Source organism: Musa acuminata, chromosome BXJ1-9, assembly GCF_036884655.1.
Source record: "Musa acuminata AAA Group cultivar baxijiao chromosome BXJ1-9, Cavendish_Baxijiao_AAA, whole genome shotgun sequence".
Lineage (NCBI taxonomy): Eukaryota > Viridiplantae > Streptophyta > Magnoliopsida > Zingiberales > Musaceae > Musa > Musa acuminata.
This window is the reverse complement of record NC_088335.1, coordinates 16,145,861-16,217,949: the sequence shown is the minus strand read 5'-3', so window position 1 is coordinate 16,217,949 and position 72,089 is coordinate 16,145,861. Positions and strand designations below refer to the sequence as shown.

The window sequence follows — 72,089 nt, the reverse complement described above, 5'->3', positions numbered from 1 at the left end:
TTTCTCAAATTTCGAGGGGCAAAACTATCTTTTGCCCAGAAAATCCTAATGCCCTACTCCCTTTTGCTGCTGCCGTCGTCGCCACCCTGCTGGCGGTGACCTATGCGGCGGGGCGAGTGCGCTGCCCTCGCCTGCAGGCGGCACGCCCGTTGGCGGGGCTGCCGCTGCAGGTGGGCTCCCCCGCGGGCGGTTCTGCCAGTGGGGCAACGCCCGCAGGCGGTGCTGACCCTACAGGTTGGCACCCCTACGGGCGCCGCCACCTCCGCGGGCGGTTCTTCCCGTGGGGCACCGCCCGCAAGCGGTGCTGTCCCGCCGGGCGGCCGCCCCTGTGGGGGGGGGGGGGGGGTTTCGCCCGCGGGAGCTGCAGCGGCAGGCGTCGTTGCCCTGCAGCGCCTCACCCCGTGGGAGAAGCGGCCGCAAGCACCTCTGCCCGCGGGCTGCCAGCCCCGCCGGACGCAAGCCTGTTGCAAACAAGCCGTCGGCCGGTTGCTGCAGACGCAGCCCTTGTGCTGCCTGCCTATGGTTGCGCTGCACGCACGCAGATCAAGGGCAGCAACTGTTGCTGCCCTTTCTCGCTTTTACGTTAACCATTTTGACGTCAAAAGTTTTTTCCTAAATACAACACACGCAGTTCAAAACCAATTATTCACATGAACAACCTGGCTCTAATACCACTGTTGGGAAATCTTGGGGGGCGACATCAGATGCGTAGCGAAAGAATAAGAAAACAAAATCCCTGATTCCCAAAGTGATGTTCATCGTCGTGAAAAGATTGATGCGCAAGATCCGCGAAACTTAAAACTGCGTATAGAGTAGATTGTGTTACCTAGGGAGATCGTATATCCCTGTTTCCTTGCAGATCCTTAGGAGAGGGTGAAGGAGTTCAAGCGTCCTCCTCTCTGGCGGTGATCCACACAGCAGGGCTGCGACGACGCTCCTCAAAACTCCAGGCCTGCTTTGAGGTGGAGAGGGAGAGGAGAATATGAGAGGCAAACAAATGCTCTAGCCTATGAGGCTCTGAATCCCTCCTATTTATAGAGGTCCCATGTCAAACCCTAATGGGTCCTCCCCTAGTGGGTATTGGATCTACATCCAATAAGACAAGGGCTCCGTCGGATATCTCATATCCGAACCTCTACTCATCGCAATGCCTACCATATGTGTGTGACCCTCTAGGCCCAATATCAAGCTGGCCGTGAGTCATACCTGTCAGAACTCCTTCTAACTCAGTGAATTATTATATCTGTAATAATTCACTTGACTCATCGACTACGGACGTACTAGGCCACTACGCCGTAGTCCCCAGACGATACAAGGGAATCCAATCCATTGGACCTGTCTGTCCTCAATTACCGTGTACCTATAGTCCCTCATCCATCTAATATCCCTGAGACCGTATATCGAGTATGGTGCTGTCAGACCCATATAGTTTTTACTCGAGTCTCGCTCTAATGGATTCTCTCGGAGAACTCTTTCTCTCTCAACCTGAATGACCCTGACCAGGGATTTTTCTGAGCAAGAACACATGGGATATTTCTCTCATGACGCCGAGAGTGGATGATCCTCTATTGACATTCAATAGCCCTCGTAAGGTCAACTACCACTCCCAATGACCAACTGTACTAGATCTGGGACAGCCAAACCTATAAGTCTGGTATCAAAGAGTAGAGCACTCATACAGGACATCCTTGGTGTCTCAAGTCTAAGGACCAGATATACCACTAGGACTACGAAATCGCTGTTTGACAATAAGGCATCATCAACCATCCAGCATTCCGTAAGCGGATCAATCAGTGAACTCATTCTCAAATGAGCACTTGTATTGTATCCCTAGTGTCCCTACACGAGCAACTATGAGACCAGCTGCATCCATCATATGGATGGGTATACAGCACACCAGTCTGTCCGGTTATCACGATGCCCCTTTCGAGTAATCTATGACCAGGATTATTTAGGATATGTGTTTAAAGCTGAATCGATCTCATTATCGTGATCTTATCATGATCCGATTCCCATTGCACAAATCAAAGGACATCACAATATATATATACATATATGCAATAGTTGATATACACCAAAATATAATAAGGAAAAAGATTATGTATCAAGTTACACGTACCATCACTCACATGATTGGCTTGTTGGGCACCTATGGCTAGCAAAGAGTACCTTTCGTTTTGTGAACTGCCGGAGAATTGAAGCTGACTCTTTTCTGCTTTCCAAAAATGCAGTGTTCACAAAAATCTAGTGTCCCAGTACTCTGTCCGCAAAGAAGAACCCTTTTGCTCAATATGCTCAAACCTTTTTTGCTCATATGCCCCAAACACATATGTCATAATTTGGTGATGTTAGAATCAGACAATGATGATGACGAGACTGCAACCGAGCCTGTGACGAAAGCCTCTAGGGTGCATAAAGTGATGAGATTCTTTTTTAAATTAAGAACATATCTAACATTAGTGAGCGTCCTCACAATACCATCATGCATTTTAATTCGGATTGTGCCTCTACCAACAACATCACACGTGACATTATTACCCATCTAAACAATCCGTTATTACAAGATTCATATGTGAAAAACAAATCTTTATTAGGATACATATGATAAGAACAACCTGAATCTAAAATTTATTTATTTTTAGACCTCGTCCTGTCATCAGCAGCAAAGAAAATATTTTCAACATTCTCATCAGTTGCTACACTAGCTTTAGCAGACTTAGTAGTTTTCTCAATAATTTTTTCCTTTTGCTTTAATTTATTTTTTAATTTAAAACAATCAACCTTAATGTGCCCCATTTTATGACAATATTTGCACTCTAAATTTCTATGTCTAGATTTAGATCTAGATTTAGATCTACTACTATCAAATTCCCTTTTATTCGTTCTACCCCTGACAACTAGACCCTTAGCCTGATTCCCTCTACTTTCCCCAATGATATCCCTCTCTATCTGCTCCTTAGATTTTAATGCAGATTTAATTTCCTGATATGAAATTATTTCTTTTCTATAAATCATAGTATCACGAAAATACTTAAAAGATTGGGAAAGAGAACACAAAAGTAACATGGCCTTATTCTCGTCATCAATTTTTACATCTATATTATCTAAATCCATAACTAAGAAATTAAATTTATCAAGATGTGAGAGTATATATGTACCTTTAGTCATTCGAAGCATATACAAACTCTGCTTCAAGTAGAGACAATTCTCCACTATCCTCTTCATATACAAGGCTTTAAGCTTGTCCCACATGCTCTTAGCTATAGTCTCCGTAGCTACCTCCCGTAAAACCTCGTTAGAGAGATTTAGAATAATGCTTGATCGGGCCTTCTTATCCATACCCGTAAAATCTTCCTTTGATGTATCATCTGAAATGTTCTCAGCTCTCTATAGTGCCAAATCAACTCCGTCTTGAACCAGAATGACCTCCATCTTGAGTTGTCATATGTCGAAGTTGACATTTTTGTCGAATTTCTCGACAATGATCTTTGTTTTTGTCATCATTACCAAAAGATCCCGAAACCAGGCTCTGATACTAGTTTGTTAGAGTTGGCCCCAAGAAATTTATCAAAGGGTAATTTTGTAACCTAATAAAAATAATAAAGTAAAAAAAATAAAAGAGACAAGAACACCAGATTTACGTGGTTCGGTCAATTGACGTACATCCATGGACGAAGGAGCAACAAAACTCTACTATAAAAGGGACAATTACAAATGTCTTTGGATAATATTTCTAAACCATAAAACACCTGAAACTACTAAACAAGAAAAGTCCAAAGCAAACAATTAGGTTTTCTTGTGGTGCATATGACTTCAAAGCCCAGATCCTTATTTATAGTTGCAATAGGAGATAACAAGCATGATTTTCCCGATGTGGGACTTGTGAGACTTGCCAAACTAACACCCCTTGAGAGAAAACTCAAGTGATGATGATAATGATGATGATGATAATGACTTGGCACTTCTAACAAGAAAATTTAAAAAATTCATAAAAATAAACAAAACTAAATATAACATTAAAAATAAAAATAAATTTAAAAAGGAACAAATAATTTACTACGAATACAAGAAGCTAGGACACTTCAAAAGTAAATATCCCCTAATTGAAGAAGAAGTAACCGAAAAAGAAGAAAGTGCTAAAAGCTACTTAGGACGATTCGAGCTCGTTAGAAAATGATGAGTTAACTATCAAAGAAGTTGCAAATTATACTCTAATGGCACTCAATGATGAGGTAAGTGACATAAACGAATCTCATTTATCTTATAATGAATTACTTAATGCTTTTAATAATTTATTTGATGAATATAAATTAGTTAGTACAAAGTATAAATTATTAAAAAATGAGCATGCTTCTATTGTTTATTAATTTGATAGATTAAAGATTAAGCATGATAATGAAATATTACTTCCTTGTACAAAATGTGAAGAATTAGAAATGCTTGAAAAGGAGAATTTGCTACTACATGAAACCTTAGAAAAATTTGAAATAGAAAGAAAATCCTTAAACATGATCCTTGTAAAAAGGGATCATGCTCATAGAAGAGATGGAATCGACTTTGTGAGTAACACCCATCAAAAGCCAACTATCTTTATTAAAAGCCCAATCTTGCATGTTTTACCCCGAAATAAATATAACTTTTGTTACAAATTTAAACATTATGCTCATAAATATTCATTAAATATTCATTTAAGAGGTATAATCTACATAAGTTAATTTCGATCCCTAAAGGAACCTTAAATGACTCAATGCAAAATGATAAGTTAGATAGATCTATTTATAAGGAACCTAAGGTAAGATGGGTACCTAAAAGAAAACCCTTTTCTTGTAGACATGTCGACAATCACAAGCCAGGAGCAAGAATAATATTTTGATAATGGATGCTCAAGGCTTACGACAAGAGATCCAAAATACTTCATAAAGCTCTATAGTCAAAATAATAATGAAAATAACATTAGAATTAGAACTATCGATAACAAAATTGAAGATGCTTCATATTTAATGAAATCATGCTTTGATGATTTAATGATGTAATGATTATTTGAAATATTATGTTTTGGAATTACATATTACACATTTGAACTTGATGATTTTTTTAAAATCTTGGTTTTCGGTTTTAAATGATGATGCATATTTTTATTTGGCATAAAAGACAAAGCTATACTTGTTTAAAATAAATCACATAAATTGAAACACATAAAAAATGGAATGCATTATTCTTGAAAATGTCTCTATCCCTAAAATCTTATCAAGTTTTCAATAAGAAATTAATGAATCTATTTATGTCATTTTGAATCGCTTGAAAGTGATTTTGATGATTTGATGATTTAAATTTAAATAAGTTTTATCCTAATCATGATCTTGATATTTGATACTTGAGTTTTTGATAAACCCTTCAATTAAAGATGGTTTATGTAGTGTCTTGCGGTGTTAAACAATGATGCATGATTTTTTACGAAATACTAGAGTATACTTAGCTATCCTTAATCTTATAGGAAACTATCTATATTACTTCCATTGGGTTTCTAAAAAGAAAAAGGTGATGATGACTTTGGATTTTTTGAGATGATATGTCGCTATTTACAACTTGAGATGTACTATACATGAAATAACCTTCTTATTTCTCGAAGATATTCTTTAATACTAATCTTGATTCTTTATCTCATTTCTTTTTAAGCTCTTCACTAAACTCTTCTCCCACGATTCTGCTCTGTATTAACTAAGGAAAGGAGTTATAAGAATAAGCCATGATATATCATTTCTTGATGTTTGTGACTTGAATTGTATTATAAATTTTCTTGTATGTATGATTTGTATGATTGAATCATTGATGCACATGGATAGAAAAGTGTTGGCTTGCTCATCTTAAAAGTGCTGCGAAGCTTGCACTTTCAATAAGCAAAAAATGATGACTTAAAATGCTAAATTTGGGATTAGTAGACATTAGCTTGAATGTTTTTGAATATTGATTTGAATAATTAGCACCTCTAGAATGCTAAAAATGGCTGCTAGGTTGCCAACGGTAAAAAATTGCAGCTTGAAGATAAAAGGGAGTGCACCAACAATAGCATCGCTGGACTAGCGGTGGCACCACCAGAGCACACTGCCCGTAGATAGTAGCACCGCCCAGCTGGCGGTACCACCGCCTGCAACCCACCCCTATAAAATCCCTTTTAGGGCGAATGATAGAACTGCCCCCAACACTCACTACACCCCTCTAAACTGCTTCATAACCCCTCATTTCTCATTCTCTTCCTATAGAAACTCAAGAAAACCCTCGTCCTTTGCAAATCTAAGGATCAATCTCAACTTTCCAAGAGATCACTAGAGTAATTCTCAAAACCTTTCTCTCAATTTATTGATAGATCTTGATTCTTATATGTAGTTCTCTCATTGATAATATGTGTAATTTCATGGTATCTAAAAGATCCTCAAGGGATAAAGGAAAGAGGAGATTAGAGGAAACCTATGATACTATACTATTTGATTCCCCTCAACATGCCCTTATATTCCCAACCTTTTGAGTCTAGAAGTGTTCATAAGGAAAAATATGTAGATATAGAAGAATGGAGTAATTTAGAATCAATTAAATGGTTTGCCAACTTAGATATCCTTCCAATTCTTCAAATATATGAACTCATTTATCATAGACTTGTTCACTTGTTTTACAACAACTTGTATGTGTATGAAAATGATAGAGTATCCACTTATCTCTTAGGGCATCACATATCTTTTACAAATAGTGTAATTTATAATCTTATAGGAATTCCTGAAAAAAGAAGAGGTTGCTACTTTAGAGGACAATGAGACATTGAATTAGTTGGGCTTACATATTCTAAGGTGTTAGGCACTATCTTTGGTAACCTAAATTTGTCCATCGTTCCAAAAAGTTGTAAACATTTGCTATTCTTCAGCATAAAATTGCTTCATCATATAGTGATAAGTATCCTACTTCCAAAATAATACCATCATGATGAAGTTAGTCAAATGGAATTAGGAACAATGTATTGGATTATGGTAGAACTCGACAATTGTTTTGGATATCTGATACAATAAAACATGATTGAACTCTTAACAAAAGATATGATACTTCCATATGGTGGTTTTATTGCTAGACTAATGTATGCACATGACATAGTTATTCCACCTGATGAAGAAACCTTAAAACTAGATTGATTCAATGTCATTAATAGAAACCTATTAAGGAGATTAAGATGCATAGTAAGAAACGAAATTTAGACTAGATTATCCAAGAGAACTGAACCTCCCCCACTTGAACAAGAACTAGAAATACTCATATATAGGGAAAGTCAATCTCCTCCTACTAGTCCTTTTGAGACAGCACCTCTAATAGAGCCAGCACCCTCCTCATCTATCGATTCTATAGTAACTCGATTGGATCAAATTGAACTACGTCAAGATCAAATCTTAATCAGGGCGCAGCAAATTCATCAGCAACTTTACATTTTGTTTAGACATTTTAATTTACCACCACCGGAATAGTTTGTATATTTCTTCTTTCTTTTTGTTGATGAAGGAGAAAACTCAATAGTACCCTGATAATGTTGTACTCTTATATGTACCTTTCGACGTTAAGTGCTTTTCAATATTATGATGCACTTCTTGTAATGTTATAATGTATACAACACTTTAAGAATTAGGAATGTTAAATCTTCCAAATGCATGAATTCCTTTTTCGGATTTTTCGATTCTTCATAACTTGAATTTTCTTTTTAAATCGAGATCATCTTTCCATTTGCAAAAGAAGAGCCTTGATTCATGGATTTTTGATTAATAACTTGATCTTTTATCAATTCCTATGAATCCTTCTTCCTTCTATTTACAAGAAAAGGGATTTGATTTATGAAGTTTTATTAATGGACTTTTAGTATGTGATGATCATTTGCAAGAATAAAGATTTGATTTTGTATGGACATCTTAATCCTTTTAATGAATCCTTTCTTTTTGCTAAAATAGAAGCTTGATTTAATGAAACTCATTTATTATGGATTTGACTTGGTTCAAATCCTTTCATGAAATTGGTTCTTGATTTTTCTTATGGAGAATGAATTCCTCCCTTACTCTTCTTCTTATTTTTTTTATGACAAAAGAAGAAAGAAACTTACACATCTTAAGAAGAAAAAAAAAGCTCTTAAGCTAAAATGCTAGCTTGTCATTTTTCATGCAAAGTTTTAGCTTAACTTCTCATTTTTGCTAGCTTGGATAAATTGGTATAAAACTTACTTAATATGCTTTTAAACACTTGTAATATTGAATGATTCTCATTTTTGTTGATGAAAATGGGGGAGAAATGATGATTGGTATCAAAATATTGATTTAAGCATGAGAAATAATGAATATTTGGTATCATGAAATGATAAATGATATCATAATCAAAATATTCATTTAATGCAATATCATAATCAAAATGTTCATTTAATGCATGAAGTTTTAACATAATGCATATTAGAGAAACAATGAATGTTTGATATCATGAAATGATATCATAATCAAAGTTTTAATATCAGACATATTATGAAAATGATGAATGTTGGGTCTCATGAAATGATAAATGGTATCATGTTCAAAATATTGATTTAATGCATTAAGTGTTAAATGCTTAAAATTTTAACCATAGTGATAATTGATTTATTTTTGGTATCATGCAATGTTCTTGTTAGTGAAGTTTGAAAGTGTGCATGTTTTTGTTAGGAAAAGTGTCGGCACTAAGAGGGGGGGGGTGAATTAGTACAGTGATAAAAACTTCGGTTCTGAAAATTCTTCATACATTGAAAATCGATTCCGGAAATATGCTTAGATTGAAAGCATACGGACGGAAGAGCATAGCAAGTAATGAGAAGGCAGTTTATAGTTTAAAGTAAATTAATCAAAGTAAAGGAAAATCAGATTTTTATAGTGGTTCGGTCGTCATGACCTACATCCACTCCACTGATTCCTCTTCCGTCGAGGCCACCAGCATCCACTATCAGTCTTCCTTCAATAGGCGAAGACCAACCACCTTTTACAACTTGATTCTCCTTTTTACCGGGTTTAGGAGATAACTCTTACACCCCCACTCACTCCTCTCTCAAACTATTCTAACACTTAAAACTTTGAGAGGAGTTCACACAAGATTACAACAGTGTTTCTTTCTTTTTCACTCTTAAGTCTTATGTTTCTTTCTTTTTCACCATTACACTAGGTGGTACCACCAACCTGACAAGGGCGGTGCCATCGCCTGGCGCCCTGCCACTAGGTGGTACCACTGCCTGTAGCCTCTTGGAGGCTGCCTGGGCAGTACCGTCGCCCAAACCAACGGTACCACCGCCTAACATAGTCTCGGAGACTGCGCCACGATGGTGTCACCTCTTGGGGCACTATTTAAGACTTTTCATTGGGCCTAACACAGTTCTTCCATGGGTCCAATTGGCCCCTAATTAGGTTGGCCCAATTCCAATCCTAATTATGTGCTAACTATGAATTATAAGGCATTTCCTAAGCTAAATAATTCCGTAAGTCTAGTTTCTTCTAGCGAGCTTCCGGCAATCTTCCAGCGAACTTTCGACGATGTCTCGAAAATGTTTCAGCGGACTCCCGGCAAGTTCCTAGACTTCACGATGATCTTCTTGGGGAGTTTCGAATAGTTTCTTTGGTAAGCTTTGGGACTTCTCGATTAATTCCGACAGAACTTCCGATGAACGTCTGGACTTTCGACGAACTCTCGAACTCCCAACGAAATCGCTTTCTTGACACTGGGACTTCATTTTGCTTTATGCCTTGCTATCATAGTTAATCCTGCACATATAAAAACACATTTTGATATAGACAATTATTACTAAGCTTGAATTATGTCATCCGGTATATCATTGGTCCATCGACACTTCGTCATATTCTTCGGTGCATCGTCCTCTCTTGCGGCCTATTGCCCAACCGACCAGTTGACTCCGTAACTCTGATATCCTTGGCTCAATATCTGCTCTTGCTGGCCTGATACCCAAATCCATGGCCTGAAGCCTTATGTCGATACGTCGACCGATCCCCCGGCTCAACGTCCAATCTTCTGACATGTTCTCCTTCGGCCCAACATAATTCTTCCTGCTTTAATTGTCTCATCCTGATTGAAGCATCCTATGTCACTCAAAACGCAGATTAAATCATAAACACTTTTCAATTGGTTTCATCATCAAAATACGAGATTCAACCAATTGATGACGGAGTTAACCTTAACTCCCCCTATCAATATACAATATTAATAGAAACTCTTGGACTCAAAAATCCAAGCAACATGTTATCATAAACTTATGCATAATATTATACTTCTCCCCCTTTGTCATCAACAAAAAAAAGAAGTACCACTATCAAGTGTTTAAACATACAAGTTCAAATCGTTGCATAATAAACATCAAGTTTTATCATCATACAAGCTAGCAAAAATTTTACAGAATTTTAAAACATGCAAGCTAGCAATTTTGAGATATTCAAGAAAGCAACTCTTGCTTCTTGAAATATACAAGTTCATAAATTTTGCTAGATGTACAAGTTAGCATGTTTTGCTTCTTGAGATAGACAAGATAGCACTTTTGCTTCTTTTCATATAGCAACTTTTTACTTCTCTTTAGATTACAAGCTAGCAATTCTAGCAAATTTTACATCGTGCAAGGTAGCAAATTTTTTGTGATGTTCAAGATATCAAGTTCTTCTCCTTGCAATATGTAAGCTAGTAAATATTTGCTTCCTTTGCAATGTTTGAGCTAGCAGTATTTCTCCCCCTTTGTCTTTGTCAAAAAGAAGGGAAGAATACAATGTTATAATTCTTTTCTCTTTATATCAATTTTTAAATCATGACAAAGTTGATGTATCAATCTTTTTTTTTCAATATGTTTGTGCATCATAATAGTTTCAAATTAAAACATGCACAATTTCAAAAACTTACATTTCATTTTTCATGCATGATATCAAAAAAAATAAATCAATTATCATTATGATCATATCATACATGATACTAAAACATTAAAATTTTTAAGCATTTATCAACATTTTGATCATGATACCAAACATTCATCATTTAAAGTATTCAATACCAAACATTAAATCAACATTTATAATACATCATTTTAGCAATAAATCATAGCATTTTAAATCATGATGGTATCTAAATGTCAAATTACATTGCATCCCATATTTCATGCATATTTTTATTTCATCACATTCATTTCATCTCATCAAGAAAAATTAATTGGGTGATGAATACAAGGAGTTATACAAAAATAAATCATATCATGAGAGATAAGATCATGTAAATACCAAAAGACATGATTCATATATTAAATCTCTTCTTAAATAAAGAAGAGATCTTGATTAAAAAAAATCTCAAATAATAAATCCAAGAACTCATAAGAAAAATCATGATTCATTTAGAAAATCTCCTCTTAAGAAAATACCGAGAAGAAACAAGGAGAAAAATAATCTCCTTCAAATTTAATCATAGAAAGATCTCAAGTTATAAATCTCGAAAAATCAAGATAAAGTTCATTCAAATTTGAATCGTCGAATCAAAATCGTTTTCAATAGTTTTAAAAAAAAAAGAACATAGATAGATTCATTAATCTCTCCTTTTTAGATAAATCGATAAAGTAGAAAAACTTTTCAAGGAGAAAGTATCCCTCTTTTTAGTTTGTTTCGTACAAGCATGCCTTTGTCCTTTTTTTACCAAATGAAAAAATATATATCATCAATTGTTTAGGATCAAAAAATAAATTTTATCATAAAAACCATCAAGATCAATAAACTATAAATTATTTAAAAATTATCATGCATAATTTTGAAATTTATTAAGCATGATCATTATGCATAACATCAAAACATGGTTTCAAAATATTTAATATTTTCATTACATAATTATATCATTATGCATCATTGAAATTGATTTCATAAAGTATTTTCCATCAAGATCATTTTGTTTGTTGTAGTCATGCATTTTTCTTTTTAGGTGAATCAACTTTTCATGCTTAGTTTTTGATACAAAAGCCATGCATCATCATTAAGCATGATATCAAACTTCTTAATATTTTCATTAAGATATCAAGCATGGTTTCAATCAAAATTGAAAATTATGAAGGTACATATTATTTATTCTTGAAAAAACATACATAGGATCATTAGATTTAAATCTAATATTTTATTCCATTAACATAAAACATGGAATTTTCATTATCATTTTAAAATCACTAGCTTGATCATAAACTTTTTTTGTATTTTTATTTTTAAACATATAATTTTCATGAAAAATATTATTCTAAACTAAATTAAAAATAACTCATGAAAAGCATTATGTAATTTCAAAGTAAACTAAGGGCATTTTGATTACCACATCGTCGAAAGCCGTTAAGGCGTAGTTTGCCACCTCGTCTTTGTTGATTTTCTCCTCGTCTTCGGATGAGCTTGATTCGTCCTAAAGAGCTTCCTTCTTCTTGAGTTCATAGCAAGTAGTTGCATTCTTTTTAAGTTTATTTTTATTCTTTAACTCTTGTTTTATGAACCTTTTAAATTTCATAGTGAGGAATTTATGTTCACCATCACTTGAGCTTATGCTCGAGTGGTCTTCGATTGTTCTTAGTCCGAAATCCTTCCTGTTCTTTGGAAGGTGGTTCTCAAGTTCCTTACATGCATTGCACGTTATTTCATAGGTCATTAGAGACCCGATAAGTTCTTCGATCAAAAAAGTATTCATATTTTTTTATTCTTGTATAGTCATTATTTTTTAATCCCAATTCTTAGAAAGCGATCGTAAAATCTTGTTAATGAGTTCAAAATTAGAAAAGTATTTGCCAAGAGCTTTTAAACCATTAACGACATCGGTAAAACGGGTGTACATGTCTCGAATGGTTTTGCTTGGCTTCATTCAAAATCATATATTAAAAAATTTATTTTAGAATCTTTTACTCTAATAGTGCATTTGTATATGATTTTGAGAGTGTGCCATATATCGAAAGTTGTTTCACAAGTAGAAACTCGATTAAACTCGTTTTTGTATAAGACACAAAATAGAGCGTTCATAGCTCTAGCATTTAAAGAAAATATCTTCTTCTCTAAATCATTCTAATGGTTTATTGGAAGAGAAGACCTTCGAAAACCATTTTTAATAATATTCCATAAGATCAAATCCAAAGAAAGCTAGAAAACTCTCATTTGAGTTTTCCAATATATGTAGTCCATCCCATTGAAAAAGGGAGGACGAATGAGAGAGTGACCCTTTTGAAAGCCGAAAAGAGCCATTTCTCTTGGGCGTTAAACCAAATAAGAAATCATGAGGCTCTGATACCAATTGTTAGGAACAGAGTCGGCACTAAGAGGAGGGTTGAATTAGTACAATGGTAAAATAATGTCAGTTTATAACTTCGTTTCGATTAAATCTGTTTTCGACGAAAAACCATTTCGTAAGGGTAATAACTTTGAAAGCATACATATGAGAGTAGTGGATGTAAAGAGCAAGTATAGAGGTTTGTAGTTAAAATAAATTGCTCAAAGAAATGCAAACCAGATTTTAGAGTGGTTCGATCGTCGTGACCTACATCCACTTCGCTGATTCCTCTTCCGTCGAGGCCTCCGGCATCCACTATCGATCTTCCTTTAATAGGCGAAGATCAACCTCCTTCTTACAACTCGATTCTCCTTTTATCAGGTTTAGGATATAACCCTTGCACCCCCACTTACTCTTGTTGAATCTCGGATTTTGATGATAAAATCAATTGATGGGTTAATTGATCTAATCCATATTATTGAGTTAAGTATGCAGGATTAACTATGATAACCAGAAAACATAAAGCAAGAATACCGGAGTCAAGATCGATGGACGTTTAAGAGTCCGAAGAATCGTCAGAGATGCTGCCGGAACCAACCAAGAAGAAATTGGGAACCTATCAGAATTTTCGAAAGTTCACCGAAGAGATCGTCGGAGGTTCACGGAGATCACCGAGAAGGCTCGGCTACTCGTTAAAGTCATCACAAGATCGGGAGCTTGCAGGGAGTCCGTCGGAAGAAGTTCGTCGGAAAGCTCGCCAGAACAAGACTCGACGTTCGCGGTTGAAAACTTGCTTAGGATGTTTTTTTGTTATGTAGTTCACTTGTAATTAGGATTAGGATTAAGAGATAATCCTATATCTTGGTTAGGGGCCAACTGGGCCCAAAGTCAGATTTGGTTTGGGCTAAAATTAAGCCAAACCAATGAATCGGAGAGCCAAGCGGTGGCACCGCCCAGCACCCGAGAGCTAGGCGGTGACACCTCCTGGGCTGGGCGGTTGCATCGTCCAGCACCCGAGCGCTGGGCGGTGGCACCGCTTGGCTGGGCGGTGGCACCGCCAGCATCGGGAACATAAGAGAATTCAAATTTTTTGGAGCCCAAATTTGAATCCTCTTGAGGCCTATAAATACCCCTCAAGTCTCAACTGAGAATACAACCCTTTGAGCAGCAAGTGATTGAGAGAAAAGTCTTAGAAGAGTCTTTGCCTTTCTTGTTTTCAATTTGCTAGATAGTTCTCCTCCTTCTTTCTTGCTGAAAATTTGTAAGAGTTTGAACTGCTTGTAAAAGGTTGTAAGAGGGGTATTTGCCCTTCCATTTCAAGAGATTTGCTAGTGGAAGGTGGGAGCCTCATCGAAGAGGGGCCTCGCAAGTGGATGTAGGTCATTTGACCGAACCACTCTAAAATCGGTGTGATCTCCGGTTTGCATTTCATTATTGCTATTTACATTACTGCAAACCTTCTTACATGCTTTAGTTCCTTATTACCTTTGCTGCGCAACTTTAAGAATACGCTTTCAAGTTAAGCTTTTCAAGTTTCGTTCTTATCGTACGAAAGATTTGTCGAAACCAACGTTTTAATCCGCTGCACTAATTCACCCCCCCCCCCTCTTAGTGCCGCTCCGATCCTAACAATTGGTATCGGAGCAAGGTTATCTCTCATATTTGGTTTAATACCCAAGAGAGATGGTTACTCCGGCATGCAAGAGGGTCATTCTATTGCACGACCACCTTTGTTTAATGGGTCGGATTACACATATTGGAAGACTTGCATGAGGATCTTCCTCATTTCTATGGACTTTGAGCTTTGGTCTATTGTCGAGAATGGATTTCAAAAATCTTCTCTTCCGATGAGCGAATGGAATGAATAGGAAAAAAAGGTTTTTACTTTAAATGCAAAAGCTATGAATGCCTTGTTTTGTGCACTAGATAAAAATGAATTTAATCGCGTTTCAATTTGTGATTCGACTTTTGATATTTGGAGAACTCTTGAAGTCACTCATGAAGGTACTAGCCGAGTGAAAGAGTCCAAAATCAACATCCTTGTGCACTCTTATAAACTTTTTCGAATGAAACCAAGTGAGTCCATCGGAGACATGTACACCCGGTTCACGGATGTCATCAATGGACTCAAAGCTCTTGGTAAAGGTTTTACTAACTTTGAACTAGTAACTAAAATCTTAAGATCTCTCCCAAAAAGTTGGGATCCAAAAGTTACGGCCATTCAAGAGGCCAAAGACCTTAAAACATTCCCTCTTGAAGAACTCATTGGGTCTTTAATGACCTACGAAATGACATGTCAAGCTCATGACGAGCTCGAGAACCCCTTCCAAAGAACAGGAAGGATATGACACTCACATCACAAGAAGACCACTTGAAAGGAACATCAAGTGATGAGGACAGTAACAATGACATTGCACTTTTGACTCAAAAATTTAAAAAATATTTAAGAAAGAACAAATTTAAAAATAATACAAAAAATAAATTCGAACACAAGTAGGACCAAGTAATTTGCTATGAGTGCAAGAAACCGGGACACTACAAGAACGATTGTCCACAAGCCAAAAAGAAAGCATCAAAGAAGAAGGCGCTCAAGGCAACATGGAATGATTCAAGCACGTCCGAAGAAGAGGAGTCCAACACCGAGCAAGTTGCTCATTACGCCCTAATGGCCTTTGAAGAAGAGGTAACGGATTTAATTAATGCAGATTTACCTTATCATGAATTACTAAATGCCTTCCATGAGTTATTTGATGAATGTAAGACAATTATTAGAAAATACAAATTAATAAAAAAGGAGCATGATAGTCTTACTTGTGATTTTGATAAATTAAAAACTGAATATCATGATAGTCTAGCTCCATGTGCTAAATGCCATAATCTAGAAACTCTCCAAAATGAGAACTTGGTACTTAAGGACACCTTGAAGAAATTCGAGGTCGGCAGCAAGTCCTTAAACATGATCCTTACAAATAAGGGTCACGTTCCTAAAAGGAGTGGAATCGGATTTGTAAGAAGTACTCACCAAAATCCAACCACCTTCATTAAAGGTCCTATCTTACATGTTCAACACCAATGCAATTGCAACTTTTGTTACAAATTTGGACATATAACTTACCAATGTCCATTCAAGAAAATTAGTCCGAACAAATTGATTTGGGTTCCTAAAGGAACCATGATCAAGTCTATGTAACATGATAAACAAGTTAGGTTAGTTTTTGAGGCACCCAAAAGTAAATGGGTACCTAAAAATAATTCCTTCTTGTAGAAACATACACCATCACATGCTAGGAGCAAGAGATGGTATCTTGATAGTGGATGCTCAAGGCATATGACCGGAGATCCATCCCAATTCTCCAAGCTCACTAGCATGGACGAAGGCTATGTCACCTTCGGAGACAACAACAAAGGCAAAATCATTGGCAAGGGAACCATAGGTAACAAATCAAGTTTTTCTATTGATGATGTGTTACTAGTTGATGGATTGAAACATAATCTGTTGAGCATTAGTTAATTATGCGATAAAGGTTATATCGTTAGATTTGAATCAAATATGTGCATTATTGAAAAACCAAATCATAACATGACTATGATTGCTTTAAAACAAAATAATGTCTATACCATCAATCTTAATGAACTAAGTAATGAAATGTGTTTCTCCGCTGTAAATGATGATGCTTGGCTTTGGCATAGGAGATTAGGCCATGCAAGCATGAAAACAATATCTAAAATCTCATCTCAAGAATTAGTACGAGGGATTCCAAATATGAAGTTGATTAAGGATAAGGTATGCGATGCATGTCAACTAGGCAAACAAATAAAAACAAGCTTCAAACCAAAAAATCAAATTAGCACCACTAGACCATTACAATTGATCCATTTGGACTTATTTGGACCAATTGATACAACAAGCCTAGGTGGAAGCAAATATGCTTTTGTGATTGTGGATGACTACTCTAGATACACTTGGACCTATTTCTTAGCTCACAAAAGTGATTGCTTCAAGTGTTTCTCTAAACTTTGTAAACTCACTCAAAACGAAAAAGGCTTCATGATTTCATCAATTCGGAGTAACTATGTTAAATGAACATAGTTTACCCAAATATTTTTGGGCCGAAGCCGTAAATACGACTTGTTACATCATGAATAGGGTCCTAATAAGACCATCTCTATCAAAAACTCCCTATGAATTATGGAATAACAAAAAACCAAATATTTCTTATTTTAAAGTTTTTGGTTGTAAATACTTCATTTTAAATGAAAAGGATGCCCTAGGCAAATTTGATGCTAAATCCGATGAAGGCATTTTTCTTGGTTACTCCTCCGTTTCTAAAGCCTTTCGTGTCTTTAACAAAAGGACCTTAGTAATAGAAGAGTCTATTCATGTAGTTTTTAATGAAATTTTCGATTTAAAAAAAAATGATTTTGATGATGATCTTGGTTTTGATAATTTGAATTTAAATGAACCCCCTCCTCAAAATAGCCATTTGAATGCATCTTCTTCCGAAATTTCTTTACCCAAAGAATGGAAGTATGTAGATGCTCATCCAAAGGAGCTAATTATAGGAGATACAACAAAAGGGGTTCAAACTCGTTCTTCTTTCAAGAATTTTTGTGCTAACGCCAATTTCCTTTCTCAAATTGAACCTAAATGCATTGACGAAGCCTTAAAAGATGATTTTTGGGTCATTGCAATACAAAAATAATTGAACCAATTTGAGAGGAATGAGGTATGGAAGCTTGTTCCTAGACCAAGTGATCACTTAGTCATAGGTACTAAGTGGGTCTTTAGAAACAAGCAAGACGAAAATGGTATCGTGGTTAGAAACAAGGCTAGATTAGTGACCAAATGTTTCAACCAAGAAGAAGGTATCGATTACGAAGAAACCTTTGCTCCCATGGCTCGATTAGAAGCCATAAGGATGCTCCTTGCCTATGCTAGTAGTAATAATTTTAAACTATTTCAAATGGATGTCAAAAGTGCTTTCTTGAATGGTTTTATTTCCGAAGAAGTATATGTCGAACAACCTCCCAGATTTGAAAATTCTCTTCTTCCTAATCATATATTCAAATTGACTAAAGCTCTCTATGGCTTAAAACAAGCTCCTAGAGCTTAGTATGAAAGGCTTAGTTCCTTTCTTATTTTAAATAATTTTACCAAAGGCAAGGTTGATACTACATTGTTTATTAAACATTTTGAAAATAATTTTCTTATTGTGCAAATTTATGTTGACGATATTATTTTTGGCTCTTCGGATGAATCACTATGTGAATCATTTGCCAAATGTATGAGTCATGAATTTGAAATGAGTTTAATGGGTGAATTAACTTTCTTTTTAGGATTACAAATCAAACAACTTAGTGATGGTATATTTCTTAACCAATCCAAATATACATTAGAATTGTTAAAACGATTTAACATAGATAATTCAAAAGCAATAAACACCCCTATGAGTACTGCGACTAAGTTAGATATGGATGAAAATAGTAAAAATTTCGATAAAAAAACATATAGGGGAATGATAGGTAGTCTACTCTACCTCACCGCGACTAGACCATATATTATGTTTAGTGTAGGACTTTGCACTAGGTTTCAATCTAATCCTAAATTATCTCATCTTAAGAGTGTTAAAAGAATACTTAGGTATCTTAAAGGAACTCCAAATTTAGGATTGTGGTATCCAAAATCTGAAAAATTCGATCTAATAGCTTATGCAGATGCCGATTTTGGCGGATGCAGGATAGATAGAAAAAGTACATCCGGAACATGCCAATTTTTAGGACATGCACTTGTTTCTTGGACTTCTAAGAAACAAAATTCAGTTGCACTATCTACGGCGGAAGCCGAATACATTGCTGCAAGTGCATGTTGTGCACAAGTTATTTGGATGAAAAATACATTAGAAGACTATGGAATTCACTTTAAAAACATTCCCATAAAATGTGATAATACTAGTGCCATATGTCTTACTAAAAATCCAATTCAGCACTCTAGAACTAAGCACATCGACGTTAGGCATCATTTCATACGCGATCATGTCCTTAACAATGATGTTCTAGAATTCATTGACACAAAGCATCAATTAGCAGATATATTTACAAAAGCTTTGAACGAAGACCAATTTGAATTCATTAGAAGGGAATTAGGTATGTTAAATTGTCCCTAAAAGTAAACTTGTTTGAATGGATTTTCCGTAAAGTTTTTCATCCTCTCTCTGTTCCTCGATGAATCTGATCCTTCTCTTTCGATTCTAAATGACATGTTAAATTATTTATGAGTTTCAAGTTGACGATGTAAATTTAAATGAGCTTGTATTCGAATTATGATCTTGACTTATTGGAGTTACTACTTGATATTTTTTAATCACAATCTCTTCCTTGCACACCTACAATTTGTGTTATTTATAGAAAGAATAGATTTGATAAAATGGATGAATGCTGAATTTTCCTTTAGGTGAACTCTATGTAAATATTTTAGCATACTTAATTTTGGATGATGGATTTTCGTATGATCAATGCTGAATTCCTGATATTATAATCACAAGTTATATTCTTTAAGTCTCATTCCCTTTTTGTTGATGACAAAGGGGGAGAAAAGTGATGACTTGTACCATTTTGATAGCATGACTTATATGAATTTCAAAAGCATGTGTGATATGAATGTCTTATATGCCTTGCAAAATGCCTTGCAAAATCCTTGAGAATATCGCAAGATTGATTGATCATATTGAAAGCTTGCCTTACATTTATATCATGAAATTCATGTTAAAAATCTTTATCTCCTATCATAGTAAAAATTGTCTCTTATCATTCTACTTGAAAATGATTTTCATCGAAGTTTTGTATTTACTATTGCTTAATGAGAATAACGATAAGTTCTACGGTTAGAACTTATCGGTTTATGCTTGAATTCTATGGATAGAATTCAAGTGATTTCATCTTCTCATAATATGGCATATAGATAGGGGGAGTTATGTTTAACTTCGTCATCATTTAATTGTCATCATCAAAAAGGGGGAGATTGTTGAATCTCGGATTTTGATGATAAAATCAATTGATGGGTTAATTGATCTAATCCATATTATTGAGTTAAGTGTGCAGGATTAACTACGATAACCAGAAAACACAAAGCAAGAATACCGAAGTCAAGATCGATGGACGTTTAAGAGTCCGAAGAATCGTCGGAGATGCTGCCGGAACCAACCGAGAAGAAATCGGGAACCTATCGGAATTTTCGGAAGTTCGCCGAAGAGATCGTCGGAGGTTCATGGAGATCACCGAGAAGGCTCGGCTACTCGTTAAAGTCATCACAAGATCGGGAGCTTGCAGGGAGTCCGTCGGAAGAAGTTCATCGGAAAGCTCGTCGGAACAAGACTCGACGTTCGCGGTTAAAAACTTGCTTAGGATGTTTTTTTGTTATGTAGTTCACTTGTAATTGCTAGTCATAGGTGCCCAGCAAGCCAATCACGTGAGTGATGGCACGTGTGACTTGATACAGAATCTTTTTGCTTATTATATTTTGGCGTATATCACTTTATAACTATTGCATATGTGCATATATATATATTGTGATGTCCTTGGATTTGTGCAATGGGAATCGGATCGTGATGAGATCACGATAATGAGATCGATTCACCTTTAAACACATATCCTAAATAATCCCGGTCATAGGTTACTTGAGAGGGACATCGTGATAACCGAATAGACTGGTGTGCTGTAAACCTGTCCATATGATGGATGCAGCTGGTCTCATAGTTGCTCGTGTAGGGACACTAGGGACATAGTACAGGTGCTCATTGGAGAATGAGTTCACTGATTGATCCGCTTACGGAATGCTGGATGGTTGATGATGCCTTATTGTCAGACAGCGATTCCGTAGTCCTAGTGGTGTATCTGGTCCTTGGACTTGAGACACCAAGGATGTCCTGTATGAGTACTCCACTCTTTGATACCAGACTTATAGGTTTGGCTGTCCCAGATCTAGTACAGCTGGTCATTGGGAGTGGTAGTCGACCTTACGAGGGCTATTGAGTGTCGATAGAGGATCATCCACTCTTGGCAACATGAGAGGAATATCTCATGTGTTCTTGCTCAGACAAATCCCTGGCCAGGGTCATTCGGGTTGAGAGAGAAAGAGTTCTCCGGGAGAATCCGATTAGAGCGAGACTCGAGTAGAAACCGTATGGGTCTGACAGCACCATGCTCGATATATGGTCTCTAGGATATTAGATGGATGAGGGACTATAGGTACATGGTAACTGAGGACAGATAGGTCCAATGGATTGGATTCCCCTGTATCGTCTGGGGACTACGGCTTAGTGGCCTAGTACTTCCATAGTCGATGAGTCAAGTGAATTATTATAGAGATAATAATTCACTGAGTTAGAAGGAGTTCTGACAGGTATGACTCACGGCCAGCTCGATATTGGGCCTAGAGGGTCACACACATATGGTAGGCATTGCGATGAGTAGAGGTTCGGATATGAGATATCCGACGGAGCCCTTGTCTTATTGGATGCAGATCCAATACCCACTAGGGGAGGACCCATTAGGGTTTGACAGGGGACCTCTATAAATAGGAGGGATTCAGAGCCTCATAGGCTAGAGTCTTTGCTTGCCTTTCCTATTCTCCTCTCCCTCTCCACCTCAGAGCAGGCCTGGAGTTTTGAGGAGCGTCATCGCAAACCTGCTGTGTGGATCACCGCTAGAGAGAAGGACGCTTGACCTCCTTCACTATCTCCTAAGGATCTGCAAGGAAACAGGGATATACGATCTCCCTAGGTAACACAATCTACTTTATACACAGTTTTATATTTCGCGGATTTTTGCGTACCAATCTTCGCACGACGACGAACATCTTTTTAGGAATCGGGGATTTTGTTTTCTTGTTCTTCCGCTGCGCATGTGATGTCGCCCCCAAGATTTCCCAACAGTGGTATCAGAGTCAGGTTGTTCGTGCGAATGATTGGTTTTGAACTGCGTGTGTTGTGTTTAGGAAGAATTTTGACGTCAAAATCATTGACGCAAAAGCGAGAAAGGGCAGCAACAGTTGCTGCCCTTGATCTGCGTGCGTGAAGCGCAGCCGAAGGCGGGCAGCACAGGGGCTACGTCTGTAGTAGCCGGCCGGCGGCCTGCTGCCGGCGGGGCTGGCAGCCCACGGGCAGAGGCGCCGTAGGGCAGCGGCGCGAACCGCCGCAAGGAAGCAACGCCTGCCGCCACAGGGCAGCGGCGCCTACCGCCGCAGCTCCCGCGGGCGAAACCCCCCCCCCCCCCACAAGGGCGGTCGCCCGGCGGGACAGCACCCCCTGCGGAGGCAGCGGCGCCCGAAGGGGGCGCCCACCCGCAGCGGCAGCGCCGCCAGCGGGCGTGCCGCCTGCAAGCGAGGGCAGTGCCCTCATTCGCCGCACAGGCCGCCGCCGGCAAGGTGGCGGAAGCGGCACCAGCATAGGGGGGAAAGGGCATTAGGGTTTTATGGGCAAAAGACAGTTTTGCTCCTCGGAATTTGAGAAATTCTAGTTTCTGTCTTTTGTCCAAATTATGAAAATACCCCTATAAATTCAGAAATTCCCTACATGTCCCTGATTTTCAGAAAATATTAATTAATTAAAAAGTTTAGTTGATTATTATTTTTATTATTATCTAGTAGTCCTACATGATGATGATTATTTATACATGTGATGTATGATGTGTGGACGGATGATCATGGACCGTGTGATGTGTGTACTTGTGATTATTATTATTGAGGTCTGTGAGCCTCCATTATATTTCTCGTTTATTGTCGGGCCTGCGTGCCTATGATTAAGTTATAATCACATGAGGAGGCGTAGCGGGAGCGTGGATGCGATAGCGGGACCCACGAGACGGACGATCGTGATGCATGGAGATGCATCAAGATGTCGACGGAACCGACGAGGACGAGATGGACGATCACAGGGCATGGAGATGCACCGTTGCACACATAGATCTTGATGTGAGTAATTAGGCCTACTGGCTCGGGCCTAATCACATTAGGTTGTGGTCTATGATCATCTAGTGTAATTGATTATACACATACTAGATAAGTATATATATTTGCATGCGATGTAGATATATATTAAATATGTATATGTGTGACATGTCATATTAGGAGACCAAATCTTAGAAACATCTCTCGATAATATTAAGTCAGTAAACGTGAGGCAATTAGATTGACCCACGTGGCCTTCCATCGTTATGAGTAGGAACCGATTCCCGGTGTAGGTTGAGTTGGTCGAGTCCCTCGAGACTCACCTATATCGCGATTCGCTATCTTGCTTACGACATAGAGATGTCACCGGTGACCTAAGGGCATGGTATACTTGGTCGAGTCCCTCGATGGTATATCATCAAATCAGACTCATCTTGTAACGAAGGTGTTGACTTAACCGAGCATCATGGTTGGTCGAGTCCCTCGAGGCCATGGTGATTCGGAGGCCGAACAGGACGGGAATCACAAGGAGTTGTGATCGGCAAGAGTTGCCTACCTTTTAGGCTTAGTGTGATTGGTCGAGTCCCTCGAGGTTACACTAAGACGCTGATTGGATCCTGATCCCCACTAGAAGTCTGCCGGAGACTTCCGTTTCACGTGCTGAGGGTGTCGCATGACTCGTTAGTAAAATAGTGGGAGCATATTAAGATAGAAGTTCATATCTTGATAGTTTATTTCTTGCAAAATCTGCATGTTATTCATTTCTGCTGCATCTTTATTTTCAGAAAATGTCGCTTTCAAATCACTTACGTGGCATACTTGATGTCAACCGCCTCACTTGTCCAAATTATATGGATTAGCTCCGTAACTTGAGAATTGTTCTCACAGCATTGAAAATCGTGTACGTCCTTGATACAGTGATACCTACGCCCGAAGAAGGGGCAAACGAGGATGAGATCGCTCGCTACGTGAAGTACATTGATGACTCTACTCTTGCTCAGTGCTATATGTTGGGCTCTATGACTCCTGAGTTACAGAGACAACATGAAAAGATGGATGCCAGATCCATTCTCCTACATATCCGCAAATTGTTTGAGGAACAGGGAAGGACTCAACGATATGAGATATCCAAGAGCCTTTTCCGTGCTAGGATGACTGAGGGGACACCGGTTCAGTACCATGTCCTAAAGATGATTGAGTGGATAGAGAAACTCACAGGTCTAGGAATGGTCCTAGAGGATAACTTGTGTGTGGACATTGTGCTTCTGTCCCTACCAGATTCCTTTTCACAGTTCATAATGAATTTTAATATGAACAAGCTTGAAGTGACTCTCCTAGAGCTCCTCAATATGTTGAGGGAAGCAGAGAGTACTATTAAGAAAGAGAAGCCAGTTCTCTATACTGGTGAGACCAGAAAGAAAAGGAAAGCAGAAAGGTCCCTTAAGAAGGGAAAGGGCAAGGGCAGACCAGGTAAAGCAAAGGTTGCTAAGAAAAACCCAACAAAGGACAAAGGCCAATGCTTCCATTGTGGTAAAGATGGGCACTGGAAGAGGAACTGCAAAGAGTACCTTGCAGAAAGGGCGAAACAAGAAGCTTGGTGAAGCTTCAAGTACATTCATGATCAATCTCTAATTGTTAGATTTTTGTGATAGTGCATTGGTATTGGATACCAATATTGTTTATCACATCTACAATTTATTGTAAATTCTAGCAAAGCTAAGGGGAGATTGACGAGAGGAATATTGCATAAAGGTTTGTTTATGCAAGACACTACTCCACATATCATGAATGTAAGTGTCTAAGAGGAAACGAGATGAGGTGAATAGTGCATACCTATGGCATTGTAGGCTAGGTCACATCCATGAAAGAAGGATTCAAAAGTTGCTAAATGATGGATATCTAGATCCATTCGACTACGTGTCATATGCAACTTGTGAACCTTGCATTCGTGGAAAATTGACCAACTCTCCATTTAGTGGAACTGGAGAGAGAGCCACTGAGTTGTTGGAACTCATACATAGTGATGTATGTGGACCCATGTCAACTCATGCCATTGGAGGTTACTCCTACTTCATTACATTTACTGATGATTTCTCAAGGTATGGATATGTGTACTTAATGAAGTACAAGTCCGAGGCCTTTGAGAAATTCAGAGAGTATAAAAATGAGGTGGAGAACCAGACTGGAAAGAGTATCAAAACTCTTCGATCAGATCGAGGAGGTGAGTACTTAAGTACAGAGTTTACTCAGTTCCTCAAGGACCATGGGATATTATCCCAATGGACACCTCCTTATACACCTCAGCTCAATGGTGTCTCTGAAAGGAGAAATCGTACGCTATTAGATATGGTATGGTCTATGATGAGTTTCGCTGACCTACCCATCTTATTCTAGGGATATGCCCTAGAGACCGCAGCTTACTTTCTGAACAGAGTTCCAACTAAGTCGGTAGTGTCTACACCATATGAGATATGGAAAGAGAAGAAGCTTGATCTTAAGGTTGTTAAGATTTGGGGCTGCCCTGCCCACATTAAAAGACACAACCCCGATAAGTTAGAATCAAGGACAGAGCGATGCAAATTTATGGGATACCCCAAGGAAACTTGTGGGTATTATTTCTATCATCTCGAGGACCAAAAGGTCTTTGTAGCTAAGAGAGTAGTGTTCCTTGAGAAGGAACACATTCTTGGCGGAGATAGTGGGAGAATGATAGAGTTGAGCGAGGTTGGAGAACCAAGCTCAAGCACCACTCTACAGCCCGAGTCTGTTCAGGTACCTAATACACAATTTTTAACTTTACGTAGGTCTGATAGAGTATCTCATCCTCCTGAGAGATATGTGGGACATATTAGAGGAGAGGATGTTGAGGATATTGATCCTCAGACCTACAAGGAGGCTATTATGAGTATAGACTCTGAGAAGTGGGAAGAAGCCATGAATTCTGAGATGGATTCTATGTACTCCAATAAGGTTTGGAACCTAGTTGATGCGCCTGAAGGTATTGTACCCATCGGTTGCAAGTGGATCTTTAAGAAAAAGATCGGAGTAGATGGAAAGGTAGAGACCTATAAAGCAAGGCCAGTGGCTAAGGGGTATCGTCAAAGGCAAGGTGTTGACTACGACGAAACCTTCTCACCCGTAGCAATGCTAAAATCCATCAGAATTCTATTGGCTATTGCAGCACACTATGATTATGAGATCTGGTAGATAGATGTGAAAACCGCATTCCTCATTGGGAACCTCAAGGAGGAGGTGTATATGATGCAACCTGAGGGATTCATGTCCAAGAACTGCCCAGATAAGATGTGTAGGTTGCTTAGATCCATTTATGGACTAAAGCAAGCTTCCCGAAGTTGGAGCAAAAGATTTGATGAGACAATCAGATCTTATGACTTCGTTAAGAACGAAGATGAGCCTTGTGTGTACAGGAAGGTAAGTGGGAGTGCTATTACCTTTTTTGGTGTTATATGTGGATAACATCCTCATCATTGGGAATGACGTAGGAATGCTATCCACAGTAAAGGCTTGGTTATCTAGACACTTCTCCATGAAGGACTTAGGGGAAGCATCCTATATCTTGGGGATTAGAATCTATAGAGATAGATCCAAGAGGATGCTTGGCTTGTCCTAGTCCAGGTACATAGAAACCATTGTCAAAAGTTTTGGCATGGAAAATTCCAAGAAAGGGTGAACATGGATATGATACCTTATGCCTCAGCAATAGGGTCTATCATGTATGCCATGCTATGTACTAGGCCTGATATAGCGCATGCTCTGAGTGTCACGAGCAGGTATCAGGCGGATCCAGGCTTGGAGTATTGGAAAGCAGTAAAGTGTATCCTTAAGTACTTGAGAAGGACTAAGGATCTTTTACTAGTATATGGAGGTAATAGCCTTAAGGTTGAAGGCTACACAGACTCAATTTTTCAGTCTGATGTCGATGATAGCAAGTCGAATTCAGGGTATATGTACACCTTGAATTGAGGAGCAGTGTGCTGGAAGAGTTCCAAGTAAGATACCACTGCTGACTCGACCACAGAGGCGGAGTACATTGCTGCATTAGATGTAGCAAAGGAGGGAGTCTGGTTGAAGAAGTTCATCACAGATTTGGGAGTCGTGCAGGGTAGCGAGGAGCTGATCTCCTTATATTGCGACAACTATGGGGCGATTACTCGAATAAGGGAACCCGGGTCTCATCAGAAGTGTTCTGAGGAGGTTCCAACTTATCAGAGAGATCGTAACCCGAGGATATGTAGCAGTGGAAAGAGTTTCATCCGAAGATAACATTGCAGATCCACTAACAAAGCCGTTGTCTCATTTTGTCTTTGAGCATCACAGGGGTCTGATGGGGATCAGACACATAGGTGATTGGCTTTAGGTCAAGTGGGAGATTGCTAGTCATAGGTGCCCAGCAAGCCAATCACGTGAGTGATGGCACGTGTGACTTGATACAGAATCTTTTTGCTTATTATATTTTGGCGTATATCACTTTATAACTATTGCATATGTGCATATATATATTATGATGTCCTTGGATTTGTGCAATGGGAATCGGATTGTGATGAGATCACGATAATGAGATCGATTCACCTTTAAACACATATCCTAAATAATCCCGGTCATAGGTTACTCGAGAGGGACATCGTGATAACCGAATAGACTGGTGTGCTGTATACCCGTCCATATGATGGATGCAGCTGGTCTCATAGTTGCTCGTGTAGGGACACTAGGGATACAGTACAGGTGCTCATTGGAGAATGAGTTCACTGATTGATCCGCTTACGGAATGCTGGATGGTTGATGATGCCTTATTGTCAGACAGCGATTCCGTCCTAGTGGTGTATATCTGGTCCTTGGACTTGAGACACCAAGGATGTCCTGTATGAGTGCTCCACTCTTTGATACCAGACTTATAGGTTTGGCTGTCCCAGATCTAGTACAGCTGGTCATTGGGAGTGGTAGTCGACCTTACGAGGGCTATTGAGTGTCGATAGAGGATCATCCACTCTCGGCGTCATGAGAGGAATATCCTATGTGTTCTTGCTCAGACAAATCCCTGGCCAGGGTCATTCGGGTTGAGAGAGAAAGAGTTCTCCGGGAGAATCCGATTAGAGCGAGACTCGAGTAGAAACCGTATGGGTCTGACAGCACCATGCTCGATATACGGTCTCTAGGATATTAGATGGATGAGGGACTATAGGTACACGGTAACTGAGGACAGACAGGTCCAATGGATTGGATTCCCTTGTATCGTCTGGGGACTACGACGTAGTGGCCTAGTACTTCCGTAGTCGATGAGTCAAGTGAATTATTACAGAGATAATAATTCACTGAGTTAGAAGGAGTTCCGACAGGTATGACTCACGGCCAGCTCGATATTGGGCCTAGAGAGTCACACACATATGGTAGGCATTGCGATGAGTAGAGGTTCGGATATGAGATATTCGACGGAGCCCTTGTCTTATTAGATGTAGATCCAATACCCACTAGGGGAGGACCCATTAGGGTTTGACAAGGGACCTCTATAAATAGGAGGGATTCAGAGCCTCATAGGCTAGAGTCTTTGCTTGCCTTTCCTATTCTCCTCTCCCTCTCCACCTCAGAGCAGGCCTAGAGTTTTGAGGAGCGTCGTCGCAAACCTGCTGTGTGGATCACCGCTAGAGAGGAGGACGCTTGACCTCCTTCACCCTCTCCTAAGGATCTGCAAGGAAACAGGGATATACGATCTCCCTAGGTAACACAATCTACTTTATACGTAGTTTTATGTTTCGCGGATTTTTGCGTACCAATCTTCGCACGACGACGAACATCTTTATGGGAATCGGGGATTTTGTTTTCTTGTTCTTCCGCTGTGCATGTGATGTCGCCCCCAAGATTTCCCAACAGTAATTAGGATTAGGATTAAGAGATAATCCTATATCCTGGTTAGGGGCCAACTGGGCCCAAAGTCAGATTTGGTTTGGGCTAAAATTAAACCAAATCAGTGAATCAGAGAACCAGGCGGTGGCACCGCTTGGCTGGGCGGTAGCACCGCCCAGCACCTGAGAGCTGGGCGGTGACACCTCCTGGGATGGGCGGTTGCACCGTCCAGCACCCTAGCGCTAGGCGGTGGCACCGCCAGCATCGGGAACATAAGAGAATTCAAATTTTTTGGAGCCCAAATTTGAATCCTCTTAAGGCCTATAAATACCCCTCAAGTCTCAGCTGAGAATACAACTCTTTGAGTAGCAAGTGATTGAGAGAAAAGTCTTAGAAGAGTATTTGCCTTTCTTGTTTTCAATTTGCTAGAGAGTTCTCCTCCTTTCTTGCTGAAAATTTGTAAGAGGTTGAACTGCTTGTAAAAGGTTGTAAGAGGGGTATTTGCCCTTCCATTTCAAGAGATTTGCTAGTGGAAGGTGGGAGCCTCATCGAAGAGGGGCCTCGCAAGTGGATGTAGGTCATTTGACCGAACCACTCTAAAATCGACGTGATCTCTGGTTTGCATTTCATTATTGCTATTTACATTACTGCAAACCTTCTTACATGCTTTAGTTCCTTATTACCTTTGCTGTGCAACTTTAAGAATACGCTTTCAAGTTAAGCTTTTCAAGTTCCGTTCTTATCGTACGAAAGATTTGTCGAAACCAACGTTTTAATCCGCTGCACTAATTCACCCCCCCCCCTCTTAGTGCCGCTCCGATCCTAACAACTCCTCTCTCAAACTATTCTAATACTTAGAATTTTTAGAGAAGCTCACATAAGATTACAACAACGTTTCTTTCCTTTTTTACTCTCAATACTTATGTTTTTTAATCATGGATAAGAGGGGTATTTATAGGCCTCAAATTGATTCAAACTTGAAGCCTAAAAATATCTCATCCCGGGTTTCCTAGGTTCGGGCAGTACCACCGCCTATGCTGGGCAGCACCACCGCCAGTGTTAGTCTGACACTGACACTACACTGGGTGGTACCACTGCCCAATCTGGCGGTACCACTGCTTGGGAGGCTGTGCTAGGTGGTACCATCGCCCAAACTGGCGGTACACCACCTGCAGCCTCTCGGAGGCTATGTTTGGGCAGTAGCACCACCCAGACCGGCGGTATCGCCGCCTGACATAGTCTTGGAGACTGTATCACAACAATGCCACCTCTTGGGTCATTATTTGGGTCTCTCATTGGGCCCAACACAATCTTTACATGGGCCCAACTGACCCATAATTGGGTTGGCCTAATTCCAAATCCAATTACGTGATAACTATGAAATCTAAGATATTTCATAAGCTAAACAAGTCCATAAGTCTAGTTTCTTCCGACGATCTTCCGAGAAACTTTCGATGATCTCTTGGCAATGTTCTAGCGGACTCCTAGCAAGCTCCTAGACTTCACGATGATCTTCTTGGCGAGTTCTTATGAGCTTCTCTAGCAAGCTCCGAGACTTTTTGTCTGGTTCCGACATAATTTCCAACAAACGTTCGGACTTCTGACGAACTTTTGAACTCCCAACGAAATCGCGTCCTTGACTCCGGGACTTCATTTTGCTTTATGCCTTGCTATCATAGTTAATCCTACACATGTAAAAATACACTTCGATCTAGACAATTAATACTAAGTGTGAATCATGTTGTCCGACATATCATTGGTCCATCGATACTTCATCCAATTCTTCGGCGCATTGTCCTCTCTTGCGGCTTATTGCCCAACCGGCCAATTGACTCCGCAACTCCGATATCCTTGGCTCAATATTCGCTCTTGTTGGCCCGATGCCTGAATCCATGACCCGAAGCCTTTTGTCTATACGTCGACCTATCCTCCGGCCTGACGTCCAATCTTCTGACATGTTTTACTCCGGTCCAACATGATTCTTCCTACTTTAATTGTCTTATCCTGATCGAAGCATTCAGCGTCACTCAAAATGCATATCAAATCATAAATACTTATAATTAGTTTCATCATCAAAATACGAGATTCAATAGAGTCAACACTAACGGAAAGTTATAACTTTTGTTACCATTTTTTTTTAATAGTTAATTGAAATGAATATACTTTGTTTGTTTGAAATAGTCATGTGATAATGAATCAAAGTCTCCACTGCACACTCAAATACTCCGATGTCACTTACTAACTATAAGATCATATGATTATCCAAATCTAGATATTATTTCTTTGCCTCATCTAACATCATGTGTTCCAAGTGTCGAAATTATTGATATTTTATATGTCGTCTTTACATTATAAAACTGAAGGTTCTATTTCTGGATAATATTAGCTTTGCTTACCCATAACTTGTGAACTCTATTTATAAGCCTTTAATAATAAAAAGACTCAACAATGGAACTTTCTCTATATTTAATTATAATTAATGAAGGTATCAGCTAATTTAGCTAGTAAAGGCTTTGATAGTTTATCACAACTATCTGGGCTTGAATTTTGCGTTCTCCATCTACCCTTTGCCAAAAAACAAAAAAAAAAAATCATGTGTTGTAGGGTACTGAAATGATTAGCATTTTGTGCATCATATCTACATGATAAGCCTTTAATAACAAAAATACCCAACTAAAATATAAATATCACACTGTCCTTTAGACATGAATAGATAGAAAAGACGGATGATGACGTGGATAAATCTTGGCACATTGTGGCCTGCACGAGCAATTTATGACAAAATGGCATAATACAAGATGTGGCTTCTAGGTAATAGGTTGGTTACCTATTGCATGACATAACTCGAGATCGAAAGTTCATCCCTTGGTCCTGCTTCGACCTAACAATTTAGATTTTTTTCTCTACTAAATGTCTTTCTGTATCTTTAATTTTTCGTGGGGAGTGGCACTTCTCGATGATGTTAGTAGATATGACGAGTGATCAAATCACGGAGGCAAGAGTTTGCATAGATCGACACAAACAAAACTGGTGCAAAGTCTCAAGCACGATAGGGGCATCTGCATGTCTCCAATTGTTCTCACTTTCATGTTGTATTTTAAAAATTTTAATCAATTGGTTAGCTATAATTTGCATGCTTCATCGATTTACTCAAGCTGCTTCAGTTAATGTTTCCTCAAGTTGACTGAGCAACAAAACAAATGAGGGTAACATTGGAACCACCAAGTCCAGAAGACAAACAGCAGTGCGAGGCATTTGGAGAAGACATTGGAGGATGCAATCCAATGACAAATATTATAAGAGCTTACTCAAAATTATCTGTCATAGTTTTCACGTAGGTTTTACAAGCCTACTAGTAATCCTCCCTATTGGCAATTTCTCAGCAGAGATGGAAGTAAAAGAAGTGTTTAGCAGTCGGTAAGTGTCAAAACACCATGATCATGAGCTTTCACCGATTAGGGAGGAGCATTTATTATGGCCTCGTGCCAGGCATCATGAACTACTCGATGGAAGCAGAAGCAGCAGCTTCACGCTCTGGATCACAATGCAGCTCCTTTTTTATTCATGGTCATCTTGACTTGGTTCTTGGGGGAGGACCATCTTGACCTAAAGTATGACTATTCTGCACGAATCGTAGCTCGTTTACGAGTTGGGCACGACGTTCCTTCAAAAAGTTTAGGCGGTTTGTCAACTTTGCAAGTGCCGAAGCTGATGAAGAGACTTGTTCCTGAGTGGAACCAGAATAATTTAGTCAATCTCAAGTTTTTCAATGTTTTCCAAGTCAGCAAATCTTAGTTATACACTGGATATTAAAAATCTTATAATAGACACTGAGTTAGATAATCTCCAAGGTGAGCTTTCTGTATAAGTATTTTACCTCAGGTCTGGAAGAGTGTTTTTTTATGGTTCCACTGAGCCCAGCTAGTGCCAACTCCACAGAAGATGCAACACTAGCAGAAGTCTGAGATTTCAGACTATTTGATTCTGTGTCACTTGGCCGTGGGTTGTTGGACTGCTTATTAGACAAAGATGGATCTTGGGCTTCCTTCTTCACATTCTGACCCCACAAAGAGAATTTCTTTGAAGCAGTATTCTGTCCAACTTTCACCGACTCATCAGTAGATGGAAGAACTTTATTAGGGCCCTGGGGGAGTTTACTGCTTTGCTTAACTATATTCATTCTCTGTTTCTGAGGTGGTTGCCCATCTGATGATGACATTGATTCTTGGCATTGACCTTCCATATTCTCATAGCCTGGAGAGTTCTGTTTACACCATAGAACTGATGATACAGACAAATACACACACAAGCATATGTATGCATGCAAGAGAACATTTAAGGTGCAAGCATACCTCACCCCTGGAAGTGGAATTCTTTGAAATAGAGTTGCAAGTAGTCGTCACTGGCTCCTCAATATTTGAGATGCAGCTTGAAACTGGAGACTTTATACCACGTTGATTGGCCTGGAGCTGCCCAGATGAAGTCTCAGCTCTTGGAGAAGATAGCAAACCTTGTGCTTCTGTCTTTTTTGTATCCTTGATTTCAGTGTATATAAGCATGGGTCAGTTGCAAATTTAGGAGCTACTTTGGCCTGAGAAAGAGGAATATGCTATAGCACACCATTTGCAGGATGATAATAATTAGCACACATACCTCATCCTCAGAAGAGAGCTTTGCAATTGAGTCCTTAGTAGATGACGCACTTCTGGTTCCCAAAGAGATAGTAGTCTGACTAGTTGGTTCTCTGTTTTGATACTGAGGAGGCTCTGCTTCTCTTGAAGAAGTCAACTCTTGCTCTTTTGCTGGCATAGTTTCACAGACTACTCCAGAGAGGGCTTCCTGCTTATATGTAAGCCCTTAATTAGATTATTCTATTAGACAAGATCCTAAAGAATAGTGATAGATATATATCAAATCAGAAGAAAAGAAGAAAATTAATTTACAGTGAAATCAGTTTGCAGCTAGAAAATGACAAAACAAATAAAATCGAGGTCGTATCTTCCATAATAATATAAACTTAAATTAATTATTTTGTCATAAGTAGGATTATTATAGGCACAAACTATTGTCGTATTTTTGGCCAACCAAATATGTCATAACACAAGGATGCTAAACTATAATTGGCTATATATTTTGCCAGGCATTCTTACGGTTGCTTGTAATTTGTCATACTACAAAATGTCAACACTTTTTGTGATCCAAGATAATGAATAAAGGAAGGGTGTATCACTTTAGACTCATTGAACCACTTGGATGAAATTTACCAAATGTATTCAAAAGAAATTCCTAAACAGACCGAATCTTGATATGCTTCTTATGTATTCTGCAATGGGTATATATAGGGAAGTGGATGTTAGAAGATTGGTGATTTGGTAGATAACAAAATAAAGGTCAAACATACATGTGCTTAGATGGTGTTAGAGTTTAGAAGATTGTGACTCAAAATTTTCATTAAGAAAGATCATGGCTTCCAAGTTTGGCATAAATGTTAAAAACTCATGACCATAATAGAAGTAAGTTTGAACCAATAAGCTGGTTGTTTGGCACTAATTTTTAAGTATATGCACATAGATCTGTGTGTTTCCATGATCATTTCCATCAATAAGCCTTATCATTTGATTCTTTGTCAAAATTCTTACCTAATATAGGAGGATTTTTGAGGTCTAATGTACAATAGAACATCTAATTAGCAGTATCTACCAACTGATTTTCTTGTCTATAGACTCTATACTATATACTCTTATGTATCTGGTGTTGCTTTTTCAGAAGTTCGACACTGTTTTCAAGAAAATAGTTTGGATGCAACATTGCTAAAGTCATTCTATGAATCCTTCAGGAGGTAGATCTTGCTATGATGTTAAGGCTGCTCCTTTGCGACCTGGAAGATCAAGGTTTGAGTCTTGAAAACAAGATGGGCAAGGGTGACGGGTTGTGCCACAATAGATGATACAAACAAGTGAATCAACCCTTAAAAGAGTAACAGGGATTGATTGAGCCACATATTACAGGGCGAAAAGTAAGAAAAAAATTGATGTATGATGGGCCAAGGATTAGTCCAACATTGCTAAGTGATAAAAAGACTTGGAATACATATATAAGAGTTAACACACAACCTAAAAGCTAAAGATTTTAGGTGCATTAGTATTGAACCATCATGTACATGTATGGTAGCCCTTATTTCCCTCAAACTCAAATACTTTAAAATTCTCAACATGACATGATGCAAGAAGGCTATAAAAATGATCTCAATAGGGATGGCTGATGGGTTGTGCCACAATGGGTGATACAAACAAGTGAATCAACCTTTAAAAAAGTAATAGGGATTGATTGAGCCATATATGACATGGGAAAGTAAGAAAAAAATTTTTGTGACGATGGACCAAGGATTAGTCCCATATTGCTAAGTGACAAAAAGAGTTGGATTACATGTATAAGAGTTAGCATACAACCTAGAAACTTAAAATTTTAGGTGTATTGGTATCCAACCACCATGTATATGTATGGTAGCCCTAATTTCACTCAAACTCAAGTACTTCAAGATTCTCAACATAACATACTTGATATAAGAAGGCGCTAAATATGATCACAATAGGGATGACTGGCTTGGAATCAGAACACAATCAACAAAGAAGAAAATACCAATCTATGACAAGATTTAAGAATGATGACAATAGGATTGTTGTTTTGAATCAGAACACAACCAATGGAGAAAATCCCAATCTATATTGACAGTCCAAGAGCATAGATGGTGGCAACAGAAAACATAAACAAAGAACAGTGGCAGAAAGGGACTATGAACAACTTCATAAATGTTCTATGGGAAATAATGAAACTCCAGGCCACGTTTCAGGTGCTCAAACAGAATCCCTTTTCATTATTTTCAAATACATTATTTCAGATAATTTCACTAAAGTTCTTCGACTAGATTCACTTAGGATTGTCTAAAAGACTATCCACTGAAGAGAACTTGGAGAATTTTTATAGCAGTTAATGAGCAAGGAATGCATGATGAAATCATCAATAATGCTGACATGATAAACTTACATCTTGTTTCAGAAAATTCTCATGTTGATCAACAAGATTGATGCTACTAACATCTTCCGACTGATCTTTCCTGTGTAACATAATGACTAGTTAAGGCAATAAAGAAAATAATTCACCTGAAAAAGAATTCCAATATGTTTTATAATTTTTGTTTCTGTTTCTATTGTGGCAGCACAACAGCCATGCCAACAACCAGCATGATACAGCAGGCTGATGTGTCACATTTGAGTGGTACACCAGACAGGCAGCAGATCATAAAAAATAAAAACCTTGCTTTGGACAACTAAGTCCGAGAAAGAGTGAGAGAAAGGTAGGACTTGCAAATGTTCTTTAAACATATAATGCAGTACCATGCCATGATGGAGCTCCAGGTTGCAACCCAAGCAGCTTTGAAAACCTTTTGTTCACATAATAAACATTAAGATAGGAAACAATTTCTTTTTTCTCTTGAAGGACCATAGCTTATTATAAATCATAATTTATTTAGGTGCCACATGGACTTTTGCACTTTGGCAAAGAAACATTGGCCTTTTCTTGGGTTGTTCCATAAATGAAACACTGTCCCCTTGGAGATGTACATGGAAGCATTTAAGTGCTTAAAATATGATATGAGTTGCATGAGCAGTAATAAGGATGGTATTTGTGATTACAACATTATAGAACATAAAGTTTAAACAACTGAAATAAGAATTTTGGTCCACAATTTCATGTAGTGTACAGTGTTAAATCAAAGAAGAATTTATATTTTGTTAGACACACTTCAATTGGAGATAATTGTTCTACAAAGCATGGTCTGCCGTACTGAAGCGTACCATCCATACCGGGCGGTATGTACCGGTCCGACAGGTTCTCGGTACGCGGACCGCCCGGTACCGCTACAGTGCTACAGTACTATAGTATAGCACTGCTACAGTATAAAAAAATAATATAAAATTATCGGTACACCAGGGTGTACCGCTCGATATGCCCTGATGTACCGCCCGGTACACCGGTACCATACCGTACCGAGGCCGGGTCGAAATTCCGGTACGGTACGGTATGGCGGACCTTGCTACAAAGTATAACATGGATCAACTGAATTTGTATCTAGACAACAACTACAACTCTCTATATTTATTCCAAAAGACAGCAAACAGGGTTAACCCAGTGTAAACATTCACACACAAGAAATACATGGACCTTCTTAGGTTCTTAAAGTTAAAGATATTCAGAATACAACTCTATGCCATAATGGAGAATGTCAATATAAAGAAAATGTAAGTTGAATGGTACACCAAAATGCCACAATCTAATTTAAATTAAAGCTAATGATAAAAAGTTAAAAACTCTAAATGTCAACTTTCAGATCAAGAACGACCGAGGACATAAAGGTTTTTATCCTTTTCTTGTTCTTTAAAGTTATCTAACATAATCAAATTTTTGGATTAGTTTTGTAATCTCCGTTCCATGGAACAACCATCGTAGTTTTCAAGCACAAGTTTAGATGATTATGAAAATTGGGAAGTATATTAATAACATGCCGGATTATAGAAGGTTCCTATGCAACAAAGTCAATTTTGTGGCTTAAAACACAAACAAATATAATCATATAAAAAGAAAATATTATTCACTTTTCCTGAGAAAACCATATCATAAATGGTAAAATTATTTACATAGACTGAATCGAAAGACAATTTTCAAGTAACATTACAACTAATGCAGAAGTTTGCAGCTTTCTCTTACAAGAAATTTAACTTATGTACCAATGGAACAATACATTGTATTTTTGGGTGATCAAAATTGGGATTTGATCAAGTTCTTCAGTGAACTCTTAAATAAATTAGATGTGTGGCCACTAGAATGTCAGAGAAATTTGAGCATTTTCAGTTAGAAGCTGCCAATTCAGTTAGTTGACCAGTCAAAAGAAGATAAATCAGTTAAATTGGTTGCAACTGATCAATCTCCAATAATCAGAATTGCTGAAATTTATAGATTAGTTTAATGTCATTTTGGATTAGTTGATCCCCAGATATAATTGGCTAACATCTATGAGGATGGCAATCAACATTCTTGTCCGATAATAGAATCAGGGTATAATTGGCTATCATTTATAGGGACGAAGTTCTATGCTCTTCTACTGTTATACAATATCAGAAAGTAAAACATGAGGGAACAATATAAGATAAGTGGATTACCGAATCTGATATTGGATGAAAGTATAGATGGACAAAGAAAATATCATTTTTCCATAATTGGATCATTGAGAAACAAGAAACTGAGATATTAAGAGAAGAAAAAAAAGAATAACTACCAGTCCCAATTTGACTCAAAGATTAACTCCTACTAATAAGACCTTAAACTCATGTCTTACACATCAAAGATGAAATCATATCATAGGGAAAAGAATGTAGCCTCAGACCACTCACATATATTGTTAAAAAATGAAATTTCCATCACCTACTTTTTGATGTTCCAAATCACAGTTCATTTTCTGTTTTACAAACCATAAGTTCAAGAAGGAAAATTTTCAAAAACAAAGAAAAATATAATCAAGAAAATTATATTCGCTAAATGAGATGTCAATCATTTCTTCTTTCCATCTTTGGCAATGATATTTTAAAGATTTATTTTGACAAATAATCTTGTTTGTTCATTGTTGTATATTCTTCAAACAAATTAAAATTTTCTTATAAGGATGTAATTTTCAATTTGAATACTGGAATCTCCAGAATCAAGCCCCAGATTTCTCTCCTCTTTTCTTTGCTCAGCTTTTTTCTCTTTAGAGAATCTTGGTAACTAATGTAGGATCATTAAACATACTACCATATGACAAAAGTTTCCCTTAACTAACAAAACTTATTCAATCAAAATGATCCTGCATCAAGGAAAAATAGAAGCGGTTAAATGAAGCAAAAGGATCACTGAGAGGAGACATAATAGATCTGATCAGGAAAGAGAAAAAGAGAAGGGAAAGAGGTAAGGAATGGAAGGAAGGAGCTGATGTTGCTAGATCCATTCAGGCAGAAGATAAGATCCTCCTACAGAGACAAGCAACCAAATTTGTGTGGGATCTAATCAGATGTAATCAAACAGAAAGTAACAGCCGAATCTGGAAAAGAAGAAAAAAAAGACTTTTCTCTCTTTCTTCCTCTAATATCTGTATTTTTTTGTTTTAGAAAAGATTGTACAAAATCATTTCTCATCCAATTTGTCAATCCAGTGTCTGATCAAGCCCATCCATATCCTACATCCTATGGTCAATCATGTTGGACCTAATCCCAGAACCTTAGCTAATTTTTAATCTTAATACTATCACCCAGCTAGACTTAAAGTTGTTTATGGAACAAAGAAAACTCACTGGCTTAAGATTCTTGCAACTTTAGGGATAGCACATCCAAAAAAAAGAGAACACTTGTCATAAAATAGACGTATGATATTGGGAAATACTGATGAGGACCAAATATATAATTGCATATAGAGAAAGTTAATCTTACTCTGCAGAATGATCCCTACTGTGGAAACATTTGCCACATGACTCGCATAAGGAAGCATAGCTTTGTTTTAGCTCATGATTAAGCTGTCCACGAAGATCAGCAACTTTCTGCTTCAAAGTAACTATATCTGCTTCAGCAAGAGCGACTTCCTCTAGATCCTCCCTTGTCTTTAACACAAATTAGAAGTGTGAATCTGGTAGAAAATCAACTATTTATTTGAACACTTTAAACTAACCTTGCTGTCCATAGCAGATGAAAAAGATACAAGCCCAGGTCGCATGTTCATTAATCCAGATTCTAAGGATGCTCTCAGATCTCTTTCCTTTTGTAGTTGCTCGCGCAGTCTTTCTATCTATTTCAAAGAGATATCTATTTCAATAGCAAAGAAATCTGCCAAAAGATTCCTACTGGAAAGATGTCACTACTAGTCCTTTTACTAAATCAAAAAGCACAGTGGTCTATGTTACATGCCAAGGGATACCAAAATGGAATAACATAAAACTTCACAGAAAGTGGTATATAGGCATATAGAAGTTTGTAAGACAGAAAGAGCTCCTATATTCCCAAAGAATGCATATAGTTTGTTTAGCTGTTTATGTCTGAAATCTTAAAAAACATATACAATCTTAAAAAATATATATAGTTTGTTTAGCTCCTATGGTTTTGCATAAAATCCATGTACTTGTGTATCAGTTTGTGCAAAGGCATATAAGTTGCATAAAATTAGTCACAAGCAAGCACAAAAGATATTAAACTTTTGCAACTGCTATACAATCAGAAGGTTTGAGCAAAAATCAAGCCAATAAATCTCTCAATAAAAATTAAAGCCTGTTAAAATGTTTTCCAAAAGCAAGACATGACTATTGCTTAGTACATGAAATAGGAGAGTTGAAGTTAGAGATAAAATGAAGCTAGATGTAATAAGTGGAAACAACTCATTGTAAAATTATTCAGTAGATTTTCAAGGTTATCCCAGATGGAAATATAACAAACATTCTGAGGCTCACTGCCATAAAAAATAATGACTGCAGTCTCAACCAGGGAACATTTAAGACAAACATAAAAAAGTAATAATTAAAAATCATTAGCTCTAAGTTGTACCTAAACAATGTAGATTACCTTATAGTTAACATGGAACAAATAACAACATTCATTTCATAGCATGTCATGTCTATATAATGTTGGCAAAAAATTTAGAGTAAGATGCAACTCAATTGATAATGTCAGATGGCCCTAGAAATTCAAAATTGGTGTTGCCCAATACCATATTTTATTTACGGATGCAAACAATATTACACTGGTATGTGGCTGTTAAGCAACTGCTTATAAATTAAGAAGACTGCACATGCAAAATCAAGTAATTGTCCTCCAAGTCTTCTTTTTCATGGTTATTGATAACATGTTGGCAATTACATAAAGCGAAAACATGAAGAGTCAACAGGGGCATCATAGACAAATACAACCTTTTACTGACCAAGATAGAATAAGCTATCATTGTCTCCCAGACAAATCTTTATGCAAAAAAAAGAGTTATAGTAGCAAGCAAAATTCAGGCTATTCATTGACTTGCAAGAAATAAATGGCTTAATTAAAAAAGACAAAGAATACTGAGGTAATGTACTAATGTGCAGTAATTACATCTCGCTCAAGAGCTAAACGACGCTCATCCAAAGCTTCCTTTCGTCTTTCCAAACTTTCTTGTAAAACTGCATTTCCCTTTACCTTTAACAAAAAAAAGTGCTCATTATATTTGCACATAAAAATATTCTAAACTATGAGAAATGAATTCTCAATTTACAAAAGAGAAAAATGTACCTCCTTGGCAATTTTATTTTGAAGGTCATTCTTAGTGTTCTCAAGCTTTTGCATAGCAATCCTGTAAAAAGATGAAACCAATACTTGAACATAGAAGTGTCATTAACTAAATAACAGAACATTTCCTCAAATAATATAGCATAATACTCAGATGAAAGAAAAAGCAATTTGTTCTATATAAAATTCAACTAATATAAGACACTGTCATAAGCAAGGTTCGCAATACCGTACCATACCGGAGTTTCGACCTGGGCTCGGTACCGGTACGGTACGGTATACCGCTCGGTACACCCAGGTGTACCGAGCGGTATATTCAGGTGTGCCGAGCACTGTAGCAGTGCTACAGTGCTACAGTACTACTACAGTACCGGACCGGTAACAGGCGGTCCGCATACCGGAAGCCTGTCGGACCGGTACGTACCGCCCGTACCGGGTGGTACGGACCGGTACTGCAAACCATGGTCATAAGAATAAAAATTTCTTAATTTATAACAAAATGAAAGGATTGATTTTCTAACTAAGCTAGGCAAGATTTTATGATGATTATCTAGATTTAATTTGCACAACAGTTTTGGTTGTTCCACTTTAGTGATCAATCAGGCAAGGATCATATTCAGATCCAAATTCACCCATAATTTCACCTAGAAAGTCAATTAATCTAATAAGTCACATCAAGATTCAAAAATCCAACTGAATCAGTCTGTACCAATTCATGTTTACTAGTCCAAAAAAGAACTGACACTTGGACTGGCAATTTCGCCCTGTCCAGTTTGAAACTGATTTTTTTAATTAATTATTTTTCTTAATCCAGATAGCTTGCCAACAGTTGTTAACTGTCAACAGCTCTCCTCCTTATCCTCCTCTCATCCTCCTTATCCTCCTCCTCTCTTCTCTCCCCTTTGGTCCATGTCAATCAATGCTGGTATACCATGTGTTGACATGTCAGTATGTATTGAACCCGTACTGGTCCAACCATGGATCGCTACAAGTCTCAGACCGAAACTTGAAACCTTGGGCCTCATATATCTTAGCTGAAGATTGAGCAACTGTGTAAAAGAGCACAAATAGTAATATGGAACAAAGACACCTACCATATGCAACAATTTTTAGTATGTAGTAGGAGCAAATAATAACAGAACATAAGATGCATACGCCACAAGACAACTACAAATAACTGTGATATCTAAAATCAACGATCACCAACACAAGAATTACTAAAATTAAAACACAACATGTTAATTAATGCTAAACACCATACTCATGCATATCATTGTACCTGAACCAAGGTTTTTAACGTTAGGTACTGGATCTGTATCTGTCCTGGCCATGACTGATATGAGTCAGGGCCATACAAGTGAACCAAGTATGAAGTTTCAGAAAAATCCTGAAATATGCTGAAAATGATAAATACTGCTGTGTACAACCCCTGTATCAGGTACTACAAGGCATGCATTAGATGGTACAAGCCTTGTCCTAGTGTACTTACCACCCGGTATACTCTGGTCTACATACTCATAGGCTATCAGACTGCTAAATACCATTCCTACCAAACAGTAGTAGGTGGTATTGCAAACCTTGACTTGGATTATACATATTTTGCATCACAAAGATTTACCAGAATTGATGTTTTGATCAATTACTTTCAAGACATATTTTAGCTATAAGTATCATCAAATAAGAAGAAAATATAACTTAAACACAAACAAGAGTAAATAGAGAAGATAAAACACTTTAAAAACACACTTATTTAAGAGATCACGTACTCATCTTCACTTAACAAGTCAATTGACTCCATGGAAAGGTTCTTTTTCGCCTGTGTATTGTAAACATATGAGAACAAGAGTTTAATTTATCATAACAACCAATAATAGGAAACATAAAATAAAGGGATAAAAACAAGCAATAATAGGATATAATACTCACAGAGGTACGTCCCCATATAGTAGGTCGTCTTGCACAGATAACTGGTTCATTTGGCTTGTCTATAGCTTTTCGAGCACTTGAAGATAAAATATGACTAACAGACTTTGGCATTGGACTTGTGGAAGTAGAATTGTCACCAATAGATTCGTGGGAGGCACTAACATGAGAACCTATTGCATTACTTTCATCGTGCAGCAAAGTTTCACATTTCTGTGCACTAGAATCCTCAAGATATGGAATCTCAGATACTGATGATAATTTTTTCTGACAAACTTCTTGTAAAGAAGTATCATGTACTGAATCTGCCAGAATTTTGGGGGCATCAAGAACATCACTGTCTTGCAGAGATGCACCATCTCTCTTCTGATTGTCCAGGACCTGTAGGTACAGTATTATTTTGCATGCAGTAATAGGACTAGGACAAGGACAAGCAATCATATAGCTAAGAATAGTTCTTCCCCTCGATAAAAGTTTCAACAGACCATACCAACAAACAAGGTAGTCTGAAAAACATAAATAAGAGGATGTCACATGCACATCAATAAAATCAAGGCAATAGATAAAAAATGAAATTTAGTATACCAACCAAACCCAACTGCTATTCCTTAAGTCAGAACATTATACTGTGTTCTGTTGGAGTTATTAGCCCCACACAACTTGGCTCTTTTACATGACTTCAAAAGCAAAACCTTAACAGTAACTTTTTATACACTCAAAACAAAGCCCTTGAATCAATTTCATATAGGTATTTAATATGCCTAGCTCTTTTAAATATACATTAAAGAGCATAAAATATATACATGAAGTGCAATACTAGAGAAGAAAGGAACTAAAAATGTAATAGACAAATTAAGGTGAAATGCCACTTAAGATATTCTCAAATGTATGCAAACTTAAGCTCCAAATCCAGGCCAAGAAATGGCCAAGAGATATGGTGCCTGAAACATAAATTCCGTTGACTGCTGCACCATGCAGTAGTATCTGGATGAGCCCTAGCTAACCAGGAGGGTTTTTGGACAACAAAAGAAAGAGAAACCAGTTGTTACAGCCTAACAATCAAGACTGGAAATCTCTAAACCAAGCAGGCCAGGACACTAGTCATCAACTCAAGCCTCTAGCCAAACAGGTAATCATCCAACACGTAATAATTCAGAGAAATTGGCATTTAGGCCAAATCAAAATGTTTTATGGTCCAAATACTGAGTATGTTAGAGTTACTTGAGCCTTATCCATGTAAACTGATCACTTTAACAAGTATACAAGATTTGCAAATTAACACATAAAAAAATGTAACATATTCTTCAACCATTAACACAAACATTTGATACTGTTGGTATTTAGTTCTGACAAAATGGGCAATACACTTGGTATAGGATATGTACCACTTGGTACAGGCCTGTACCAAACATTTTTTTTATTTTTTTAGATTTTGACACATACCAGTTAACCATCACATGATACGGTGTGGCCCAATGTGGGCCATAACTTGGACCTTTAACCATGTCCCCCAATGCTAAGGATCCAAAAGTTAGTAGTAGTAAGCCCATCTAGCCTTCCAGTTCCATTTTCCCTTGCGGGACTACTGCATCATTCCTGTTATCAGAGCTTGAATTCCTGTTATCAGAGGTTGACATAATTTATATCACTAATTATGTCAACCTAATAATATTCCCATTTGATTTATTGCTGTTAATTCATATAAAACATAGAAATAAAATATTACTTTGTTATGAAAGATATAGAAATGGAACCTAAAGCTACCACCAAAATTCGCTGCAGGTATATATTTTCAGTGACACATCCTTGTTATGATGAGCAAGGCAGAACCAAGATGGATAATCCTCCATGGCAAACAAAGTTTCTACCTACACATATTCATTTTTCTTTAGAAAAGTTCACTTGCATAAAATGGTACGAATGGTTGCAGTTTCCCTCTAATATTAATGACAACTTTTGGCCCTTTTTTTTTATCTTATCTGAAACAGGTATACAACTTTTATAGGTAGCTGAAGCTTTGCACCACCAAAATGATACATGGCCATGGTAACAATAATCACAATGATCACTACATAGGTTGATATCAATACCAAATAAAGAAAAAAATTAAGTTGATGAACTCAACTGGACCATAGAGGATAAACAATTTCTTGCTAGCTAGATAATAAAGTACAAAGACCAATTATCCTATAATTATTAGTTATCAAGAATGGAGAAAACTATAATATAGGGCGGTTCACAACTTTATATACCAGTACTATTCTGGCCAGGGTTTGGACTGGTACCATACTGGTTTGTACCAACATATTGTGTCGGTACACTGGTTCGTATTGAGTTTTGAAAAAAAACTACAAAGACTGAAAAAATAGATAAATAAAAACTATCTGATACAAAGCATGTACCGCCTTATACCAGGTGGTACTAGTCAGTACTGGTCCTATAGTAACCAGTACAAGTCTGATATCAGGCATACCACCTAGTTTACCTATACCGGTAAATACTACCCAGATCTAGTAATGGATGGTACTGCAAAACTTGCAACATAGTACACACTACTGCAAACAAATGATTGTCTAGGATGCTAGAGATATTTAAGATTAAATTCATTTTTTTGACAAAAAATTCCATGGAGGACATACGGAAAGCAACCTTATTATCATGTGGATCACTTCCAACATTGCTGTTGCTTTCACTAATTGCTTTAGTGGACGAGCATTCAGAATCATCATCTATATCTGCTTCAAGACCATTATTCTCGTCAGAGTATCCATCATCTCCTGGAGTGTCAGTATCAGTCAAATCATCATCACTATTATGCTCATCATGATATTCATCATCATCTGGAATGTCATTATCAGTTGAATCATCTTCAACATCACCATCTCCAGAGTCAGAGTAAAGCCCTGATGAGATTGAGCTCTCACGCAAGAGATCCTCCTGAATAAATGTTTATTAACTCATCAGGATCAAATGAATTGAAAAATAAATACAATCACTGTCCATAAAAACTTACATCAAAAACACTGTCATACTGCTCCAACAGAATTATGACAATGGCTTGAGCATGGTTAGCAGCTGCCGCCGCTCTCAGAAGTTGAAGAGAACCGTCTCCACCCATATTAAAATCATCTTCAAATTCACAATCACCAGCAAGAAGAGGGCGGAGAAGTAATGGAGCCATGCAAGCTGCTAAAGCCGAAAGTGACATACGGTTCTGAGACTTTTTCTCGGCCACTGTTTGCATCATCTTAAGAATCCTGAACAACAATTATCTTAGAGCATAGAAACTTACTTTATAATTTAAATAAACTAACTAAAATAAAATAAATCCCAAAACTTCAAGCTAAGTAAGAAAATCATTTTCATTCTTGATAAACAAAATATCCCAAAACAAGACTGAAAATCAGATGTCCATGGCAAAAAGTTCTACAGTCTGTTAATAAGGCTTCCAATATGTTCATCTATAAGATACTGGGCCCTCTAAATTTTGGTTCACCAAACAATTATTGATTGTGGATATTCCACATATTTGAGGATCCAAAAATGCATCTTTATATCAATTTTGATTCTCAGACAACTTTTAAAGACTTCATTAGATAGGTACAAATTCTATTTATAGAATCCTATGTGTGGAGTTAAGCAGCATGTTAAAAATCTTCAGCCTAGGATTTAGTACAGATAAGATGCATAATCTTCATCACTGCATATTTGTGACAGAATAAAGAATTATTCCATTAACTACATTTGTTGATAAAACCAAGGGTTGCAATTTTGGTCCGTACCGATGTACTAAGCCTTACTTGGTACAATACGTCCCGAGGCATATAGACGATATGCCCAAAATCATCAAAAGAACCTCAAAAAATACCTAATAAATTGAAAAAAAAAATTAGATTAGGGTTTTTAAGTTAGAAATAAATATAAATTTAATATAATTTTAGCAAAAATATTGTAAACTATGAAAGAATAGTGCATATATCCAAGGTCCGCCATATCGTACCGTACCGGAGTTTCGATCTGGGCTCGGTACGGTACGGTACTGGTGTACCGATACTGTAGCAGTGCTACAGTACTACACTGTAGCACTGTAGCGGTACAGGGCGGTCCGCGTACCGAGTACCTAGCGGACCGGTACGTACCACCCGGTACAGCCGGTACGCTTCGGTACGGCAAACACTGCATATATCTTTTTCAGGCTTTAAAAAGTAGCTTTGTGGTACATTCCGAATCGTTCTTCTGTAAATATTGAATTATCTACAAAGAAATTACTTGAATTGTTGAATTATTTTTTAAACGATTTAAACTTTAAGATTCAAATAAATTAAATAATTAATCGATGGATATACTTGGTTCTACCGCCAAAAAAATAACGAGACTCCACGGGCGATGGATCGTAGACCTCGATCCTATGTATCTATATATCAATATGATATATTTGTCGAATCCAATCTTGAAATTGATCTCACGACATAGTGTACTGAGACACAATATGTCATTGGTGCATCAATATGGTGATAGTCGTAGTCTGATCGTCGTGAACCACATATGTCCGAGATGGCTTCTAAGACAAGGACAAATGTGGCATGTATTGGTGCGGAGCATAGAAAATACCAGAACTTCTACTTTCGCTATTGATTTATTACTCCGTATCATAAGATCGATCATCGTACTATTTCTCAGAGAAGTTTGACCAACTATCACCATACTATTGTTGATCATAAGATTATCCTTAATACAATGGCTGTGAATATGATGAGTTTTGCTTTATGTCTACATTATGTAGGCTCTTTAGCATTTGCTCAAAATCATCCACTGATTTTCCCTTCCCCTTCCGTGCATAAACTTGAAATGAGTTGAAAGAGGAGGAAGGAAAGGATTTAAAAACACTTTCCTAAGCCTCAAACGGTCATATTAACCATTTGAAATAAGACAATCTCAGCCTCTAATCAGTAACGATATCGACCAGTACAGGTCGGTAACGGACATATTTTGATCGTTACCGCTACCCCGTATCACCTGATACAGGGTCAAGTGACCGATATTGCTCGGTAGAGAGTGGTCCGCGTACCGATATCCTGTCAGATCAATATGTAATGCTTGTACTGGGCAATACATATCGGTACAACAAACCCTGGATAAAACCTCAAATTTTATTTAATTTTAACTAGATTCCTTGAACATGAACAACATTAATTTGCTTACCCTTGTTTGTCCACATCTTGGCACACTTAAGAGTGGTTTAGATATTAGAAATACAACTATATAGTTTACTGCACTTTAAGGGTTCCAAGAGATAAGTACAAAGATAAATAAGCTTGAGAAAATAAAATAAAATTAACCACAGTAAATTACACTTAATTTCTCAAATATCAAAATCAATTCAAGATTGTTATTCACAAAATTGTTTTAGTTTGACTTGGTACTTATGATTTGAGTAATAAATATGTTGTTTATTATGATTCAGACTATAAGATAAATCATATTAATAATATTTGGTACATATTAACACCTAAAATTGTCATACATTTGAGAAAGAGCAAAAAGGAAAACAGAGAGGTGAAAGAATCCAAGAACAAAATGACTTTTTGTGAACAAAAATTATAGTCAAGCCAATTTGATATATAGTAATCATGAATAAGAAGGTTTCATATATCACTCAGATTGGTACATCGGCCCATATTTACCTATATCCAATCAAGGACAAATAACCAGATGGTATGGTCTACACTGATTGGTATTTTTTAAATATTATTTAGTGAGATTGGGTGGTAAAAGTTTGTATACCACCCAGAAACCATGATACTGATTTGACAAGATATCGAATTGATACCAAACGAGATTTTAGACCTCAGATCCAAGATTACATTGAAGGGGACAGACAAATACAGATCAACTAAATAATGAGAAAAACACTGAAAGAAATTACAGGAGTTGGTGAACCAAATGCTACTGTGATCAAATTTATATCTCCAACCAAATAAAGCCTTTAAAACAAGAAAAAACTATCCCACCCAGGATTGGAAAGTTCTGGAAGAATTGTCTGTTGTGAACTACAATGTTAAACCCTCTGTAGCTTAAAAAGAACCCTCATTTGAATTCATAGTTAAGGTTAATAATACCAACTGCTTCATCAACAACTCTGCATCAGGATAAAACGTCGTTACTCAATATTCACTATCAAAATAGCCACAAAATTCAGAACATGCAAAGAGTCACAAATTGCAGGTGAGAATATGCATGCAATGCAGACATTGAGGGGAATGAAAGAGAAAAAGGAAAAACATAGCTATATGAATTTATATTTTCAAATAGGAAATCTGTTGATTCATAAAAGCAATAATCACACTTCAAAAAAATTACCAGCACAGAAAAGCAAAGCCACGATCACTTAGGATTAGCTGATATACCTTTGCAGTAAACGACGATTAGGCTCTGGGAAAGTTTTGTATATTGCAGTGCGCATAGAGTCAACTCTGATTCCACGATCAGTTCCTAATAAATATCAAAGTTAAAATGAATGTTACACGAGTCAGAAGTATAACAAATAAAATATTGATGGCTAAACCAGACAATCATGTACGGTAAGCTGGGTATTTAACATCTTACACTTGGTGGCAAAGTACATATAATTTCTCAGGCATAAGCAGCAATGGTGCATGTTTATTCATTAAGAAGATACAGGGAAAAGAAAAAAATAAAAACGAAAGAAACAAAAGGGAGAAGGAAAAAATGTGTGATATGGGAGAGAATAAATTTCTCACATCAATGTCCATCAAGAGAGAGGCCCTAATTATTACAAGGAAAGTAAACCATGATGATACAGAGAAGCTCCTTTAGAAACTATTGTTTCTTTCCTTCAAAATTAATCAACAAGAAGCAGAATAAGATTGTCCTCACTTTCACCATGTGGGACGTGAGATAGATTTCCTCAAAGATATGTCTTTGATCATGGCAGATATCTGATGCAGTTAGGGAAGAAATATGCTCAAATGTCATGCATCACCCAGCAGTGGAGGATATGGTCATTAGAATCACAGTCTGCAGAGAAAAAGAAGTATATCCTGAATCCACCATTTCTTTATATGATCTTGAGACTAGGGAAGATGTTCAAAATTTCAAATTTCATCCACCATCCAGCAGTGGAGGATATGGTCACAGCATTCAGTCTGCAGAGAAAAGGAAATATGCACCATCTTGTATCTACAATTTCCTAAGAGACTCTTGGGACTATATCTTGTTCTTAATAGCCAACCACATAATATATTTACTCCCTTTCCACAAATACTTTTTAGATTGACCGGAGACATCCTTCATCATCAAAAAATTTGTAGAAATGTGCCAACAAGAACAAGGAAGCCCATGTTTAATGTTAAGTCATCTTCTATAAGAATGAATGATGTGCAGATGGGAGACAAGAGAGAAGAGCGCATTCAGTTATTAAGAGCGTCAACAATTGGCAAGGTGAATGCAGACCAGGCTTTCAAGAGAGAACTTGGGTGAATAGAGAGTGATTAGGTATGTGAGAGACACATCTACAAAAACAAGGACAGCTCGATCCAGGTCATAGTTCTAACTATCATCTGGACGGGTCCACATTAGACTGTATTTTTTGGTCCAATAGCAAACCAGCACAAGGACCAGCCGGTTTTGAGCAGTCTGGTCTTATTTATTCTTTTCAATTATCATTAAACCCCATTCCTCTCAATCCTCACCTCCCTCATGACACCCAATATCTGCTCCCGCTGGCCTGCCCCTCCATTGCTCATGTTGCCCGTCGCTGTCAGCCTGCTTGCCCATCCGATACTCCTCTTCCTCCTCTTCTCCTTCTCTTCTTAGTTCTTACCCCCTTCTTGATACCACAGCATATACCAGCATACTATTTGTCGGTATGCTGGTGCAAACCATACCTGTAATTGGGGTCCTGTATCCAAGACTTTGAATCCTGATCCAGTTATCCTTCAGAAATATTGTGCTCTAACCAATGTTATTCCTAATTGTTCAAATAGGAGGAAAGGAATTCCTAATTGTTCAAAAATTCCCCTAAATCATTTGTCCCTAAATTGTCATTGCCCCTGAAAGCACTTAGGAAATACAAGATCAAGAAGCTGAAAAACAATCAATCTCTCCACCACCATTTGCTGAGAACAGAAATATAGAATTAATCACTATATAATAACAAAGAGACATTAACTAATTTCACAGAATAGCATTTGTTACATACAAAGAAAATCGTTGATAACAATAAAGATGAATGTGAGCTCGTATAGCACCATACTTTGAAATTTTTTATTTAACATGCATGTTCTGTACATTCAGCATGATTACAGACTGAAAGAATAATTTGTCAACTAGTCATATATGACATGTTCAGCACAAATGTCTAATCTATATCTGATATTTCACGCTTATTTTCATATATTGGAAAATTAGACAAATTTTCATGTTGCATAGAATTGTATTTTTGTGTAATGTTCACTGCTTTTATTTTTATATGTTAAAAAGGTATAACAAATATATTGACAGTTTTACATGTCAATAAGATTCCATCAGATGTGAAATTATTTTAAAGAGGGACCATAATGTTTTAACAAAATTGCACTGAAACAAGAATATAACGAGGTCTTATGCAAACAGCATGACAAATGCGAGTAACATAAAATGTAATGTTCGATTATTTAACTGGACTTGTCTTTGCATTTTTCTCCTAGAGCATAGAAACTTAAATTTTCATGTGATATCCAAAGTTTCATGTAATAAATTTCTTAAAACAACAAGAATAGTTTGAAGGCTCTTAGTTTGACCATTGATATAGCCATAAAGCCCTCAATAAATTGGCTCAAGTCACCTAAGCATTGCCGTGACTATCCATATAGATCATAATGCATCAGAGATCTTCTATTCTCTTCTCTAACATGCATATTTGGGAAGTGGATTTGTAGTATAAAATTAACATTGTAAACATAAAATGAGATCAGATTGATGTGATATGGAATAGAATTTTTGTCCAGACATACTATATGATTCAACCAGTGCGGTACAACAAGATGCAGGAACAGGAGAAGATGGCAACTCTCGCAGCACATACTGCATACAACAAAAGTAAATTACAAACTCCAGCATAATTATGGAAGAAACTTGTTAGGTTGTTATTTCTAACGTAATTGCACCTTGATACAGTCTCCAACAACATGTGCATCCTCATCTGAAGAAAACTCTTTTTTTCCTGAAAAAGAGAACCATGTAGAAGTGTTCAAATTAATGCATAAACCCATGACCAAGGTATACAGTTTCAAATAATACCGTCCGATACGGGCGGTACGTACCGGTTTGATAGGAAACCGGTACATGAACCGCTCGCTACCGATAGGTATTTTTTATTTAAAATTATATATATATATATATATATAAAGGCGACGTCGCCTCATTTTTCTACAACGTCACCCTGCTTGGGGAGAAGAGAGGCGATGTTGCACTTTTTTTAAATTTTTTATATATAATATATATAAATATATAAATAAATAGATATATAAATAATAAATTATATGTACAGAGAGAGAGAGAGGCGACATCACGCATTGTTTTTTAAATATATATATATATATAAATAAAAGATTATATATATATATATATATATATATATATATATATAGAGGCGACGTCGCCGAGCGTGGGGGAGAAGGGAGGCGATGTCGCCAAAATTTTATATATATAACCAATGTATACCGCTCGGTATAAAGTACCGTATCGTACCGAGAGAAGGTCAAAACTCTGGTACGATATAATATTTCAATCCTTGCCCATGACTAAAACCAATGTACTTTAATTGCAAGATTATTGAAGCACATTCCTTGCGGATAATTAAAGCAGTGAAGCAGATCAGGAGGCTAATTTTGGTTCAGAAGAAGGTAACAGCAAAAAGGTAACTAGTATCCATAAACAAGGGAAGAAAATGAGAAACTAACCCTGTTCATATTCACGAACTCTGCATTTTACCTCTTCAACATCAGCAGACTGCCGCAGGATACCTTCCACTTTGATTCCTTTTAAAAAGTGATAAAGATCATCACATAACCATAGATCTTTATGCTTAAGATTAACATTTATATTCTAAAAACTTGAACTTTACTATGAAGAAGTTTACATGCAACAGTTTCTTTGTTACTACATGTGTTAACACACTAAAAACGATAGCTCAATTTTTGCCTACTAAAAGAGCTGTATAATAACACCAATAATATGCTTCGACAAGTTCCACAACACATGCAACCTAGCAACTTCTAAATTTTCCTTCCATGAAAAAACAGAAGCTCAATTAATACATTCAGTGCATATTTTGCTACAGAGGTAATCAGAAAGACCTAATATAAATAAATACAAGAAACAAAATATACCATGTTGCTCGATGAACCTGAGGGCCTTTTCCAAGAATGATGGGCTTCCATCAATGTCTTCAAGTGCAAGCAAGATAGGCCTACCAATCACAGTGGATGTCGCAGGCTGTGTATCTTTCCCTTCAAAATAAAGAAAAGGAAAGATCAGAAACTGACGAGACAGAGGCTGGATATGTCAGAAGACATGGCATTTGCCAACACATACAAGAATAGACAAACATGACATCAAGGTGCAAAATCCTAAAGGAGAAGAAATTGACAGTTTGAAAGTCCAGAGAGGGGAATACCCCAGATTAATATTTTGTTAAGGTTAATAATGAATCTTCCGGTACCTTATCCATACATGTGTACATACAGAATATTGACCAATACAAAAGAATGAATTCTCTTTGGAGTTAACCCACCATATTAGAGCTTTACAAGATCAATTCAGTTAAACAATGAATTAAACTAAGTCAAAAGCAATTGCTGAAATGAAAAAAAAAAAAAAAGTAATCAAACCAAACAACTGCCCATTTGCAATCATATTCATCAGTATAATGTCATGGTTACTAAGCAATGTGATGAATCTTCCATTGTTCATCAGAAGAAACACAAAAAACTTCAGATTATTAATATCATTGTGGATAGGTGGCTAAGTAACATACATTGATCATGTGAAGCTTCAATTGATTCAGTTATTTCATTGTGGAATATTCCATTCTGTCCCAATGCAAGGGCTGCACTAGGTGCTTGTGCCACAGCATTCTCTAATGCAGCTTTCCACTCGTATAGATCCTCAGAAGTTTCTGCCTGTGATACCAAAAATTAGTGAAGAAAAAAAAATCTAAATCAACCTAAAAAGGGTACAGAAGCAGTATGTAAACCTGCCTTTAATGTAAAAGTTCTCCCATCCTGGCCATCAGGAAACAATAGTGTTAAAATCTTTTTGTCTGCTTTCACGACAACACTGAAATTTACAATAACTTAAATTTATCAACAGTTTTCAGTAAAACTTGTGTTCAGCTAAACCAGGGCTTTAAATAACCAATCAAATACTCTCACCTTCCTGAATTATTCAGGTCAATACCACCAAGCGTTACATTTGCTTCACTTCCCTTTTGAGGGAGAGCAGCCTGAAAGTAAAAGTAAAGCATGCTATAATTAACCATAATGTTCTTACAAATTGATCAACTCATTCTCATCAAGAGTGTTGCATAAAGTACTTCCACGGGCTGTGTGTGAGTAACCATTGATATTCCAAGCAAGGGTGAATCATCTCAATCACTTATTGGATGAATGAGCACTAAACTAACTGGTAGTTTTCCTTGATTTGAGAATGGATTCTACTAAATTAGCTGAATGGCAATGCCAAACAAATTTACATATATAAACCTGGGGCATAACAGTCTCACTTAATGAAAAATAAAGTCAAAAAAGGAGACAAAACTTGGATCTTACTTGCAAGAAAGAAGTTAGGATAACAAATATTCAACAAAAATATGCACTTCTGAACACTCTTCACATTTAAAGCACTTAAAAATAGGGAAAGTCATGTGAGCATCCTAATTCATGGAGCAAAGTGGGTTATGACGAAGTCACCAAATAAAATTGATAAAATAATGTGTTTCTTAATCCCAGAGATCATTTCTGGTGAGACTTTAATGTATTCGAACCCCATCAAACAGATAATCAAAAAGATTTTAATATTAAACTTCTGTTTTTACATGTAAAGTCAAATTTTAGGAGGTAATAGAATCTATACATTAATATTATATAAATAAGAAGTTTGTTTTCATAGAAAGTCATGGACAATTTTAATGTCTCGATTCCATATTTAATAAGTTAATTTAATGTAAGCATCTATAACCTCCCCCCCACCCGTTCTTCTATTTATGTACCGAATTTGTTCCAGAGAACCACATACCAGAACTAAAACATATGTGAGACCTTTGGTTACTCAAATGTCATTAACAATTGGCTAGAGGAGCCAAGAGAACATTAGAATTTATAAGAATCAAATTTAGTTGTTTCAACATGAGATATGGAATTTGAGCAAGAGAATCTAATTAGAAAATCATATAAATCAGATGCAAAATCAAGTTAGTTTGACTTGTACAACTTGATCTATATTATCATGGTATACTGCATAAATTTGTGAGAACTTTATGTACTTCTTATAGTTTAGACTAATAGAATTACAAGCTCTCATTTTAGGGGATTAATTATCCATTGTTCAGTTAATATGAAAAGAAGTTTAGAAAGACTAGTTATAGCATTCTCTCACTGCAGAAGAATAGATGTCTCGTGTTTAGTTAATGTAATGAGAAAATGCCGAGATTTTACATATCTTATGATGATAAACTAAAAAATTTCAGAGAAGTACAGCTTTTTAGAGGTTGTCAAAGCAGTTCTATTGCACAAATCAGTCAAGTTACAGAAAATTCACTGTTCATACACATGAACACCATACAAACATGCAACTAGAAAAATGCTTCATGTTACAAACCAAAAAAATCTTGGGTAGAAAATGATATTAGAGGTTAGATTAATGTAAAATATCCTATACTTACAGGGTCAGTTCTAAAAAAGACCAATGATGTGCTTGTTAGGACAAACCAACGTTTTTTCCATGATGTCCAACCTATTCCTGCAATTTTAATGGATTTTTAAAAAAATCATACATATTTGTTGATCAAATACTTAATAAAAAATTAAAAGATATTCTTAAACCGTGATACATAAGGATGGCAATGCACATTTTTGTGGAATGAAATGAAATGTGATGAAAGAAACAAAATGCTGATATTACAATAAAATCATTGAAGAAAAGACCAACTTAAAGAATTTAAATGATTTCTATGATGCCATAGAATGTGGAATTTCAAGGACTACAAACTGGTTATTATTGAAACCTGAACGATAAGAAGATCATCACTGGATAATATATCTAATACAACATAAAGTATGTTCAAACAAGATGTTGCTCAATCGATGCAGTAACCAGTGATTGCAAAAGGCGCTCGGGCGCTCGCCTAGGCGCTCGGGCGAGGCGAGGCGAGGCCCGAGCGCCTCGCTAATGTCCCAGGCGGCGCGCTTCAAACAGGCGCCGCTTGGGCGCTCGCCCGAGCCCAGGCGCTGGGCGCTTCGGGCGAGCGCCTGGGTAAACCAAGGCGACCGAACCAGAATTTTAGGTCTGGTTCGGTCCTGGTTCGGTTGTTAGTTGGTTCAATCGAACCAACTAAACCGATATAACCCCAACCCTAACCCTAACCCTAACCCAACACTAACCTGCTGCCGCTGCCGCTCTCGATCCCGATCCCGATCGCGATCTCGTCGCTCGCTGCCGCTGCTCCCGCTGCCGCTGTCGCTGCTCGCGCCTCCCGCGAGCCCTCTCGCTGCTCGCGCCTCCTGCGAGCCCTCCCGCTGCTCGCGCCTCCCGCGAGCCCTCTCGTTGCTCGCGTCTCCTGCGAGCCCTCCCGCGAGCCTTCCCGCTGCTCGCGCCTCCCTCGAGCCCTCCTGCTGCTCACGCCTCCCGCTGCTCGCGCCTCCCGCGAGCCCTCTCGCCTCCTGCGAGCCCTCCCGCGAGCCTTCCCGCTGCTCGCGCCTCCCTCAAGGCCTCCCGCTGCTCGCGCCTTCCGCTCTCTTTCCCTTTCCCGCTACCGCTGCCGCCGCTCGCCGCTGCTGCTGCTGCTGCCGCTGCCGCCGCTCGCCGCTGCTTCCTCGTTTCTCCATCAGGCTCAGTATACTCTTAATATTAAGTTTATTTGAATTTTGAAATGATTAATTTTCTGTTAATAGATTAATAATATATTATTTTGATTTTAATGTTGTTAATTTTTATTTATTTGAAATTATTGTTAGGTTTCAACATAAATGACAAGTGTAGAGAGCAACTCAATAGAGTCTCCAATGGTATCAAAAAAAGATCCTGCATGGAAGTATAATTATTTGAAGGATCCGAAAGATCCTAATGCAGTGACTTGCATATTCTGCGATAAGACTACCAGAGGTGGTATTTTTCGTGCAAAACAACATCTAGTAGGAAATTTCAAGAATGCAGCAGCTTGCAAAAAATGTCCACCTGAGGTAAAAGAAGAGTTACTGAATTATATGAATGAAAAGAAGACACAAAAGAATGAATCTTATGGGAATTTACCAAAAGACAATGTTGAACATCTCAGGGATGAAGAAGAAGATTATTCTACGAGTATTAACCCAAGTGAAAAAAGAGTATACGACAAAAAGGAAAAAGAAGTTATAAGTACTAAGAAAGGTAGAAAAGGACCGATGGATCTATATATGCTTCAAGAATCCCAAAAACAACAAGGGCAAGCAGGAGGCTCAAAATTGAGACAAACAAATATAAGTGATGCTTGTGATAAAGAAATAAGAGGAAGAACAATTCAGCACATTGCTCGCTTCTTCTATCAGGCTGGTCTTCCCCTTAGTACAACTCGTTTAGACAGTTTTAAGGATATGATTGAAGCTATTGGAAGATATGGTGCAGGATTAAAACCTCCAAGTTATTATGAGATGCGAGTTTCATTACTGCAAAAAGAGTTGAATTATACAAATGACTTACTAAAGGGTCATAAAGAATCATGGGCAACACATGGTTGCTCTATTATGTCAGATGTTTGGACTGACAGGAGGCACAGGAGTATAATTAATTTTATGGTTAATTGTTCTTTAGGGACTATGTTTGTGAAGTCAATAGATGCTTTATCTTTTGTAAAATCTGGAGACAAGATATATGATTTACTTGACAACTTCGTAGAAGAAATTGGAGAACAAAATATCGTTCAAATCATAACCGACAATGGAAGCAACTATGTTTTAGCTGGTAATATTCATCTTTTGATTTTGTTAATTATTTTATCTTCAATTAAGTATGTTAAACTCTTAAGTCTTATCATTTTTGTTATCCTTTGTCTCAGGTAAATTGCTTGAATCAAAAAGACAACACTTGTATTGGACTCCATGTGCAGCACATTGTATTGATTTAATGTTGGAGGATATTGGAAAGATCTTAGAAATCAAGAAAACCTTAGAAAGGACAATTTTTGTTGTTGGATTTCTTTATAATCACATTGGGGCTTTGAATATGATGAGAGAATTTACGGGGAATAAAGAATTAGTGAGACATGGTGTCACCCAATTTGCTACTTCATTCTTGGCATTACAGAGCGTGCATCGTCAAAAACATACTCTGAGAAATATGTTTACCTCTGAGAAATGGGTGACAAGTAAATGGGCAAAAGAAGCAAAAGGCAAAAGGGCTGCTGATATCATCTTAATGCCATCCTTTTGGAATCATGTAGTTTATATATTAAAGGTAATGGGCCCTCTTGTTCGAGTCCTTCGGTTGGTGGATAATGAAAATAAGCCTGCAATGGGATATATTTATGAGGCTATGGATAGAACAAAGGAGACGATTAAAAGATCTTTTAATGAAAATGAAGAAAAATATGAGAAAATTTTTACAATCATTGACGAAAGATGGAATTGTCAACTTCATCGTCCCTTACATGCAGCAGGATATTATTTGAATCCTGAATTTTTTTATAAGATTAAATCTGTTAGATTTGATGCAGAAGTTTTGGGTGGGTTATATCAGTGTGTTGCAAGATTAGTTCCCAGCCTTGAGGTTTAAGATAAGATTATTCATGAATTATCTTTATATAAAAATGTCGAAGGTCTTTTTGAAATTCCAATTGCCGTTCGATCCAGGACAACTACGTCTCCAGGTATTAATAATTTGATATAATTAATTTCATATATATTATGTTACTATGTTATTACTAATAATAACATAAATTTTGCAGCTGAATGGTGGAGTCTATTTGGAAATTCCACCCCGAACTTACAAAAATTTACTATCAAAATACTTAGTTTGACATGTAGTGCTTCGGGTTGTGAGCGAAACTAGAGTGTCTTTGAGCATGTAAGTATTACTAAATATTTTTATTTTAATTAATTTATTTATTTAGATATATGTATTAATATATTTTTAAATTATATGACATGACAGATTCACTCGAAGAGAAGAAATCGGTTAGAACATCAACGATTGCACGATCTTGTTTACATAAAGTATAATCAAGCTTTGAAGACTCGTCATGATTTGAAAAATAGATTTGATTCAATCTCATTGCAAGATATTGATGATTCAAATGAGTGGTTAGTAGGAGAAATGAGTGCTAACTTGCAAGATGCTGAAGACGAGCTTGTATTTGAAGATGATAGATTGACATGGGGAGATGTGGCAAGAGCTTCAAGTGCTGGAGAATTATAAACATATACAAGACAGATGTCAAAGAGAAAAATGAGTGCAAAAGCATCAAGCTCGGCTCCTGCTATTATTGAAGACATAGAGAATGAAACATATCTTGATAAAGAGAAAGGAATCGAAGGACAAGAGGAAGAAGACGAATTCAATGAAGATGATTTGTGTGAAAATGACGATAATATTGATTATGATGAATGACTTTGATGTAAAATTTTATTGTTTTGAATTTTGAAACTTTTTGTTAATGTGACATTGTGATTTTGTATCTTAGATTTTCTTAATTTAATAGCATATTTTTATTTAAAATTTTAAATAATTATATTATATATTTTTATAATTTAGCGTCTCGTTTCGCTCGGACGAGCGCCTGGGCGAACGCCTAGCGCCTCGGGCGTTTGTGGACCTTGGCGCCTTTTGGCGCCTAACGTTTTTTAAATCACTGGCAGTAACATATCTAGGTTGTTCAGTAGAAAATCTTGATGTTGTGAAAAATGAGAATATAAGAAATTTGATCATGTCAAAAGAAATTTTGATCATGTTATTCTCCTTGAGTGAGAGAAATTATCCCACTATTCCTATCCTCATCTCTATGCATGTTCAAGAAACATTATTTCTTTTAGTTTATACCCAATTTAAAAGAGAATAAGGGAATGATGGTTCATTAGCAAGGTAAACAATACAAAAAGGCATGCCAAGACTTGGAATGCAAATTATATAAGAAATTTCTATTAATTAGATGTCTACTTTTCAATATAATTAGAACAACAAACTGGAACAAAAATATTAATAAGCTTAATATGTCAATCATTGCATTAACATAAAATGAAAATCACTGAAAATGGCTTGACTACCTAGAAATTGTATAAAAGAATACCTTTAGATGAAATGAAGAGTGGTCCACTCTTGAAAACCTGCACTTGTTGAGATCAAGCATTTAGTATTCACAATCTTCTTCAAGAAAAATGACCTAAAAACAGAAAGGACATATACAAGATAAATTTTGAGAAATTTCTGACAAAATGCCTAGTGATCCTGGATTTTATATAAGTTCATGAAGTTGATCTCACTTTCACGTATGTACCATATATAAACAGTAAGATACTATGAGGAGGGCTCAAGGCACATAAAACAAGAAAGATATAGATAAAAAAAATCAGAAGGAACTCATAGTATAAATGCAAAATCATGAGTTAATAAAGGTTCATATGTCCCATAAGTGAAAAACCAGATAAAACGAATGAGAATAGTTATAGACACAAGAATCAGAAGGAACTCATAGTATGATCATGAAAGGAGGACTTAAGAAAGATTCATATGTCCACAAGAGTGAAAGACCAGCAAAAAAGAACGAAAGCAAGTACATCAACAATCACTTTCCTATAAAACATAGGCCAAACATATTATTACAGATCATCTCGAATAACAGAAATTCAAATGAATCTCAAAATTGTTGCATAAACAAGAAAGAAGGGGAACATAATAAGAAGGATGACTCCAGAGACTTAACAAGATTAAAGCATTCATACATAATGATAATGAAGCAACACCCTAGCAAAACCATTGGCATGGATAGTGATCGAGCTCAAAAAGGTGGTCTACTTAAAACTGACAATGGGGTCGGTGTAACAGATATGAACAAGAAAATTACAAGGCTGACAACAAAAGATGATAGCATCTGAACAATGATTGTATATGCCATATATGTCACAACTATTTACAATATGAGATATGGATTCATGGACCAAAGTATTCTGCCATCTAGTTCATTCAGTTGTGCACTATTGATGAAAATGCAGCGCTATGCTTCTGATTTGCTATGGTTACCAAACCTGCATGGCTTTTCAGTGTTTTGACATGACAAACATGACATAGAATGAAGTCGATGACAATGGCACATAGATTTTAGGTTGTCCTGGCAGTTTTAAATGATTATCAGAGTAGTAATGTTCAATCAATTTCTTTGTATATCCCTGACTAATTCATAGTAAGTCATTGTATAACGAGACACAATTTTCAGATAATTTTGTTAATAAATGATATCTCATTTATGATTTAATCTAATCCAATAAAATATATCAGGATAAAAGGAATGAGGTATTAAGCTAAAATATGTATAATCTAATAATTAAATTCAGATACTGTTTACCTAGAAATCATTTACCAGTAAAAAATTTCAGTTACTAGCATCTATGGAGTTAAAGTGAAATAAAAAAATTATTTTCACCATTATGTCACGGACAAAATTGTAAACGGGATATTTGATATAATGCTCATGTATGTCCATATCTTTCGATTTTGTTCATGCTTTGCACAACATGGAGAGAGACTAGCAGTAGGCTTGGGAGCCCCATTTTGATTGACTTTGATGATCGTCTTAGGCTTGTAAAAGAATGTGGTGTCATGTGGGCACTTATGGGCATTTCGATATGTAGTAGACCATCTTGGATCTTTTGTTATATGATCAATTATAGCTTGCAAAGTCTATATTTGTAATTTGCATTGACTATAAAGTTTTTACTGAAATTATTGCTAGTGGATTCCGAGTGAAATGCTTTCTCTAGCCTGTTTTCTCTTTTGTAAGTCCTAAGGGATCATAGAAGGTTTCAGGAAGACTGACCTTTGTGGATGGATATGCAAGAGTGTTGCACGACTTAGGTAAAATCAGTTAATTTCGAGATAATTAGTCAACAATGAATTTTTCACTTGTTTCTAGTTGAGGTTGGATCAGAAGTTCTTTAAAAATGCTATGATGGAACACAAACCAAGCAACATAACAAATAATTAAGTTCAACCTTGACAAAATTCATAAAAACTAACAATCACAACAAAACAAAGGAACAACAAGTATGTTTTATTTGTACAGATAAACGTTTAACAGAGATAATATAACAACGAAAACAATTAATTGTTGAACTGAACGGAGCCTTACATTGCAATTAGGACAATTATTTGATTGCTTGTCAGGATTGTCAGAGCCCCTGGTGATCCAGAAATTGGTATCCCCCTCCCCACAGCGACATGTTTTGCATTGCATTACATTGTCTGCGCTATGAGATGATGCCATCTGTTATTATCTCGTTCTTCAACTGCATCAGAGAATAAAACGAAAACTTAATTTGGTCAAAGCATACATGGGACGGTAGAAAAGGGCCAAAATACCAAGAAGTGGAGATGTCGTGGATCGATCAACATATACAAGATCGATTGAGAATCATAGGGCTTTTCCAAAAGAGCAAAGAAATAGAGACGGCACCTACCCTGCCTCGAACGAGTCCGGGAACACGAGACCCATCAAAATGATCGCGTTCTGGGCATCGGAGACCGACGGCAGGGTTCAGGCGACGCAACAAACTTCCTGATTCTTCTTCCTCGGTTTCCTTTTTCTCATCTCTCTCCTCATTTTTCTTTCTTCTTTGTCTTCGATTCTGTCAGATTTGTCCACCACACTCGCGGCTCCATCGCTCCGTCATTCTCTCTCGCCCGCTTTCGTCTCCTAAAATTCCGCTATCTCCCTCCCTCCACAGACGATTGGAATCGCACGGGGACGTAGTATGCGACCGTGGGATATGGGTTGGCAACAATGAAATCGGGTTGGATGCACAGCAAGTTTCCGTGGGGACAGTGCACGGGAGATGGCGTTATGCCGTAGCGGGTCTGCCTTCTCGTGCGTGTCGCGTGAGGGCCGCTTATGCATCGAGCAAACAGACAATAAATTTCATGTAGAAATTTTTCTTTTGGTTATTTTTAACTTGAAATTGTGGCTATCGGATTATACTATTTTATACTTAAAATATTAATTTGATGATATATTTGACTCATATGTTCTATATTACGTCGATTTGAAATCTCAATTGTGAAGTTTTTACGTCACAAATATTAATCTAATACAAGTATATCTGATTCATTTTAGGTAGGTTTGAGTACTTATCTTATAAAATATTATCCCTAAATATTAATTCATCATATGTTAAGGTTCAAGTGTTTATGTAAGTGACTAGTTCAAGATATCATCTTACAAATTTTTGATATGTTAAATATAAGTTATTAACAAAGACCTTGGCATTGATAGCTATAATTTTTCCTGTTAAATTTTATCTTAATAAAAAAAATACATATAAATCCCTCTAAATTCAGTATTGTTATTTTTTTGCTTTTTAGAATTTAATTCTGGCGTAGTCATTAATTTTTTACCATATTTGACCACTGAAGTTTTGGCTTCTTGTTGTGAAATCTTCATTAATCTGAGGATGTAATTATAACACCACCAATGAATTGCTTAAAATAATTATTTTGTTTCACATCATGCTGCTAAGTCTTGCATGCTTGAACAAACTATATTGAATTTGATTTTAATTTACATAAAAAAGCAAATTAGAAAGGTATTTTAAAGAATAAATATTTTTATTTCTAAATTAATTAGCTATGATCCCAATAGAAAATAAAATGAAAGATAATAATGTAAAATGATGTGAACATATACGAAATAAACATATATATATATATATATAGTGGTTGTATTGTATTAGATTATTCAAGTATTAATGATGTGAGGATAGGTAGTTAAAAAGAGACACGGATCTAAAAAATTACTAAAAATAATTTAAAAAGACAAGCTCGATAACAAGAGAAAAGATGTAAGTGATCCAAATAGTTAAAACATCACGACTTATCCTTTTCAATATGCAAGAAAAAAGTGACCCCGATAGAGGTTCCACCTGGTGGTTGAGATTGTGCCAAGTACAGAAAGTGGAAGCTGCACAAAACTCTATCAATGAAGTTAATAGCACTAAAACCAAACATGTTCAATATTTCTTAGTTCAGTTAGGATTAAAAAGATGGATTCAACTTTACATAATCGTAATCACAGTAACCAACGAGAAAGAAGATTATCTCCATGAAGTTGCTCACTAATCTGGTACTCTGAAAACTACAAATTTTTGTTGGGTCCATCAGTCAACGATGAGATCATGAGATCACAGGGCTGAAAGAATTGAAAGAATGATCAAACTCTGTTGTAACTATCAGCTATTCTTGGTGGGAAGAGAGTTCATCCATCATCCATGAGAGACTGCTCGTGGAGAGTGCCAAAGAAGAATACTAAAATGCTGAAGCAGTACTGTTGCTGTTATTACTGCTGCTGGAACTCGACAGCCGTTTCACCAATCTATCCAAGGCTTCCTTCATCCATGGATGCTGGCATCCCTCTTTGGCATCTGCCACCGTCACCTGATCCACCAAACCAGTATGAGGGATGGAAAACACCACTACCTCGAATCTAAAGATTCAGTTCTCTGGTGTGTGCTTACCCATTTGCGTTCTCTCGTGTGCATCTCAGGCCAGTCCCCCAGTTCCTCCGTCACATTGAGAGGGAACATGATGCCCTCGTGCACTGCGCCGTAGGTCCTGCTCTGGTACTTCCATTTCCCAAGTTTTCGCTGCAACGATGGCACAGCAAGATGGTCAGCAACACTGCGACAAAGGCGAGTAATTTGGAGAGGAAGTGGGCAGGATCGCAAGCTTACCTGCACATTCCCCTGCACTCCAGCTTCCTCCAATGCCTCCCGCAAAGCTGCTTCTTTAATGGTCTCATCCGTCTCCCACCCACCCTGATAAGGCAACAGAAACCCATTGATTTGATTGATTCAACACCAAGAATTCAGATTAATTAAGACAAAAATTGTTCTTTTGGTGGGTTCTCATGAACATTTCATCGAGCAAATTACACGGATCCATTACTGACATGAAAGAAAAAACGTAGCTTTCTGCATACCTTTGGGAACAACAATCCATTTCCTTTGGGCGAACTGATGACAAGAACCTCCATGGATCTATCGAGGTCTTCACCGCCGCCGTCGCCAGGATTATACTTGTAGGGAATGCACCCGACGACGAGGCGGCTCCCGCTCTTGCTGTAGCGCTGGAGCTGCCTGCCCTGCCGAGACACCATGCACACCATCTTCCTCCTTGCAACCTTCCTCGCCTTTTGTTTCCGATGCGGAGTAAACAGGCTAGAGGGGCAATAAATAGAAGAGGAGACGGCGGAGCGCGTGGAGGAAGGTGGCGAATCCAATTGACGTGGCAGAAGCGTCGCTTCCGGGCATTGTCTGTCACGCTTCTCCGTCACTTCTCGCTTTCGTTAGCGTTTCGTTCCGTGGACAAAACGCGACGGAGTTCGTCGTTAACTGTGATGGCATCTCCTTAGGGCGATGGGCCCCGCGGTACGGTTGACTTGACGGGCCGGCAACGCGAGTTCGACCGTGTCAAATTCTCCCGTGTCTTCTCTGTCGGAAGTAAATGGAATCTGGGGTGGCTGTCGCTACCGAGCTAATTATATATTATTTGTATAGTTAATTATTCTTAATATTTTAATCTTTATATCTTAAAAAATTATATTAAAATTTTTATATTTATAAAAATAAAATATTTAATTTTATTTCTCTTCGTATCATTGATTTTACTAATAAAAATATTATAAGATTTATTACCTAAATTCGATTTATTATTAAGTACATACGGTATTTTTGTTAGCAAAATTGAGAAGAAACGGATTTAAATATTTTACTTTCGTAAGTATAAATATCTTAATATAATTTTAAGAATATAAAAATTAAAATATTAAAGATAGCTAATTACATTATGTAATATGTAATTAGCACCTAGCCATTGATGTGAACATGATTTTGATCCTCTTTGAATTTTAACTAATTATCGTCGCATTCTAATCAGATTTGAACATTTAGTTTTTATAATGGTTCTATCTTCTTATCTGTATTAAAATTATATATAAATCATCTAAAAAACCTATAATAATTGAATTTTATTGGATGATGTCCTAATGTTTATTTTTTACCAAGGTCCTTTGTTTCACAATAGGACCAAAATATTTTCAATAAATTTTAAAAAAGATATTTGATATCCATTGTTCTTGGTTGACTTTGATTTTTTTTTTGCTTGAATCAATACGATTGATTAAATCTAACCAGTTCAATATAACTCTAAGTATTTATTTATTTATTATTAAGACTTAGATTGCTCTTCTTTTTCATCAAATCACCTTGCTACCCTTATTTTACCGATACAACACCAATATTGAGGAAGGTCATCATTGTTAACTTTCTTATTGGTGGTGGCTTACATCACAATCTTCATCGTCATTGTTGTTGCCAACACGAGGTAAGGATAACACTAGCCTAGTCCTTTAAAATGATAACATGTGGGTATCACCAAAGAGGAGAGGAAGGTGATCTGGTGTCATCATCACCATCGGCGTCTTGCCAAGAAGGCATCTCCACAGAGGAGAGTAAGAGGAGTTATTGTCATCATCGCTAGTGGTGCAGGAGTTAAACAAGTCTTCACGGTAAAAGTATGTCAGTCTTCCTATTGTTTTTCATTATCGTGGCCATCAGTTGAGCATTAGCTTCGTTAGCCTTTGTGATCAAGGGTTCATCATCGTATCATCATTTAGGTTTTTACAATCTCATTGAATTTTTATATAACTTAATGTATTATCACTGAAGCATCAATTGCATTGGCCTATTATTTATGCATCATGAATCATTCACTACAATAATAAAAAATATATAAATGATTATATTTTTAGAGTTTGGTACTATTAATTTTAAATGTCATTTAAATATAAGCTACTTATTACAAGATGATCATCTTTCGAATGAAATATTTAGTTATCTAGATGAGATAAATAGGTTTAATGAAATAGTACCTTTGTCGATACCAGAATCATAAGTAATTTTGGGAAGTAGTCATCTAATATCAGTCCAAATTGTAGGATCTATCTCTACATAACTTTAAACATCAAGCTTTATTTTCGAAAGCGATTATAAGTTAGAGGAGCAAATTGAAGTATCTGCACAACCTCAAACTTATAACTTTGATTTTAAAAGGAATTTATAATAGATAACAATAATAATAGTTATAAGATATTTGAAGAAGAGTAGGCTGAGCAAAGAATAAAAGAAGTCAAAGAAGTTATAGATCATAAAAAAGAAATAAAAAATGATATACATCATAATACATTTGATGCCCATAATATTGTTTATGAGCTAATCAAATTTAATCTAGATATGTATGAAAACCTGTTGGAGGATAGGGTTATAGAAGATGATGACTTCAACCTTAATGCTTTAGCTCTATATCTAGATAAAGATGAAATTGTCATCAATGACCTATATATTGGATAAGTAATAATTTGTCACTGTTCATATTACAATATGAAATATAAAGATTTGTTGTGATATTTCATACTTGAGTCCTTCATGTTTTGTAGGTATTTAAAGATATTTCAAAGTTTAGAAGAGTTTGCAAGAATATATCATAAGGAGAAATTTTGAAATGAAAATTAATCTAAGGTTGAGCATTGTGGATGGATGATAGTTGCTCATAGAGATGATATATGTGGGATTATGAAGTCCATCAATGAGCGCCAATACAATATGCCTAGAGGAAATCAAGATCATCCATCTTACACTGGCCAGTTTATAACTGAAGAAATCAAAGAACAAGTTTTTTGCAAATGAACATTATATTCCGAAGATGATAATTGCAAACATACAAAAAAAAATTAGAGTAGTAGTTTTATATAGGAAAAACATATCTAGCATGTGAAATCATATTGAATGAAGTTCATTAAGACTTTGATAGATCTTATGGTGAATTAATGCCTTTTCTAAGAGAGTTGGGAGTTCATGAATATAAAATGATATTTCTTTAATAAGTATAAAGGAAGGATATTTTCGTTGGGTTTTTTTGGGCATTCAGTGTATGTTTGTGCAGTTTTATTAAGTATATCATCCATTTATCATCGAAGACATAACATATTTATCTGAAAAATATCCTACTGTATTGATGATGGTGACTACTTTTGATGGATCTAATAAGTTATTTCATGTCACATTTGGAGTAGTAGAGATTGAGGGGAGAGAGTCATGGGAATTATTTCTTTTGGAGTTAGAAAAATGTTTTGATGCATAATTCTTTAAGTATCTTTAGTGACAAAAAAAATCTAAGAATTCTTATAGTAGTTAAAGAAATATTTTCAGTGGCACATCACGATTACTGCATCATCCATCTTTCGAAAAATTTAGTAAGTGATATATATATATGATAGAGAAGTGAGTAGACTTTTTTGGGCTGCAACTATTAAGTCCAAGTTTAATGAATGTGAAAATTAATGAAAAAACATTAAAAAAAAAATTATTGTTGCATTTATAGAGTGAAATGGGCTATTATATTTTTTTATAGGACGATGTTATATAATATTAATAACAAATGATACCAAAAGCATGAATTTACTAGTCATAGGTGTTATGCAAACTAATCACGTGAGTGATGATACATATGACATGACACACATTCTTTTTATTTATTATATTATTTAGTATTTTATCACTTTATATTACTTATCACATGAATATATTGTGATGTCCATGGATCTATGCAATGGGAATCGGATCGTGATAAGATTGCGATAATAAGACTGGTTTACCTTTAAACATAGACTCAAATAATCTCAGTCATAGGTTACTCGAGAGGGACATCGATATAACTGGATAGACTAATGTATTATATACACATCTATATGATAGAGACGGCTGGTCTCATAATTACTCGTACGAAGACACTAGAGATATAGTGTAAGTGCTTATCGGAGAATGAGTTTACTGATTGATCCGATCATGGAATGCTGGATGGTTGATGATACCTTATTGTCAAACAACAATTCTGTCATCCCAATGGTGTATATATAGTCCTTAGACTTAACACAAAGAATGTTTTGAATATGAAGTTATCATTTTATAATTGATATAATAATTCTTATTATAAAAATATATTTTATTATATTTATAGAGTGGATTTTAATTGAATTAGGATATTTTTTGGTTGAGATATATTTTGTTGAGATCACCATGTGCTAAATTCTAATAATTATACTAAAATGATCTAAAAATTAGAAAGATATTCAAGTTATACTCTAGTTATGGATAAGATAAGATTATGATCTAATATTTGAATCATGTGCTAAATTTTAATAACTACAACAAAATCATATAAAATATGAAAAAATGATACTAAACAACTTAGAATTATACCATGATAGTTTTGGAAAATTTGGCTCTGATTTAGATTAATTTTAACTCATGTTATACTCAAGTTACGGATAAAATGGAATCACCATCTAACATTCAAATAACTACATGCCAAATTCATTAATTACACTATTTTTTTAATTTTTTTTTTAAAAGTAGTACTTGTCAACTTACAATCATGTCATGATTTTTTTTTTGGATAAGTTCCAATTGGTTATCTTCATTGTAACTCAAGTATGCAATAAAGTTATCTTGAAGATACACTTGATCACAATATAACACTATACCATGATAGTGGTACCACCATTGAGCAATGCTATTAACTAAGGTAGTGCCATCGCTCCTAAACTAGGTAGGAGTATCACCCAAAACCATGGTCAGTATCCATCTTGAAAATAATAAATTCTAAAATCATGTAAAAATAAAAAAATAGAATAGATTCTGTAAAATATGTTAAAAACATGATATTATTGTTTTGGTGAAGTTGTTTTGGAGATACTTTTAGTATTTACACTTGATTTATACTTGATCATATATTCAATATTAAAAATCTCCTAATTCATTGCCTATTGACTCTAATAACAAGAAAAAAATATAAAATATATTATAAAATATATTATAAATATTTTATTATAATTTTAAAGCAGTTTAAATAGGTTTGAAGATTATCCCAATATTTATACTTGAGTTACACTCTGATTACACTCAGTTTACATTTGATTATAGATTCAATATAGAAATATCATATTTTACCACATTTTGACTCTAAAATTAAGAAAAAATATAAAAAATATAAAAATATATTATTATAGTTTTGGAGAAGTTTAAGCAGGTTTGGAGATAATTTTAATATTTACACTTGAGTTATACACTAATTACACTTGATCATATATTTATAACACTTACTACAAATTCATCTGTTTTAAAGCTAAAATGACAGCCATTGACATCTTCATTACTGCCCATCTTCTCAAAAATATGCAAGATGTAAAATATTAGTCAACATAATCAAATTAATTATATTATAAATACTATTAGATTCAGATCACCTTTATAAATTTCTCTCTTTCCATCTCCCATAGGAATAAAGGATCATTAACCTTATCCGTAGAGGTCTTCGGAACATCGACTTTCATCCGCTTACATCTATTCTCTCAAAATTCTTTAGGTAACTTCCTCTTCTTAAAAATATGTAGGTTGTATTTTAAAACTTGATAAATCTTAAGCCTATACAACCTATGGAATATTGATGATCAAGCCCTCATCATGGTAGTCCTTGAGGCCTATGATCATAAGATATCCAAATCCATGATCTTCAAGTAATTTATGTAATCTTTTAATTTTATCTTTAGAATTTTGACACTTGGCATGTTCTTGTCCAGATCGCACTTGTGTATCCTACAAAGTAATTAATATATTAAATAAGGTAACATATTTAAAATTTACAAAAGAGAAATACTAAACTATTATACCTCACTAATATTATTAAGCGATAGTATATAGGTCTTTATACGAGTCGAAGTGAGCATTTAAGATAGCTGCTTAAGAAACATATATAAATTTATAAAACATATTTATATCTCTAAATGAATGATTATTTATAAATAAATATTTATCGAATCCTTAGTTATTGATTGTAACCTTAATCCGATAATATTTTCTAGTTGTTTATATTCATCCGACTCCGTTTCCAAAGGCAAGGATGATCCGGATAATGGGATGGCATAAATAAATTGATATGCTCACATAACCAAACCTACAAAAAATTAAGGAACATTAATAATCAAAATTAATATGTATTATGCTTTTGATATATATGTAAAAAAGAAGATTTAGCTTACCATTAATATTTGATACCTTCAAGTTTAGTATCTTTATACGAGTACTAATAGTTAAAATCTTAACAACGATATAAAAATGAACAATAATAACCCAATCGTATTTAGTTAACGAGGGAAGTGATGTATAGTT

The 72,089-nt window shown here is 36.4% G+C and overlaps 2 protein-coding genes across 5 annotated transcripts; both read right to left on the bottom strand.

Annotated features, from left to right (window-relative positions):
• Window positions 1-32,376: 32,376 nt before the first annotated feature.
• Window positions 32,377-63,718, bottom strand: LOC135583088 (rho GTPase-activating protein REN1-like). 3 transcript variants are annotated; one of them, XM_065083369.1, is made up of 25 exons: window positions 63,273-63,645; window positions 62,945-63,101; window positions 60,890-60,926; window positions 56,297-56,373; window positions 54,789-54,859; window positions 54,611-54,693; window positions 54,392-54,532; window positions 53,745-53,864; window positions 53,316-53,393; window positions 52,521-52,576; window positions 52,368-52,437; window positions 49,761-49,845; window positions 46,367-46,610; window positions 46,003-46,290; window positions 43,357-43,734; window positions 43,197-43,246; window positions 41,434-41,494; window positions 41,257-41,340; window positions 39,854-39,970; window positions 39,619-39,785; window positions 36,146-36,215; window positions 33,755-33,940; window positions 33,454-33,636; window positions 32,979-33,365; window positions 32,377-32,828 (listed from the first exon to the last, which is right to left on the bottom strand). In XM_065083369.1, the coding sequence occupies exons 2-25, from the start codon at window positions 63,077-63,079 to the stop codon at window positions 32,670-32,672; spliced, it is 3,327 nt and encodes a 1,108-aa protein (XP_064939441.1). In that variant the 5' UTR covers window positions 63,080-63,101; window positions 63,273-63,645; the 3' UTR covers window positions 32,377-32,669. The 3 variants fall into 3 exon arrangements, with proteins under 3 accessions (XP_064939441.1, XP_064939442.1, XP_064939443.1); XM_065083371.1 differs by lacking the exon at window positions 32,377-32,828 and having other exon boundaries at window positions 33,212-33,365; window positions 33,459-33,636; window positions 63,273-63,718; XM_065083370.1 differs by lacking the exons at window positions 56,297-56,373; window positions 63,273-63,645 and having other exon boundaries at window positions 62,945-63,082.
• Window positions 63,719-64,696: 978 nt separating this feature from the next.
• LOC135593384 (nudix hydrolase 17, mitochondrial-like) lies at window positions 64,697-66,027 on the bottom strand. Of its 2 annotated transcripts, XM_065083368.1 has the most exons (4): window positions 65,786-66,027; window positions 65,538-65,621; window positions 65,322-65,450; window positions 64,697-65,241 (listed from the first exon to the last, which is right to left on the bottom strand). In XM_065083368.1, exons 1-4 carry the CDS (start codon window positions 65,969-65,971, stop codon window positions 65,113-65,115), a joined length of 528 nt encoding a protein of 175 aa, XP_064939440.1. In that variant the 5' UTR covers window positions 65,972-66,027; the 3' UTR covers window positions 64,697-65,112. The 2 variants fall into 2 exon arrangements, with proteins under 2 accessions (XP_064939440.1, XP_064939439.1); XM_065083367.1 differs by having other exon boundaries at window positions 65,322-65,621.
• Window positions 66,028-72,089: the final 6,062 nt, after the last annotated feature.

Excerpts from the sequence above, each read along its gene's own strand:
- LOC135583088 (XM_065083369.1), bottom strand. The coding sequence starts at position 63,079 with ATGGCATCATCTCATAGCGCAGACAATGTAATGCAATGCAAAACATGT. Across the intron at positions 46,291-46,366 it reads AGTATGACAGTGTTTTTGAT|GAGGATCTCTTGCGTGAGAG; the intron begins GTAAGTTTTTAT and ends ACATTTATTCAG. Across the intron at positions 43,247-43,356 it reads CTATATGGGGACGTACCTCT|GCGAAAAAGAACCTTTCCAT; the intron begins GTGAGTATTATA and ends TACAATACACAG.
- LOC135593384 (XM_065083367.1), bottom strand. The coding sequence starts at position 65,971 with ATGGTGTGCATGGTGTCTCGGCAGGGCAGGCAGCTCCAGCGCTACAGC. Across the intron at positions 65,622-65,785 it reads ATGGATTGTTGTTCCCAAAG|GGTGGGTGGGAGACGGATGA; the intron begins GTATGCAGAAAG and ends TTGCCTTATCAG. Across the intron at positions 65,242-65,321 it reads ACACGAGAGAACGCAAATGG|GTGACGGTGGCAGATGCCAA; the intron begins GTAAGCACACAC and ends TTGGTGGATCAG.